General features: G+C 46.6%; 1 protein-coding gene and 1 long non-coding RNA gene across 9 annotated transcripts in view; one reads left to right on the forward strand and one right to left on the reverse strand.

Moving 5' to 3' along the window:
- Window positions 1–870: 870 nt before the first annotated feature.
- Window positions 871–35,774, forward strand: LOC111940325 (uncharacterized). Of its 6 annotated transcripts, none has more exons than XR_002869474.2 (5): window positions 956–1,173; window positions 3,044–3,148; window positions 17,712–17,851; window positions 20,431–21,028; window positions 27,064–32,863. It is a non-coding gene; the product is annotated as an uncharacterized LOC111940325 (long non-coding RNA). The 6 variants fall into 6 exon arrangements; XR_015279224.1 differs by having other exon boundaries at window positions 27,067–28,364; XR_015279222.1 differs by lacking the exon at window positions 3,044–3,148 and having other exon boundaries at window positions 27,067–30,160.
- A 25,588-nt stretch (window positions 35,775–61,362) lies between these two features.
- TINCR (TINCR ubiquitin domain containing) overlaps window positions 61,363–71,255 on the reverse strand; it is a 15,387-nt gene continuing 5,494 nt past the window's right edge. The window contains exons 3-5 of one of the 3 annotated variants that reach the window (XM_086862948.1): window positions 69,740–69,883; window positions 68,118–69,556; window positions 61,363–61,440 (exon numbers count right to left, since the gene is read on the reverse strand). In XM_086862948.1, the coding sequence (XP_086719074.1) occupies window positions 61,437–61,440; window positions 68,118–68,377 (264 nt within the window). In that variant the 5' untranslated portion in view covers window positions 68,378–69,556; window positions 69,740–69,883 and the 3' untranslated portion in view covers window positions 61,363–61,436. Of the gene's footprint in view, window positions 61,441–68,113; window positions 69,557–69,739; window positions 69,893–71,255 lie in introns of those variants that run through there. The other 2 variants (XM_086862949.1, XM_086862951.1) reach the window with 2 other exon arrangements.

A 71,255-nucleotide genomic window follows, 5' to 3' on the forward strand; every position in this document is an offset into this window, starting at 1 on the left:
ATGCTCTGGGGTGGATGACTGTAATGAGATGAAACTAGTAAGATTCTGATGGATGAGCCTATAATCTCAGTGAATTGAATAGGGATCTCCCTCTGTGCTGCATGACCTAATGCTGGAGCTGACGTCAAGATTTGCAGAGCAGATTTATACTTCTGCTTGATTTTCCTGTGAAATCTCTAATGAGTGATCATTTCTCACTGAATCTCATAAGCTGTTGTAAAGAAATGACCTGTTTTCTGTCTTCCCTGCTCTGATATTGGTACAGCCCCCATTACTGTCACATCTGGACCCTTGCACCAGTCCCAGAGGAATGGAGATGCACTCCTCAAACAGGAGGAAGGCCATGCAGATGCTAGTTTGACAACAGAAAAATTCTTGGAGCATTACTGCTAGAAAGGATGTTCCAGGTGTAGAAGCTGGCTCAGCCTTCATTTCACTGATTTGCTGGTAAGGTAAAAATTCATGCTGTACTTATTTCTTATTCTTTCTCCAAGCATCCTCTGCTGGCCACTCCTGGAGATGGGCTGCCGAAACCACACTGCCAAGCAAATTTTATTTATAAGCATACAAAGCCTTGAATTAGTGGGCTGAAAAGCACCAGGACCCAGGCCCCAAAGGCAATTCATCAGCGTTTTGATGAGGACCACTTTCACAAACACTATTAATGCCTCTCTCCCTCCCCTTTGAAGGGAAAACACAGCTGAATATGAACTCCCCATGGCAAAGTTCTGCATGACCTGGTATCCTCCAACAGGGGACAAGTTGCTGGCTGCACTGCTGTTTGCTGGGCACGTAGCTGAAACCCTCTGCAGTGGTTAGGGACTTCATCCACACAGCTGCCTTAAGGAGGGGCATTTCTGCAGTCCAAGCATCCTGCTGGGAACCACCTGTGGGGTTTTCAGCAGTCCCTCCCCACAGCTGCTGCTTTTCCTCCCACCTAGGGCCAATCTTCTTTGCCTGCAAGGCTCTCACCCAGCCAGGCTCCTTGGTGTACTCTTGTTCCTGAGAAAAGGTGCTCAGCATTGTGAACTCTCCTCCCCCTCTGCAGCCAGGGGTCAAGAATTTCCAGGGAGAAACATCTGCTGACACTTTTGGGCATCCACCCTGGAGAGATCCTCACCCATGCGGGCAACAGAGTCTTCCTCAGTCACTGCTTCCCACGTTACTGCACAGGTACCTACAAAGAGCTGAACCCATAGAGCAGCCACAGGCATCAGCAGAATTATTGATCAGGGTCTGTCTCCAAATAATGACAGAAATGCATCTCCTTTCCAAAGAGACGGGATACCTAATTCAGTGAAAGGAATTCCTTGTTGAAACCCCAGATAGGCCCATAAGATCAGCCTGATTATTTTTTGAAGCCTTGGTTCCTCCAAATAAGACTGAAAATTGAATTAGCTTGGAGAGAGACAGCCCTGGCCAATCACTCAGGAAAGCTGAAGGACAGCTTATTGATTTTCATGTTTCAAAAATATTAAATGATATCCCTTTTTGTTATTTAAAATGCTGCTTAAGCAATTTAGTAATGTGATGTTGGAGGCTCAGTTCCAGGCTTTGAATCAGCTGAAGGAAGGGGAGGAATTTCCCTTGACATGAGAGCTAGGTGGAAGAGAGATTTAGTATAATTGCCTTCCCTTCCAAATAATTGATGGCACCAAAAGAACGGCTGTATTTTGCTGGCTTCCTTTCCTGCATACCATTTATTAAAATATAGTAGTTAATTATGTAAATAGTTGATTTATAATCAGCAACACTGGTGGTTAATTGATTTTTGTGTGTGAATTTATATGACAGGGAAATACTGGTAAGGTGATTATACTGTCCTGCTAGGCCACAGCATGCTTGGGGAGGGGAAGAGGTGGTCTGGTGAGCTTCAGCAGATGGATTTTTGGTCCTTTCCTTGGGAATTTAAGTCTTCTCCAACTGGATGGACCCTATCTGTCCAGTTTACTCCAAGGGTGTGTGGAAAGAGAGTGTCTTCCAGGAAATCTCTTCTAGCTGAGAATCAGCTCTGCTTGGCTGCTTCTGAAGGTGTTATGTGGAGAGTGACACCCCTTCCCGAGCCTCTGCAGTGCTGCTGGGATTAAACTGTGGTGATTTCTTTTCTCTGCCGCCCCACCCCTTCCCTTCATATTGTTTCAGGCAAATATTTCAGAAACAGCTCTTATTCAAATGAGTGTGCAGCTATAAATAAAATATCTTCTCCTCCCCTTTCTCCCATCCAATCTCAAGTCGTGAACCTCTGCCTAAGCAGGAGAATGGGAATTACTTCCAAATGCAAACTTGGTGGCTTTAAGGTGATGTTTGTGCTGTAGCCCTGTTTCCAAGGGACTCATCACATGCAGGGACACCTGGCTGGTCTTGATCCTTTAGCATTGAGGGAGGGAAGGTGTGGAGTGAGCTGAGACTCTTCAAGATTATCTGAATGCTACTTCAGCTGTTTTCATCCCCAGTTCAGGTGCTTTTCGTACCTTTTTTGTCTGAGGGTAAAAATTCTCTTCCATGCCAGTGGCGGGGGGGAAGCTCTCCATGTCTTTCTCGCCCACTTCCTGCAGTGCTGCTGGGTTTAGGATCAGCCACCTTGAACTCATCCAAAAAGCTCCATCCACCTGGGCAAAAGGTTCCTGCATTGGGGCTGGCTTCTCCCTGAGTGCTGCAGGTTTGGAAGCTGGGTGGTGTGTAAATCCCTCCTGTGCTGCCTGAAGTTCCTTGACCTTCAACTAAGACCTAAGCTCTCTCTTTTCTGTGATGAGTTGGCGCTATTAATTGGAAATCCAATTTTGGAGGATAGCCAGGCTAATGCTGAGCCAGCATCACTTGGTTCTGCAGGCAGGATATAGGACATGCCTTGGTCTATCTATAGCCAGGGAAAGTCAGCTTGTTCTGCCTTATTGCAGGGGAAAGTGGGGTAAATAGGTCCCAGTTCCTCCCTCACCAGTCTGGCACCTCACACCATTATACTTTTTCCTATTTCTAGCTTGAAGCAATAGAAACTGTACAACAGAACTGCCAAACATAGATTTTTTTTTTTTTTTTCACTCAGAAAACAGGATAAAATTACATCAGTCCTCTGCAAGGAAAACATCTCATTGAGGTTCCTCCAGCATGGGTGAAGAGCAGTCCTTCCACCCCAAACGCTGACCTTGGGGTGAGTTCATTCCCCCTCAGAGGGGCTGGTCCTGCCCCCCTTGACTGCAGAGGGAGCCACGATTCAGAGCTCTGTTGTGAATGAGCTGCTCCCTGGAGTGCTTGGGGCTCACATGTGTGGCACATGAGATCACACTCCTGTGTCCCAAAAGGGGGATTCTTCAGTGTATCCTCAAAATGCAAAACACTTGTAGAGCTGCCTCTCAGAGGAGTCTGTTGTGTTACATCACCGAGGGGTAAACAAGGCATGCAGACCCTGGTGAACAGCAGGCTCTCAAAAGCCACACTTAGCAGAGACCTCACAGTCAGAAATGTGGCTTTTACTGACATCCAAGTTTGTCCCAGAGTTCCAGATTGGTTTGGGTTGGAAGGGACTGTAAAGCTCACCCAGTTCCACTCCTGCCATGGGCAGGGACACCTCGCACTAGTCCAGGTGGTTGTGTGGATATCTCATGGTGTGCAAGGGGAGGGACACGCTGCAGTGCTCTAAGGGGCAGTGGTCAGCCCTGGGCTTGGACATAGCTCTGCCACGTAGCCCGCTGCTGGCAGTGAGCACTGAGGTGGGACAGTGGCTGCCAAGGGCTGAGCCAGAGCTGATCAAACTCCATCTGATTAATACTAACTGCTCATAAAGTGTGTCAGGCCCAAACGTGTATCCAGTGTTAATGAATCCTCTGAAAGGCCCTGGGAAGTGGGAAGGAAAGGAAATTTGTATCTATTTTTAAAGGAATGAAACAGGAGTATTTGATTAGGTGGTGCTTGGAAGTTTTGGGTTAATTCTGCTTCTCCGTTTGTCTTGAGGAGGTTGGGTGGGCTTCTAAAGCAGCACTGGGGGAGACAGGTGGCTGCACATTTGGGCTCTGCTCCAGGAGATGCAGAATGACAGAGTCATCACAAGTCCCTGCTGAATTGTGAAGGAATTCCCTGCTTTTGGGTCAGAAGGGGAGAGGTCCCTACCTGTCCCCACACTGCAGGTTCTAGCCAAGGGCACTGAGGCCACTGTGGGTGCATTCAGGGCCACGGCAGAATGAGAAGGCTGCCAACGCCTCAGCAATGCTGTGACTGTCCCTTCAGGTACCAAAGCCAAGTACAGTGGTTTGGGAGTGAGGGAATCCAGCTCAGTTTAGTCTGGACTTTTGGGAGAGCTGGAAAGGATTGCTCTGCCCCAAAGCTGTTACCTTGTGCACAATCTCTCTGCTTCTTTTCAGGCATCACCGTGTTATCTTCCATTATTGTCACATTACCCCGACAGCAGCTGAAGCTGCAAAATCCAGGCCTTAGTTTTAATTTCAGTCAGGCTTTTGATTAATGCAGCAAAGCCAGTAGAAACCTCTAGTGCAGGCACAGCTTGGTGACTTCCATGCAGGGCATCACATCATGTACCTTACCAGCTTTGAGGGTTCCTGACAAAGCGCTTCCAGACCCTGCAGGTGGGAACAATAGGTTTTTCAACTGCTTTGGCTAAAAGCATGTGAGTTCCAGGGTCCCCGTTTGGTCTCTGTGTGTAGGCACAGCGCATTGCTAAGGATGGAAATAGATGTCAAAACAGCAATGCCTTGAACATCCCAGGGGAATCCTTGAGAATCCCCCCAGAGCTTGGGCCAGACCTGCTGCTGCTTGTAACAGCCCTGTGAATAAACAGAGCACTTTCTTCTCCATGCTGGGGAAACCTGGGCCTTTCACAAGCAATAGAATTTGCACAAAACACTTAAAACTCACATAAATGTACCTTTAGACAGCCAGATCTTGCAGGAGCAGAATGAAACCATAAAGCTCTGGGTTTTAATTAGTTTCTCACCCTTGCTATATCAAACAACCATCATTGCTCATGTCAAACCAGTGCTTATTCTAGGATATAAAAAGGCTGAGTTCCCTGACAGGGCTGAGGGATGGGAAGGTGGAGAAGGGACATGAGCAGCCTTTTGGGCCCATGTGGTTCCTGGCCTGTGGTTTCCCTGGCCCAGTGCTTGCTTGGTGCTTTCTAGTATTGGTACAGCCCCCATTGGTACAGATGGCCCAGAGGTCCCCTCCTTATTTCTCCTGGGGATGGGGCAGAGAGCACCAGGGAAGGACCTGCACCCACAGCTGTCCCAGCCCTGAGAAGCTGAGCAGGGTCAGGGACACCTCAGTGCCTGGGGACGAGAACTGTGTGGCAGCTCCAAAACAGCCCCAGCACAAGGTTCCTGATGTCCCCTCCGGACCCTGGCAGCCTCTCAGCACCTGGCAGACAAAGTTTGCAGGGTTTTTCCTCTTCTCCTGTCAGTCTGCCATCCATGTATGCACAGATGGCTGATACAGAGCTGTTGTAAAGTGTTGTTAAAGATTGAGGGGGTTTTATTTGCTCTCCCTTTGATTGATGCATGAACAGACCTATACAGATGTGATAAGGTCAAATGTAAATTTAATCAGTTTTGTTAATTTATTTATTTTTTTAATTCCTCTGTGATGCATAAACAGATCAGAGTGTTGGGAAGAAGCTGACAGTGGGGGAGCCTGTGATAACTTTCAGCTTCTGTCCAAATAATTTTAATGACAGACTGCTGAACTGTGGGGTTCCAGAGCTTTGCAGGAAATCCTGGGCACAAGAGCTTTTAGACACAGGAATTCCTGGAAAGAACTAGAAAATTCCTACAAATTTTCCACAGCACAGCATCAGATCCAGTCCTAAAATAGGTCTGAAAAGGACACACTGTCAGATGTTTGCACATCCTGCCCTCAGCTCTGCCTTGTGCTATTTCTCTTTTGGGAGGTGCAGGTGGGGTGCTTGCAGAAATCCAGCTGCCTGATGTTGGTAACCACTCTCAAAAGGATTAGCCCTGATTTCTCTGTTATCCTGCTCAGTAAAGCAAAGCTGCAGCATGGGAAGCTGATGGGTTTTTTGGCACGCAGCTGAGTCATTTGGTTGCGGGGACAACTTCAGGCTTCAGGAACAGCGGACAGTGGGATGGGCAGGACTTGCAACCACACTTGAGGTGAAATGATGATGTCTTAAGCAGTCAGTGTGATGCTCCAAACCCCATCCCTCTGCCATCATTTCCTCCTCCTTAAGCAGAGCAGGCTGTGCTGTAGACCAGTGCTGACGGGTGCCACAGTTGTGTGGCTGGTGCAGGATTTATACTTCACGTTAATTTGATGAGTTTGGCTGGTTATAGACAGAGTTAAGTGAATGCATCAGCCCCAGTTTTGTATTATGCTCCAGTGTCTTCATCAGCTTCACAGCCCTCACTGGACCAGCTCCAGGAGCCGCACATCTGTCCCCACCTGAGGAGCTCAGAACTAGATGCAGCACTCCAGATTTGCCTCACCAGGGCTGAGAAGAGGGGTGGGATCACCTCCCTGATAGAGACATCATCCCAAAAGACACTCTGACTGCAGCAGTGATGAAGGCTTTGGGGGAGAAAGAGGAAGAGTTCAGCTATATGGCAAAGGGCCAATCAATGCTATTTACCCTCAGGCAAAAGAGCAATCTGTGGCCTGTTTATTTGGCTTGGCTGTATTTATAGCTGCAGCCAAAGTGCCCCTGCTGTGGGGAAGAGCTGCCAAGTGTGGGCCAGCAGTCGGTGGATTGAGCTGTAGGAGCTGGGGCTGACGGCCTGAGGGTGCCGCCTCAGCTGGGCCTCACCTCCGGACCCCAGCGATGGGGCAGAGCCCGGCGGGAGCAGCGTGGCTCTGCATCTCAGGACAGCCTTGGCTCAGTGTAGGACACGTCCTCTGTTTTCATTGCTGGGGGAAACAAACCTTTTGGCGTGTGCTTCCCTTCACACCCCATGCAAATCCAGCTGTCCCCGCTCATGAGCAGATGGCAGGGTGAGAGCAGAGATGCCTCAGGTGAGTTGGGCTGGGAGGCACACGGAGACACAAGTGTGAAGAGATACATCCTTGCATTGTCAAAATATTGGGATGTCTACTTAAAGCAGAACAGAAGGGATTGCAAAAGCTGCCAGCTCTGCAGGTAGCAGCAGGTGGGTCTGAGTGTGGGCTGGGAGCTGGGGTGAATGCCACAGTGCTGGGTGAGTGCCCAGCTGCAGGTGCTCCAGGGGCTCTGTGCCCTGAGGGCCCTGCAAACAATAACAGGAACATTTAAATGCCATAAAGCTCGTTTGAACATGAAGATGGTTTGTACTGAAAGAGGTTGTTTTGCACGGTTCCTTTGATGGGTCTCGGCAGATAGCACCAATTATAAAATTATTAACAAACGAATGTGCTCCTTCGCTCCAATTAAATGATAAGAGCCAAAGCAAAGGGGCAGATTTTTATCATTATCAGATTACAGGCCCATATTGTGCTGATAATAAAGAGGGCACTTTCTAATGTGTTACCTCCAATATGGCTCCTTAGATTATTGTTTGGCTGTAGAAGAAATAGAAAGAACTTTGCAAAAGCAATAATAATGTGGAAGTGTCTTTATCACAGACCGTTCCAGGGAGTGTAACAAAAAGAGCCCACAATGACTCAGGCCAATGACAATGAGGATAATAAGAACATCGGACGTGGGGAGGGTGCCCACACAGCAGAGCACTGGGCCAGAACATCTCAAGTCTGTTCAAGAGATAAAGCCCTATGAGGGAGTTTGCTTCAACTGGGGAGGCAGTTTGCTGCAGCCTCTGGAAGAGTGAAAAGTGCCACAGGAGGAGGAAGAAGAAAGGAATATTAAAAGCTTTTGTGGGGGGCGGGAATCCTATTCTTTTTCCCATGTAAAGTTGGGTAGGATTCTGGATGCAGCTACAAATACACGGCTCCTCTTTCACTGCCTGAAATCTGATGTTCCAGAGGTGATAAAATGTAATTAGACAGTGTAGTACTAATTCAGCTGCCATGTGATATGTTGAAGGAGGAGAATACCTACTGCATGGGAGGAGAGACAGAATGAATTTCCCCTTCCTGACCCTGAAGCAATCATACCTAGAAGCCTGAAAGCTGTTTTTATTTTCCTCTCTGTAGGTGACAGACAGCGGTTTAAAAGAGTTCTACTCTGACTCTGCCTTGCTATGTGTTAGGTTGTTAGGCTGGTAAAATATGTAGGGGATGTGATTCCCTTCCTGTACTGACATAAATCAGAAGTCACTCTAGCTGTGCTGATTTACACAAGCTGAGGGTTTGCCTTAACAAAATTATAACAGCTTAAAGCTACTGAGGAGGAAAGGTCAAGGCTGTCATATCTGTTTCAAAGCATGGTGATAGCAGCCATGAAGCTGTGATCATGACTGATCAGGGAACCTCGTCATTAAGTGATTAATTATTATTAATTATTATTTATTACTCTAGCACCAGGGAGCCCTTGTCACATCTATGTTAAGTTCCCTTGAACCTGGATCCCCTCCAAGTTTTCTGAAGTCCTTGAGCTTGCAAAGCTGCTGATCTTGTAAGAACAGGTCTTGGAGTTGAATACTCCCAGGATCTACAGTCCTCAAAGGAGAAGTGCCATAATGTGTGTATTGCTCTGACTGGGAGGAGAGGGGTCCTGGAAGGAGCATAGCAAAGTATAACTGGGGAATAATAGTGTTGTGGAAACGGTGAGCTAAAATTAGTTCTGCTTAACTCGGGAAAATTCTTGGAGTGGGGCTGGGGAGGCTACAGGCTCTTGTGCTTCTAGTTATCCATCCCCAATGATCAGATCAAACCATCTCAGACGGCTAGTTCCAGTGAATTTTGCCCTCATTTTCACCACTGTAAGTCACCTCTCCCCTGTCAGTGAGCTGGGTTGGATTTACACTCAGTGACACAGAGGTTGGAAAGCGTCTGCACTGAATTCCTGACAGCTCTTTTCTGAGTCTCCCAGCAGAGACTCCACAACCAAGTGATATTGGCTTTCCTGGGCATCCAAGGGTCTGCTTGAAAGGCAAATTAATGTTATCTGTATGCCAGATCAAGGAGGTAAAGGACTGTTTGCTTGTCCTGATGCAGTACCAACATGTGCAGTTTTACAGCCTCAGCCTGTTGGCTGCTGCTTCTGCTTTCACTACCTGTTATTTACAGCCTTGCACACAAAATGGTCTATTTTATTCATTTTTATGTGTTTGCTTCCGAGGAGGATCTTCAGCCACAAGCTGAGTCAGCAGGATCTCCAGTCAAATAGGGAGCCTCTGTCCCTGCAAGACATTGAAACCCTGTGATGTTTTGCCTGATGGGAGAGAATTCTTTCCTTTCAGTGTGCCACATCACTCTGTTTTGCTTCCCATCTTTCCCTGCAAGCAGGAAGCAGCCCTCTTGAACGTAATTTCTATTGAAAGCAAATGGTGTCTATGTCTGATTAGCTCTGGCTTGAGGCTGTATCAACAAGCTCACTGTTGGTCCTGCATTTGCAGCCTGGAATATTTTAGGGCACTTGAGTCTGACAGATTCATGTTTATTACATTAAACCATTTTGTCATTGACTCGTCAAAGTATTATTTTCTCAGATGGCAAGAGGCAGTGGGGAAAAAACCCACCAAAGCACCTACACCACTGGTGGCAGAGGGCAAATAGTGCAGCCTTCACTTAGAGCATTGAAAGGTCTGATTCTGCTCTTGTTCAGAGCCTGATCCTGCCTCTGCTCTAGGAAGTGCCAAAGCTGTGGGAGAAAGGCCAGGCTCATGCACTCTGATGATGCTGATCAGGAGAAACCCCTCTGAAATCAGTGGGATTAGACTGAGACACAGCGCTGGGGAAGTGTGGGTTCTGCTGTGCAGACCAGGGACTCTGTCCCCAAATAGCCCAGAGCAGAGCCCTTCCACCCTTCCAGGAGCTACATTTCATATCAGCAGCTCTGTGTCAGCAAATAAGGCTTGCAAGACAAAGAGGGAGCTCTGAGGGGAAGTGTCTTTGCTTTTATTTTATTCTTTTGCTGAGTGGTTTCTGCAACTGAACAAGCAGAATAAGTCACCTTTCCCCCCCTAAAAGCTCAGGGCCTCAAGACAGGGCAGAATTCTGTTCACATTTCCTCTCTGGGGATAGGGATTCCATTACATCCCTCTGCCTCACTCTGTCAGCCTACAAAGGTCTTGAAAGGGCTGGAAAAAGTCACTGGCCAGCTTCCCTTGCTCAGGAGAGCTCCTGGCTCACACAGGGCTGGAAGGAGGAACTCTGCTCTCTGGGAGATCTCAAGTGGAGGAGCTATGGTCTTTTTCAAAATAAAGGTGTAAATTTCAAAACATGCCATGGAAGGGAAAATACCAGCCCCAACCACAAAAATGTTTAGAAGCAATCAGACTGTTTCATTTAAAACTAGCCAGAGTCTGGCAGCCTCCTCCATTATTTTTCTTTCTTGTTGAACATTCAGAAGTCTCCAAGGAATTTGCTGGTACATTTGCTTTGCTTCATCACAGGTCTACACAGAGCAGCTCTAACAGGCAAACTTTGTCACTCTGCCCATCCTGTTGCTCTGATGCAACAATCAGAATAATCCTTAATATTTCCCAGAAGCAACTTGTGCCTAGAGCTCCTGCAGGTGTTTCACCTGTGCTATTGGCAACTGCACCAAATGGGAAAGACAAGGAACCCACAGAATGGCAGGTGCTGAAGGTAGACAGAAGTGAGCTGGAAGTTAAGAATTTTAACCTAAAATACTTGTTTAGATTTTCCTTGTCAGCAAAGGTGAGAAATACAAACTCGCAGAGTACAGATGTCCTGTTTTGTGGGGGTGAATAGTAGTTTGGGGACTTGAGAGCGAGTGGATTCCTGGACTTGATTAGGGCAAAAAGTTGGTTCTGCTTATCCCTAGTGATTTGGTAAATGCATTTCCTGGGAACTATATCTTAACCTTCATTTAGTGGATGTAAGACAACTAGAGAAGTGACAAGCAGTAGATTTGGGAGTGGAACACTTCTGCTGTATTTCCTGAGTCCCAGGCCTGCTCCTTGTCCATGAGACAGCACAGCCCTCCTTCCTGCGTGCAGATTGTCCAAATTCAGTCTGAGGCTCTGCTTACAGTCCAAGCCATTTTCATATTTAAAGAAGAGACAATAAACTAGATGAAAGCCATCAGAAACTATGCAAAGTCCATTAAGATCATCCTTGGTAACTCTCCATTTAGCCTGTTCTTTACAGAAACTGGCTGAACATCTGAGATGTGTTTCCTCTGTAGAAAGATAACTCTGAAAGTAGAACCCAATCTCCAAAGAGCTTTAAGCTTTCTTAAAAGGAAGCAAACGACTCTGTGTCGTGCCACATAAGACATTAATCATTAAATGTTACGCAGATGACTGGGGAAAGAGGCCATTTGTTACAGGAGGGAAAAGAGAGAAAGTAGGGATTTTTTTTGGCTGTGCTGCCAGGAGAGCCAATTCCCATCTGTGGCTTTGATGCATTGTTTCATAAGTAACAGTGTTGGTTTTGCACAGGAGCAGCTCTCAGAAACCATAACGTTTAATGCAGAATTAAATGTATTCAAGGAGAGAGGTTTTCTGTGCTATTTTTGCTCTTGGTGGAGAAGGATGTGTCTCAGAAAGTTGCTCTTCCTAGTGCCCTCTGATCCTGCAGCAAAAACATCAGTTCCTTTGTGGTCCTCATATCAAATGTTGCTCTATGCACCATAGACCATCTCTGGGATATTTTTGTCTTCAAAAACTGTTGCCATTGCAGAAAGTGAGCCAGAAAATACACACACTATGTTGTCCTGGGCAAGAGATGTTATTTTTGTTCTTTCTTCTTTGGTATGTGTCTTTGTGGAAGCAAAAGCAATTCGGGCTAATGGAACTTGCTGTTTGTGGGCAGGAAAGAATGCGTGGCACTGGAAGCATTGGAGAATGCAGATGTTGTGGGGATCCTGGATTTATGCTGGTGTAGAGCAAAAAGTTCTGGATGTAGAGCAGTTCCCCAAAGGTGGTTCCCAAGACAGAGAGCCATGCTGTGAAGCCTGGTCACCATCCTCCACAAAATTACCCAGGTGATGTCCAGGGTGGAGAATTCTATGTTTTGCCACTCGGTGATCTGGCTTTTTGACTACAGTAGGACTTACTGTGAATTGAGTTGGAGATATTGTAGACTGCTCTTTTTAGGAGGAAGCTAATGCTGAAGTAAAGAATCCTTGAGGCAGTTTTCCTTACATGGATGTAAAAAGGTCTGGATTTTAGATCAGGGGAGAAACCCCACAGCCTAAAGTAACAGCTCCAAACTTTTCATACATAAACACAACTCAGAAACATGTTCTGTGTGTCTGCCTCTCTACAAAACACACATGGTTGTGTTTGGCTTTCCTCTGCTACTCCTTTTATCACTCCCTCTCCAAATTAAAGCTGGAATTCTCCTCAAAGTATTCTGCTCTGAGCAGCTCTGCATTTCTTTCCTGTTTTCAGTGGGTGCTGTGTTAACTGCAGCTCTTATTGAGGAGTAACAGTTAAAGCCTACCAGTTTCAGTGTGGTTTATCCCAATCCGGAGTAAAAGCCTGACCTTCCCGTTAGAGATGGTTCTGCTTTGAATGCAGGAAATATTCCCAGAATTCTGCATTACCCTCTGGCATGTTTATCTCTCCATGGGCATAATCAAAGCTCCAGCTATTGCTGCTCTACCATCTAGCACAGCTCCTCCTAATGATAATATTTTTCTCATCTTAAAACAACTCGAACAACCATGACTAAGTACCCAGCAGGTCAGCTGGGAATAATCAGGTTTCTGCCTTTGTCTTTTGCATGGAGCAATGCCTGTAAGGCATCTCAGGGTCTCTGCGTCACACACACGGGCTGGGGGGGGAATTGCCATTAATGCCTGGGAATGTGTCTTGGTTTTTCTCTTAATCTCTTATCACAAGATTAGCTAATGTCTGTAAAGCCCAGGAGGATTGGGTAATGATAAGGGATCATCAGGAGAGATGGAAAGATATGTATTGTTCTCTAAGAAGCCATTAGGGTTTCTTCTGAAATAATTATCTCCTCCTCTCTGCAAGGCTCTTCTCACACAGACCCCCACCCCAGAGGCCCCTGGAGCTCCCCTGAGTCTCCCACCTGCGATGGGGCACAGCAGAGCAACAGAGGGGAACTTGGTGCCTGGATCTCCTCACCCTGTGGAGATGGTGCTGGGTGTGAGTGTGAGCAACCCACACCCCCCTGCTCAGCCTGGGCCATCAGGGCTTGCACAGCCCCTGCAGCCTCTGGCTCCAGGATCCCAAGTGCCGTGTGGGGCTGGAGATCATCCTCCTTGTGTGGAGCATCATCAGCCCCTCTGGTAGAGGTGGATTTTAGATTCCACTTTTCCTTTTCCCTGCTCCACAGAGGGCTGAAGGAGCAGAGCAAACATCCTGCTGGGTGTCTGTGCCTCAGTGCATGGAGCAGTTGGGCAGTCGCAGGCGATGGAGCAGTTTGAGACATTCCTTTCTATCAGCTGCTCATAACCTGTCTCATCTGAGACAGTCACCCACAGTGTGTGTACATTCCCAGCTGTTCCAGTGGAAAATGAGACTGATTCCTCTAATCTGCCTCTCCCCATGACTACAGCTCAGGGCTCCCTGGGGCAATTATTTCTTTAGAGCTGATGCTTTGGAGAACAATCTTTCATACCCCGCAAAGCAAGTGTCAGGTCTCCAGCAGAGCAGGAAGGGCAGAAGCAGCCATCCTAAAACAGCTGGTGGTTTGGAACTGAGGAATTGGAAATGGGTTCAAGGTTTCCTTCACATTTTGGTGGTTGCAACACAGGCCATAAAGGAGAGGGGTTGGAAAAGCAGACTCCCAAACCACAGCACCTTCTGGGTTAGATTTGGGCTATCCCCTCTTCCAGAGAGGACCGGGGACTCCAGCACATGGGAGATGAGGCCAGTCCTGCTGGTTCTCCTTCCTCCTGCTCTTCTTGCTGTTATGAGCACGGTTACCTTGGATTCACTCTTTAGAGACTCTGTGCTGCTGACTATCCAGTTCATTATCTGCTTGTAATTGTTTTGTCTTCTCTGATCTTTTGTTCACCTGTGATGAGTCTACAATCAGATTTGCTCTGCTCTGAGTTACAGGTCTTTTGAACCCTGACTGATTAAAGTTTCTTCCTTCTTCAAATAAATTGGTTCCCATAGAGCTGTCCACTAGTGTGGCTCCCTTCACTATCTGAATCACATCTTCTCAGCTGACAGATGGATTGCTCGAGGGTTTGTGGTGGTTGTGCCAGCCTTAGAACTTTGGGTGTGATTGTGTTCCCAACCTGGTCATCTTGCTTTTGTTGCTTTCTGGCATATTTCTTTTTCCACTCTATATATTTGTGACTGATGTCCAGCCTTCAGCCCGGCCCTTCTCATCCTGCTGGAGCGCCAGCTATGAGGGACTGTTACTGTTACCTATGAGCTGAGTTGCATTTTTGTAGCTCCTTCCTGGCTGACATTAGTGTGAGGAGCTCCCCCAACCTTCACTTCAGTTCAGTGAGGAATGGATCCCTGAAGAGGAGCTGAAACCTGCAAGTCACTGCACCATTGCACCTGAGCATTTTTATTCTTGTACATAAATGTACAGAGAACAGCGCAACCCAAAGAGAATTTGGAGGATTATGCTTGAGAGACTGTGCTGAAAGGGGTGATGAGTACAGATGAGGTGAGGCCAATGAACCCAGAGCCCTACCTGTGCCCCGTGCAGCCTGGAAATCCCTGCCTGGTACCTCTGCAAGGGCTGGGATGACAGTTCACATGTGCGCAGCTCAGCGAGGATGGGTTAAACTCAGCTTCATTATGTTCAGAGGCTTCTGCAGCCCTTGCCTAGCTAACAAAAATGCTTGGGAATTTGGCCAGTAACCATGTTAATTGGCTAGTATGCTTGGTATTTATTTGAATGTTAATTTGAACAGAAATCGATTAAAAAAACCACCAACTTCTTAGTATGAAACTGAATAATGAAGCAGTAGTAGAATCAGACATTTTTAGCAGGAAGAAATGCTTTTTTATTACTTAAAACAAGCTTAAATTAACAACTGCAGATAATGATTCCCTGGAGCTAGATAAGGGGTTAAGGATCATTACTCTCAGTGATGACAGGCTACTCACTAAATTTGGTGAGTTATGTTTGGAGTTGAGGTTTTATAGCTCAGATATATTGTCTCCAAGTGAGTGAGACTTGGTTGACTGGCAAGCCAAATGACGCACAAGTTGACCTGAAGAATAGCTTTCCCCCCTTAGCCTCCATTGGGTAAATGATGTTTGGAAACCACCAGCTATGTGAAAAATTATAAAAATCATATTATTTGAAGAAGTGGAAAAGATGAGTGCAATCTGGAGACAAAGGATCTTGTGTTCCAGGTTTTTGGCAGAGGAGCTGAGTGCTGATGTCATTTCAGACGCTGCTGTTGCTCATTGTGGCTTTGGGAAGTGAGGAGAGTGACACTTGTTTTGGAAAGACAGGTCTGGAGCATGTGGGATCATGTACCAAAACCCATGATGACAAGAACAGACTGAGGGTGTTCCTGGTCCTTGCTGATCCATCTCCTCCCCACGGGCACACTGCACTCCTCTGATGTGGCTCTGCGTGTGCGATGCGGATTGTGGAACTGATCTGGCTGAACATCAGCTCAGCACAGAAAGAGTTTGGTTTTCTTCTCAGCTGATCCACTTTCCCAGCCCTTTCCTCAGCCTGCCCACACACCTGGATGGGTCAGCACGGTGCAGGATAATGAGAGGACAGGGATGAAGAGCCTAGATGCAGTTGGGTGAATTTGCCACTGAAGGGTCCATCAACCAAAGCCATAGCTCAGTTCTCTCGTTGCCTGAATATGCGTTAGAGCAAAGCGATGCTCCCCACTGCTTTCCAGAGGGTTCAGTGTCAATGGATTAGACGTGCACTTAGATTAGAAGTGGGATTTCAGTGGAGTTCTACCTCAATAGCAGCTTTGTGAGACAAGATGAGAGTCAGTTTGTGATGAAAAGCTAAAAATATCAAACAACTCTGGCAAAATGAGGATGGCCGGTTACGGCAAACCTTCGTGGAGACATTTGTCCCGGCACAGGGTGCCTGTGGCCAGCCCAGAACAGGTTCCAGAGTCCAGCAGCAGGGCACCAAAAAATCCTAGAATCACTTAGAATCAGTCACATTTTCATCCAAATGTCACAGAGGGAAAGTTTCTTTCATGTCTCTGGTATATTTAATGGTGTCTGAGCTTAAAATAAACCTACTAAAGGCTCAGCTTCACCTTGGATTGCAGCTCCTCTGTAATCATTTCCATTGGTAAGAGTGGTGTAATTCACATTTCATTTATGCCCACGCCACGACACAGGCAGCAGCAGGGGAATGTGGCCTCTTTTCTCACTAGAAACTCTGATGTTTCCAGCTCCAAGTGTAATTGGATACCGTGTCAGGGTTTTGTGAGTTTTGTTTGCCTCTACTTAGAAGAACAAAAAGTAATTCCTAAGTGAAACTAGCAGTAAAAACAGAGCCATTTGCATTGAAACTTCCATTTACAGATGTGGTTAAAGCTGCCTGCTTTGCTGTGCACGTGGGGTTGGGGTACCCCAAACAGATCATGTGTGCACAGCCACAGAAATGAGCTGGGGCAATAGAACACCCAGCCAGGGATTGCTCCCATGGTACTCCCATGCCCATGGGCTGCACATTATATGTTATTTGGCCTGGAAATATTTGTGAGGGGACCCTTATCCCTCCTAGTATTTACTGGGGTCTGTCTCACTCTAAACATTCCCTGTTGCTGCTGTTAGATATAAACCAACCCGGGTAAATCCAGTGCAGACAAGGATATGCCAGAGAAATACAGACTAAAGCCTGTCAGATTTATTTTTATTTATGTCGATTTCTACACACATAAAGCAGCTCTGCAAGACTTTGAAGGAGCCAGGGAGATTCATGTTGTATCCCCCCATACCCTCAGGAGCTGCATGCAAAGATACACACTGGGTTTTGACAGCAAGGATTGAGCCCACAGCCTCAGGTTAAAGCTAAATTATTTGAGCAAGAGAAACAATCCACAGACTGTGAAAAACAGCTTAAAGTCACTCATATCTGAAAGATAGAAAGCTAGAGCCAGTGCTTACTGAAGCCAGTGGGTGTGGGTTACTGAAGCAGTGGGTTTGGCTGCCAGATGACCAGTTCCCACCTGGCAGGTATGCAGGAGACAAGGGCTGCTCCAGACACAAGTGTCTAAGACCCATCTGTGGTTGCATGTCTAAAGCAGAGTTCTCACTCCATTACATTTCAAGGAACAAACTGTCCTCATCCTCCTTCCTTCCTTGCTTCAGCCTGTGGGAAGGGGGCTGGCTCTTCCAACAATACTTACCCCAACCTTGTTTTCATGTGCACAAGTAATTCCGTTTCAGAGAAAGGCTTCTGGACTTGTTCCCTGTCCAGCAGTCTGATAGTGGTGATTTATTGGTGAGATACAGAACTATTCCTGTCTTATCAACTTGGAGCAAAATGCTCAGGAGCTGCTGTTTCTCAGGTCCAAGTGGATTCATAGCTGAGGGAGCCATGGCCTCTCCTGGCAGTCTGGGGTACTTTGCTAATCCCATGGGATTCATCTGTAGCTCATGCTGTTTTTCCCAGACCTAGGACTGCAACCATTTCATGTCTTGGGGCAGGAATAAAGACTGTCTTTCTCAGTAAAAATAACCCTGCATTACCTACAGTGCCTCTGACTCAAAATCTCCCTCTTTTAATTCCTGCTTCCTTCTCTTCAGGGTCATCCAGAAGACCACCAGTGGATCCTGGATTCTCTGCAGACACCTGCTGAGGCTGAGCTGTCAGCTCTGGATCCCCTGGCAGTTCCAGAGCCCCTGTGTCCAGGAGGAGGATGCTGGCTGAGCAGGCACAGCTCCAGGTAAGTGCTGGGAGCACAGGCATAATGTCTCTGCTCTCTGGCTAGCACTCACACTTCCTCTCCTTCTAATCCCATGGCTAATGCTTCCTTTATTTGCTCATGGGTAAAGTCCTTGACATCGCTCCACTGAATTATGGTTTAATTGTGTGAGCTTCCCTGTTAATGCCATTCACTGACATAAGGCTTAGTATAGAATGTTGATTTCCTGGTTGCCTGTAATTGTAGTAGTGATGCTCCATAGCCATATGACAGTGACTGACTTTGGGCAGGAGGATTAGAGTAGGTGACACTCCAGACTTCAAATCCCATGTGAACAGAAACAGGCAGTTCTCCAGTCAGTGATGAAGGTGGGGAAATTGAGGCAGAGGACAGCTGAAGTTGATTCTCTGTTAGCAGTGTGGGGGAGAGAAGGAAAACATGGGATTTTCTCCTCAAAAAGTCCCTTGGACTTTTTTTTTTTTCCCCAAAGAAATAATTTCTTTATTTTCTTTCCAAAAAGTCGCATGAAAGGACAAGTTTTTAATTTCAGAAACATATGATTTTAGGATCTTTCTGAAAGCCCCAAATGAAAGTCGAGCAGTCTGGACACAACTTTTCAATACTTTGAAATGAATGACTAATGTTAAGTATTACAGTCACTGACTACTTGGGAAGAGAGATCAGGTTCCTGAATCTGCAGAGGCCTGGAGAAGCCACACATCATCCCCATTCCTGGAAGGGCTCAAGGCCAGGTTGGATGTGGCTTTGAGCAACCTGGTCTACTGGAAGGTGTCCCTGCCCATGGGAAAGGCTGGAACAAGATGATATTTAAAGTCCCTTCCAACCTGGACCATTTCATGATTCTGTTAAATGTCCTGTGTCCCAACTGTGCCAGCAGGATTAGAAATCCTGAGGCTGAGGGGAGGCATCACCCTGGGGACAGGGTGCCACTGAGAACATTTTGGGGTAATGATCTGCAGCAAAGACCCTTTTTTTGAGCATTTTTCTGCCCCTCCTTCAGGCCAGGCCTCTACAGCCCACTCAGAAGAGCTGTGTGTGTGTGTCTGGGGCTGCACTGGTGTTGAGATGCCTGATGGAGAGGATATGTTTCTCCATTAGAATTTACTGACAGCAAAGTGACTTCCACTTTGCTGGTAGTTCCACATCCCCTGTGGTTAAGAGGACTTTGGAGGTTAAAGTCTGTCACGTCTGGATCAAGGTCAGGGGACCTGCTTTTGATTCTAAAGATTTTAATTAACTTTGCACCACATAGAACCTGGGCATGCTTGAAAAGAAATATAGATAAATTTTACATTTAAATATTTGAATAGTGTCTATATATTATGGCAGAGGTAAAAAGCTCTGTTCGGGCAGACTGCAGGAAGAGAAGAGATTTGCATAGCAGAATAATTGGTTTTGCAAATAAATCTGGTTCTTGAAATTTGTAGATTAGCAATAATATGTCTCCAGATGAGAAGGAAAGGTCATGGATGAATAAAGCAACAATTAAACTTTCAGGAGATTATTAAACTAAACACAAACCTGGCTAAATGTGTATGAGAGAATGTCAATAAAGGACAGGAGTGGCCTGTCAGGACTTGTGAGCCTCCAGGATATTAATGTTACTTGGAGATCATTTCTTCCCATGCAGCTTCTCTTCTTGAAGAGAATTTTGCAGATTCCTCCCTAATCTGGACAATCCATTAAATAACCCAGTTAATTTAAGCCATTTAAATCCAATCAGGCTGGTGTGTAATGCTATAAAACTCTAAACAAAATCCTTGGAGAATTACCACGTTAACTGTTGCCCTGCAGGCTCCATCCATGCCTGATGCTGGCGAAAAGTTGCCTCACAGGGAGACAGGTCTCAGCACAGGAGAGGGAATACTGAAGTTGTAGAAAGGTGGGGTTTGTTCTGAGTCTAAAAGAACGAAACTAAAAAGCAGTACTTTCCAAATGGAGCATGAAATAGATCTTTTATGACAAGGGGAATGAAGGGTGGTGGAAATCCTCATTTCAAAGTATTGAAAAGTTGTGTCCAGACCACCCCCTCAACTTTAGTTTGAGGCTTTCAGAAAGATCCTAAAATCAAATGATCCTGAAACTAGAAACTTGTCCTTTCGTGGGACTTTTTTGCAAAAAAAATAAAGATATTATTTCTTTGGAGAAACAATTTAAAAGTCCCAGGGTTTTTTTGAGGAGAATGTTCCATGTTCTCCTTTTGTCCTGCGCCTCTGCTAACAGAGAGGGAGGCACAGGGCTGACCACACTCCAGACACCTTCAAATCCTCAGAGCTTCCTCCCACAGCTGGATCTGGAAGAAAGCAGATGCATGAGGTGGTGAGGGGGGAAGGCCATGTCCACCTTCTCCTATCTTGGAGCTCCACAGAGATCCAAGTCCTTGGTGCTCAGCACTGTGTGAGCAGGAGGAATCACGCATGTTCTCCAGCCTGGTGCACCAAAGATGAAACCTTCAGCAGGATGTGACTCCCTGGGTTGTTACCTGTCCTCACCTGCCAGAGCACCACTGCTTCCCAGGGGAAAGTAGGAGCAGAGAAAAGGGAATCTTTCAATGACTTTTAATTCCCTCTCTCTCCCAGATCTCAGGAGGGGGATAGGAGTGAAGACAAGGTGGAAAAATAAGGCTCCCAGTGGATTTTACTGGACCAAGGCTCAGCCATTACCAAGCTTTCCCAAGCCCGGTGCCCTTGGGATTGGGAAACCTTCTCTTCCAAGCCATTTGCACCTGAGGAAAGCAGAAGCCACACTCAGAAATCAGCAGTGCTACATCAAGCTGATGTTGCCATGGCCAGGAACTGCCTCTATTAAAGACGCTTCTGAAGGAGGTGCCGCAGTCTTTCAGCAGAAAGGAGAGGTTGCAAGGGACAATTCTGTGTAAGGGGGAAAAGGTTCCCCTAATAACTTACTTCCTGAGTGGATACAGAGACAGAAGTCTCCATCTGCCCAAAAGTTCCTGGAGGAGCAATCCTGTGAATCAAAAATGGTCTTTGTTACCGTTTTTCTAAACTATAGCAGAGCTGGATCCCTTCAGTTCTACTATCACTTGCCACTTTCTGCCAAGTTTCAGAAGCTGAAGACAAAAGAGATTTTATTTTCCCTCCCTCAGTCCTTGGGTGAGAGCCATCAGAAAGCAAACAAGGCAGAGTTGTTGACGCAAAAATTGTCAACACTTGCCAGGTGAGTGTGTTGAAGCTTGGTCAGGTGTGAAGCAGGATTTGGTGGAGAAGGTGTTTCGTTCTTAGTCCCTGAAGAACACCCACTGCTGGGGGCACTTGGGGCACCGCAAGATCAGGAGGATCCAAAGCTGTTGGAGAGTGTCCAGAGGAGGGACATGGAGCTGGGGAAGGCTCTGAGGAGCAGCTGAGGGCACTCAGCTCCTTCAGCTGGAGCAGAGGAGACTGAGGGGAGGCTCCTTGGGGGCTGCAGCTCCTCCCGAGGGGAGGTGGAGGGGCAGTGGCTGAGCTCTGCTCTGGGACAGGGACAGGAGCCCAGGAAGGGCTGGAGCTGTGCCAGGGCTTGGGATGGATCTCAGGGCAAGGTTCTTCCCCCCGAGGCTGCTGGCACTGCCCAGGCTCCCCAGGGAATGGGCCCGGCCCCAAGGCTGCCAGAGCTCCAGGAGCGTTTGGACAGCGCTCTCAGGGATGCTCAGGGTGGGCTTGTTGGGGGGTCTGGGCAGCACCAGGGGCTGCACTGCATGACCCATGTGGGTCCCTTCCAACTCAGAGTATTCCATAATTCTATGACCCACACACAGCCCCAAGAATCAGAGGCTGTTTTTGGAAATGTTCACGTGTGAATCAAGGCCTCTTAGTGTGTTACTTTTGCATCAGCTGGGAAACCATAAGGAGGTTTTCATAACCATCATTAGGAATTTGCTTTAGGAAAAATATACTGAGAGTCAGTGTGGCTTGTTAGATAGCCAGACTGTGAGACAGCTGGGCTGAGGGCAGCATGGAAATTGCTCTTCTGGCTAAGGACTGCAGCTGAGTGAGAAATCTCTAATTTGTTTCATGGCTTTAACTGGAGGAGTGATGGGTATGGGCAGAAGCCACCTGAATCAAAGTTTTTTCCATTATCCCTTGGCCAAGTAGAAGTAATTGGCCTCAAAGAACTGTGTTTGTTCCCCATCAAAACAAAGGATTCTGTTACTTTCTTGGATGCATTTACCCTGTTATTGCAGTTCCAAACAAAATGCCCTTTTTTCAAAGCAAAGTATTGAGAAGATTTTGTTCTGGTTGCTTCAAAAAAGGAACTGTTCCACACTTCCATTTTTGACCTAAGTGCATGAGCAGTTCTTGCTGACCTGCAACCCAAAATGTATTTTTTTCAGTAAGTGGGGAAAAAACCCCAGGCAGTCTCTGAGGGATTAAAGGTTTGGCCAAGACTGAGTAATTGTTCCATCAAAACATTGGATGAGAGATGCTGTCAGAGAACCTCCCATTTCTTTGGCTGAGGGTCTTCCCTTTTGTGTTTTGTTTTCCTGTTTGTACCTGGGTGTGGAAGCAGTGGTAGACACAGCAATGTCGGGGCATTTCATAAGGAGCAAACTACCTCTATCCCCACCATCCCTCCCCCTGCCCTGGATGTGACACTCCCTGGGGCTCCCTGGAGTTCCTGTAAATCCCAGGAGGTCTGATGCCCCAGTCTGAGGCTGGTGGGCTGCCACCGAAGATGTGATTTTGGGCTGGCTTCAGTGAATTTGTTACTTCTGGGGCAGACCTTCCTTGCCATGGCAGGTGGAAATCCATCAGTGCCCATTGCTGGGCTCCCCCTTACCTTTCTGCTTCTTTCTTTCTTTTGCAAACCCACAGACAAAGCCCAGTGTGTGACCCCAGGGGTTTTGCCTGGGTGTTGGTGACAGCAGGTCTGGCAGCAGAAGGGCTGTAGCACGTGTTGTTTCTCCTTGAGTTGGCAGAGTGGTAGCAAGAGACAAGCCTTTGAAAAGCATAACAGCCTTCCAGGGAAACACAACAGGGATCACTGCTGCTGTTTGAGGTGCTGCATTCTCCATTGCACACTGGCAGGGAACGTGTGGGCAAGCCCAGGGGCCCAGTGCCACCAAGGAGAGCTCCAAGTCAAGGATCATCATCTGATTAGTCCATGCAACACTTAGCAGGGTTATTTTTATCTCAGGCCCTTCAGAAGATACATAATCATTCCACCTTAAGTCTTTCAAAACTTGGTCTCTATGGAAACCCTGATATAAACGACTGCTCGTTTCATTTCAGAACGTCTGAGCTGTGCTGCAGCCTCCCTGTGTGTGTGGCCACACATCCCTGTGTACACACCCACCCCTCGCTGATCTGCATTCTTTCCTGCTGGTCTTTCTCTCCACCCTTCACATAACAGCACTTGGGGTTTATTTCTTCCAAGCACTGCATATTTAGACCTGCAAACCTCTAAGGAATCTTTGTTTCCAAACTGGAGGGAGGTGGGAGTGAGAGGGAAGGTAGAAACCTTTGTGATGCTCAAGCTGATGTTCAGCTTGCTCATGTGGGATTTGGGCAGAAACCTGTAGTATGCTGCTCATGGCTCCCTGAGCCATCTAAAAAGAGTTTAAGGTGTGGAAAAGCCACTTTTCTGATAATCCTCTCATATTCATGAGCAGTTGTTACTGATTTCTCTGTATTTCGCTTGTGAACACAAGAGGGCCACGTTTGGTGGAGAAAAGAGGCTACAGGGGAAGGGAAGGGAACTGTCTGGAAGAAACATTGAGCTTAAGTACTTGAGATGGTTGGGCTGGGGTAGGATGCAGTGCCTGACTGATGATTAGCTACACCCAAGGCACAACAGCATCAGTCCCTTCTTCCCTTCTGCTGTTCTGCTCCTCTGTCAGTCCCTCCACTGAGGCAGATGAATACATTTTGGATTTAACAAACCTGTCCTCCCAGCACTCATGGACGTCATCTCTTTTCTCTGAAGTGGGAAACTGAAGCACTGGCAAGTTGCAGTTTTAATCCACTACAGGACAAAAAATTAGCCTTAGAATATTTTTTTTAAGCAGCTGACTTATGGATAGTGACCTACAACAGTGTTGAGTTGCCTCAGATCTCATGAGTGTGCCATGGGGAGATTTTCCTCTCTGCTCCAGGAAGATCTCTGCTTTTTGTAGATGCCTGCATTTTCTTCATGCTGGGATAGCTGTGAGGGGTCAGGGATAGGGGTGGGACATGCAGGGGTGTTGAGCAGGCTGGGAAGGTGGCAGCCGGGCTCTGAAGCAGGGCCAGCTGCAGCAGGCAGCTGTGCAGCCACTGCTCTACCGTGGGAGTAACTGCACAGCAGTGACACAGCAGGCACCAGCCCCGGCTGGCCCAGTCACCCTCTCCTCTCTCCTTGTTAAATCTGTCTGCTGCTCTCTGGGAAGGAGACTACTGAATACAGCAGTGACTTCTGTGAACTGCTGGGTTTGTTAAATCTGCTTCCATGTGCCTCCTGGAGAACACTCTGCTTCTCCGTCCATGCTAGTAGGAAAGGGTATCACGGGGTAGTAGAGCTCCACCCTGTATCTGCTCAATGCTTGTGTTAATGTGAGATGTCTCTGCCTGCACCATGTGGTGCTGCTGAGCAGGAATGAGGCTGAGAGCTGGAGAAAACCCTCCGAGAAGAAACCAGAACTGAATCCCTTTGATCAGTGGCAGCATTCTCCAAGGACAGCTTATTCCTAAGAACTCCGCCTCCAAGCCTTCAGCTAATTCCCAGTTTCTCCCCTGTCCTTCTACCCTTCCAGGCCAGCTGAATGGCTGCAGGACATCCAGGGAGATGCTGGTTTCCTCACCATTCTCCCTGTTGCAGTCTCCTCTTTGGGAAAGTTTCACAGCTTCTCCAGCAGTTTTAGCTGTGCCCTCATTTCAGTGTCCCATTTGCTGACAAGTCCATAAGGACCTGACTGCCACCACCCCCAGAAGGCTGACAGTGAAGAGTATGGCCCACTCCTGCAGGCAGAGGAGGCTGGTTCGCATGCTCAGTATAAAAGGCAATTTCATTAATTTGCAGCCCTGGCTGGGAACCAGAGCTGGCACCAGAGATTGTTTTTATGAGTAACACCCTGGCAAAATAGAACTGGTAGCAGCTTGGGTGGGATTTATATTTAATCTGTCCCCTCTCATTCTTGGATTGGCAAAGTGGAAGGTGCAGAGTGGTTGCCTGTTGCCCACTGAGGGTGCCCTGGGTCACAGCAGGATGCCTGGCACACGACCGTGCTGTGGTCCCATGCTCTGCAGGGCCAACAAGTCACCAGCTGGCACAGAGGCAGGGTGTAGGGTCTTTGTATCACATTCCATGTGGACTGCTGGCATGCCAGACACTCAGAATCACAGAGTCGTTAAGGTTGGAAAAGATCTCCGAGATCATCAAGTTCAAGCTTTGACCTAATCCCACTAATGATACCACAAAGTGCTACAGATACTGTCTCTCGAACAAAAGTGCCTTGCTGACTAGGGTGTAATGAAAAAACCTAGAAAATGAGAGGTTTTTAAGAAACAGGTAAAATGAGATCACCTTCAAATTCCCTTCAGTTAATGCACTGGGCTGGTATCTGTTTGTTGTCTGCAGAGCCCTACAGAGCTTGCAGCCGTTTCAGAGTAGGCAGTGTTTGGTCTTCTACACAATTAGAAGAAACTGGAATAGTAATACCAAAGACTTCACAGAGACATTCAACCTCTCAGCACAAACTCTTCATCTGTGAAGAAATCCTGGCTTGTGCCTATCTCAGGGGTGTCTAGGCAGCATCCAGAAATCACTGCTTACAGTTTTCTGTTGTGAGCACAAATGCCACTTGTTGCTGAAGCACAAAAGCGCAGCAGAGATTAAACTTCAGAGCTTGCGCAAAAAGTCCCTTCCTTGGCTTCTGCTGCTGCAGCAGGCTCAGTTTCTCAGGCTGAATGAGCTTTTCCAAGCTGCCAGAGTTATTTAGGAGCTCACAGGTAAGTTCATAGAGTGCAGCAAGTTGTGCACCATCTCCTTTGTGCAGCCATGCTGCAAGGCAAGGGGAGTTAGCTGAGGTTTAAGCCAGGGGCAGCTTCCAAGCTGCCAGATCAGGGCTAAGACATTTTCTGGCCTAGAAAAGGGGGCACCCAGCATGACCCTTTGCTCTGACTCCAAAAACATGCCCTAATCCCACAAAAGCCCTTACAACCCCAGCAGGATTTTCCATGCTGGTCTCCAGTGGGATGAATGCTCTCACTGAATCTGGCTGGAAAGCTTTTCTTCCAAGAACCTTATTCTGAGTGAGAAAAATGGCATGTGCTGTTCTCCAAGGCAAGGTTTCTTAATTTGAGCTTTAATTAGAAGAGGGAGAAATTAAGGTAAGAAGTGGGGAAAACTCTGGCAAATCAGAAGAGAGATTTCAGTGGTAGGCAGCAGGGCTGGGCCCCACAAACGTGGGGGTGTTGCTCTGTCCTGGGGTGACTTTATGATACTGGTATCATAAGGACCCAGGACATTCTCAGCCCTAGGTGAGAGGCTGTTGTGTCCCATGGGTTAATGGAGCAGAGCCTTTCCCTGTTTACAGAGACAACACTTTCCAAGGTGACCCATTCACCTTGAATTGGAGGCAGCTCTCTTCATTGCTGTGCTGGAGAAATGTGTAAAGACCAGTGGCCTTCCCTTAACTGTTGAGATGATATCACTTGCCAGAAACTGCATCCAATTTCCTGATCCTTTGTTTGAACAACAAACAAATAAGACATGAGCACTGGGGCTACAGGCACATCTTCTTCATAAATATCAAGAGGCATGAGGTTCTGGCTTTAAACACCCAACTCTAAATAATGCCTCAAGCCAGAGTTGTTACCCACTACCTTGAATACAGCCCCACTCCATCAGCAGGTTACAATAATAACAAATAAAACACGGAATTATAGCTGTGCAATACTTGAAAATGAGCCTGTCACTTTGTGTCTGGGCTAGAAATCAATCACCAAGTCTTTGAATCAGGTTCTGCTATTAAGGGCTGGAAGCAGGAAAGATTAAAGACATGTCCATGCAAGTCTCTTTCCTCAGGTATGCTGATCTTCCACAATTCTGAATGGATTTTTTTTCTTTCCTTTGCTGTGATTTCTGTCATTGTTGTCTGAGTGGTATCCTTTGGAGCTGTTATTATTAACTAGTACATGTTAAAAGGATCTGTCTCATAGATGGCAGGGAACAGGAAGGTTGAATTGACTTGACTTTATTGGTAGGGTAACATGCAAGACTTCTGTTCTTTTTCACAGCAGCAAAATGGAGGAGTTGATGGAACCCCAAAGTTGGCGACACCCTTTGTACTGACTGCAGTCCCATTGCCTGCATCTCTTCTGTGGAATCCTCTTGGGCTTCAGAGACAGCTCTACCAAAAGCTTTCTGGAGAGCAGGAAGCAGGAAGCCAGAGCAGTGTTGTGTTGAGGGTACCACAGGACATTGGCCTATGAAGTCCCATGCTCCAAACCTTGGCCTTCTGCAGCAATGTCAGTGCACCCCTGAAAATGGCATTTTGTTTCCTGTCAGGGAAGAAGTGAAATATCTTTGTGTAGGAACTAAATTTGCAGGGATCCAACACCTCTTGGCAGCTGTTCTTCAAGGTTCCGATTAGCAGTGCCTCCTCTTACTTTCTTCTTCTTCTGATTATTTAAAAGAAGTTTCTTCCCTCCACTCCCACCATCCCATGGTGACCAGAGCAGAGGAGGGGGTGTTCTGAAGTGGGCAGTGCCTGATGAGCTCAAGGGGAAGGGGCTCCCATCTCCCTGAGTGACAGTAATTGCCACTCGCTGTGTCAAGCAGTGCATGCTGGAAGCACAGGCAAGGCTCTGCATGACTCAACAGGTTTCTCTGTTTAAATATCTTCTAAATTTTCAAAATGAAGTGCTTTTTGCCTTTACTCTTCCCTCCCTATGCTTCCCCATTGAGTGCTTTGAAAGAGCTTTGTTTTAACTAAACAACATTTTCCATTTCATGCAGAAGCATCATGTTCCGTGCGTTTGTTTTCCCTCCTTCGTGACAGGCTCTGACACTATTTTGATGAGAAGATTCTTCAGCGTTTTGAAATGATGTTCAGTCTTCCCTTGCTTGGGGTGGTTTTAAACTCTCAGAGCTTCAGCAACCCTATAGCAGCTCCTGAGGGAATCTGCTGAAATTTGGGGAGCTCAGTGATCAATTCCCTTTTCCTCTTCACTTAGCAGTCTGCAAAGGGCCTACGAGACTTTGCCCACCCAGGGAAATTCCCTCATGTGGTAGTGCTGGATGGATTATTCTGCTGTAGATATGTGGGATTAGTGGCCTGTAGAGCTGTGTTTTGATTGGAATAGTAAATCCTTGCCATATAGACAAATCCTTGTGGAGAAACACTTCCTGACCACAGAAGATAGGAAGAAAGTTGCTTTGCCAAATACAAGGAAAACCTTCACTATCTTGGCACAAGGACACAATAGAAATGATTCCTTCATTGCAGGGGCAAAGGTGTGTAGGGTCAGACAGGGAAGGTGTGTCTGCAGGTGAGGAGGGAAAGAAGGTCATGTTCTCTCAGATCTGATCAACATGAGGATCCTAGCAAAGTTGGCTTGAGAGTGTCTATGCAGGAGTTTTGGAGCAAGGTTCAGCCTGATTGTAGCCTGATTTCATAGCCAGATGCCTGATTCTGTAGCATTTCCTCTGCAGCAGTTTCCCCCAGCAGCTGAGGTTGTCTGGCAGAACTAGGGGAACGGGGATGACTCCAGGGCACATCTCTGAAATGCTGACACTGGAGGTGCTTCTGCTCCCTTCTGCCAAGCCCTGGCTTGTGTCACTCTGCTGTCCAATACACAAAGTTGCGGTTGCCCATCAGGGCCTTGAAACCGGTCCCACTGGACCCCATAATCAATACAAACCCCAGGTTTTTCAGCTTCATCAAACTGTTGGCTGTCCTAAAGACCTGTTTGGGAATGCAGAAAGGGTGTCCTGCAACCAGCTGCCCTGCTCTGAGCTTTGGGAAGGTGAGTGTCCTCCCAGCATTGCCCTGTTGCCATGAATTCAATTCCCTTTGCTTTCACTGATATTGGGAATTTAATTCTGTCTTCCTGTGGGGTGGGAAAAAAATAGGGGAGGAAGACAGGGAAGAAAAGGAAGGTTCTTAAAGACCAGTAGCTGTGTTTTGTGCTTGAAATTGGAAGCTTTTCAAAGCCTTCCAAAGGAGCTTAGAGGAGTCTGCAGGTAGGACATGCTTTTAAATTTCCTGGCATCTCTTAATCATTAGCTGGATCCAAGGAGAATTACAGAATGTCAATCAACATAAGTTATTTTTCAAGGGAGCATCAGCAGGGTGGGCAGTTTTTATTGTAACTTAAGCAGGAAATTGAAATATCAGCATTGGAGTGTGAAATACACCATTGCAGAGAACTCTTCTTCATAATGCAGGAGGAGGAATGGAAAGAAGATTACACACAGTTCGTCCCACTAGAATTTTGCTCTTAATCTGCCTTAAATTGAAAAATTGTTTGGAAGTGTTAACAGTTGTCTTGTGCCATAAAATGGGGGGTGGGGATGGATGGGTATCACAGGGATGTGGCACCCAAAGTTTTGAGACCAGAGGGGTCTCAGCACAGAGCAGCTGAGGTTCAGTTTTCCCAGGGGCTCACCTGCTCATCTTCCCTGTTTTAGGAGAGCAAGGTGCTCCTCACTGTGTGACTGAAGCCCTTTAGGGGGCAGAAAGCAAACTCAGCAGCACGGGATAGTGATGGGCAGGAGGCTGCACGGCTGGGCATCCTCATGTCTCAGCTTGTCAATTAGTCCCTTTCTGGGCCATGCCCTTTCTTCTCAGGCCTCAGAGCTACTTCATATCTCATAGCAAGGTAAATCTTGAGCCACGTTAGGGGTGTTTGTTTCCATTTGAAGCACTTGAATACACCATTCAATTGAATCCCTAATGTTTTGAAAGCAGGGAGGCTATCCTTCCATCAGAACAAAAGAGTGACATTTGGTTAACACTCAGGAAAAGAAAATTTCAAGAAAACATCTTCCTGGCCCTAGTGGATTGTTCTGTTTCAATTGTGCATAATCATTTCACACAACAATGTTGAAAGATTTCATTTGGGCTTTTATTGTATTAAAATATTAACTATGGAATATAAAATTATAATAAAACCTTAGCATTAATATTTAAATACAATCCAAAGGTTGAAACAAAACATTAAAGCTGCAGAGGAAGCATAGGGTGGGGAAGGCAGAACACAGACAAGGGAAACTTATGCACATCATCAGCCAGGTCTGTCTTCTCTGCATCCCAATTATCCTGATGTGCCCACTGTACCTGGGCAGGCCTGCTGCTTCCTCAGCATCTGGGAAGCTCCTTCTTTCTTTAGGTTTAGGAAGAGACTCGGGAAAGAAGAAAAAAAGTGTCCCCACTATTTTTGTAAATGAAGGATTCCTGATCTTTAAGTTCACACCAAGGAGACAGATGCACATAGAGGCCCTGTGCTCCAGGGCACTGTGATGAATGTCACTGAGCTTGGAATGCATGGAAGAAGAAACTTCCCTTCCTTGCAGGGAAAGAGTTTATATCTACAGTATGTCAAGGGGTAATTTTTTTAGCATGCATTGAGAGAAGAGACAAAGTTTGCAGGCTCCCAACAGCTGACGATCTGTTATTGCTGCACAATTCCTGTTATCTTTCTGCATGGGAGAATATGAATAAGCCCTGGCCTTATTAGGGACATTCATTCTCTTGCTCACAACCTGCCCTTTTATTTTGAAGGGAGTGAGGACATGGACAGATGTGTGGTGAGATTATTTACTCTGCCTCAGGTGCTCCCAGCCCACTCAGGATTTGGGGATCTGCTCTTGGTGCACAGGGCTGGTGGCTGCACACACAGCCAGAATATCTGTGTGTGAGCCCACAGCCAGTGAGGGGTCACATCTGTGTTTCAGATACTGCCAGTCCCCTAGAGGAGTATTGATTCCAGTGGGAACTGGGGCTGCCAGGGAGCCAGGGCAAGGAAGGGCTCATACATGGGGTTTGTGTTCTTTACGTGTGCCCTAAAGACACAGTTAGTAACTGGCCCCATTGGGCAGTAATGAAATATCCACTGGGTTTGGAAATCAGCTGGACTGCTTGAACCAATAAGCCCTGCATCTTCCCCTTAAGGTGTCCAGTGCTAACAGAATTAAGCCTTATATTGCTGGGCAGGAGATTAATGGGTTGGAGAAGCCTCAAGAAATTTGCCTTGTCTCTTTCTCTCAGACAAGGAATTTGTGGTCATGGATTTTCTGATCTTTGCTATCTGCTGTCCTTATGCCAGATTTCCTGGTGTGGGGCAGAACCTGGTACTTTTTTCTTAAGTTTCCAGTCAAAGCCTGGGAGTTTTGTCCTCTGGTTTGCTCAGAGGTGAGCTCCAGCCATGGAAACAGAGCTTTGGAGAGCATCATGCTTCCAGTGGAGTTTGATGCTGTATTTAGCGCCTGCTGAGGAGACGACTCTGAACAGGGAACTTCCTTTGACCTTTGGTTGTGCCTCTGAATCTTTGTTCTCCAGACAGTGACTCATGGGTGAATAAAAGTCCTGGAAAGTGGCCAAAGGCTCGAAGAAAGCAAGGAGCTTTAAACCAGAGCTACAGACCCACAGCGGGCTTCCAGGAAAGTGCTGAGGAGCAGCTGGAGAGAGGGAGGGACACCTGAGACAGTGACAGAAGCTGGGCTGTGTGTCCCGTGTGTCCCGTGTGTCCCGTATGTCCCATGTGTCCTGTATGTCCCGTGTGTCCCGTGTGTCCCGTGTGTCCCCTGTGTCCCGTATGTCCCGTGTGTCCCCTGTGTCCCCTGTGTCCCGTGTGTCCCCTGTGTCCCATGTGTCCCCTGTGTCCCCTGTGTCCTGTATGTCCCGTGTGTCCCGTGTGTCCCCTGTGTCCCGTGTGTCCCGTGTGTCCCGTATGTCCCGTGTGTCCTGTATGTCCCGTGTGTCCTGTATGTCCCGTGTGTCCCCTGTGTCCCGTGTGTCCCCTGTGTCCCGTGTGTCCCCTGTGTCCCGTGTGTCCCATGGCCAGCCCGGCCACAGCGCCCAGTCCAGGCTGCTGCAGCACCTCTGCTTCTCAGGCCGGGCCGACTGCTCCCTGCATCACCCTTCTTCTTCAGCCTCACATCTCAGGGTGAGGCAGGGTTTGCACAGCTGAGATGGTTTGTGTGGGCTCTGGCACAGGCTTGGAATGTGCCTCAGAGACCTCACAAACAGAGAGGATTAGCCAGGGCTGGGTCAGGGCCTCTCAAACCCTCCGAGCTCATCCAGTGCTGGCCTGAAAAATCCACTTTTCACTGCTCTCCTTTAGAGACTCCTCACCACCAGCTGCTGGGGCTGTGTTGGCATTGGCTGAGGAGGGGGGAGGAGACACATTATTTCTTCCATTAGAAATCATAAGAGGGAAAGGCACAAGAGATGAAGGAAGTAGTGCTAATTAGAAGAGGCTCTGCCTTTGAACTGTTATCACCTATTTTCTGCCTTGCCTTGGACATCATCTGTGTCTCACTGCTGGATATATGGCAGTAGATTCCTGAAGCAGCAGCATAGCTGTTTCATGTAGCAACCACTCTCAGCAAATCCTTCAAGAGGGCAGTTTGAAGCACATAACCTTAGTGCTTCGGGGGTCACTGCTGGGGTCATGCTGGACCTTGCAGAGCTTCTGAGGAGCAGGGCTGAGTCCCCAGCTAACTCATCTCATATGGAGTGGGTCATTTTGGACTCATTTGTTGTTTTCCTCTGGTACCTCAGGAACTTGGGAGGAGCAGATCAGCCACAGATAACTGGGATCTCCAGCACATTTGTGCCAGAAATCTGCCAGCTTATAATTAGCCTCTATGAATAATTCATGGAAGACACTGCGTCCATCAGACCTGACAGCCGTAATCATTTTGCCAGCAAAATATGGGGTTTGTCTCTTTTGTGAAAATGATTCAAGCAGTGGTTTTTTGTGGGTTTTTTTTAATAGAAAAGGGAAGGGTACATGTGTCCATGCCTGTATATAAATATATATATATATTATGTACAAATATATAAAAACAGATATATCCCCCAGGCACACACATATGTATTTGCTCTGCATACTCACTCTGTAATAGAATCTCTGTTTGGATGTCATGGATCAAACCTATCAGTGATGTAATTGATTAAGCCAATGGGATTGCAGCAGGAATGAAGACATATTTATATCTGCTCTCTTTTACAGTCTAAAAATACACTGTAATTCTGAATGGATGTGTTTTTAGGCAGATGGATGAGTTTTTAGGGAACTGTATTTAGAAATACCTCCAGTCCCATATTTTCTTGTTGTTTTTGGAAAGCAGGAAAGGAGATCAGAATCTTGGGGTCCTGTCAGGAGCCTTCAGATGCCCTGTCTCTTTAATGCTCCATCACACTCTCTCTCTCTGCTTTCATTCTTAAATATGGGATGTGTGCAGGCTTTATTAATTTATAACAATAGCTGATGGTGCTGGGGAATGAATGGGGCTAGGAAATATCTGGCATGGCAATTAGCACTGCTATCACAGTGAGATTTTGCTGGAAGGCAATTTGCTGTAAACCACCAAGGTTAATTAATTGCTGGGGTGGAGAGGGGAAGGAAGGAAAAAAAAAGAAAACCCCCATGCAAGTGATTTGGGCAACAATTCTCTTCCTGCCGTGGTGTAAATCTGGAGCAGATCCCCTGATGTTTGCATGGTTATCTGTTGTATATGACAAAGCTCTTTCAAGCACACTAAGGATGGCATTGCAGGCAAAAGTGTAAAAGCATCGCAGACCAGCAGTTCCCTCAAAGTACAGTCTCTATTTATTGCTGCCCACTCTAATTCCAGAGGCATCTCACAGGGTCAGTGTTTTTTCTCTCCATTGGGAGGGAGATGGTGCAGGCAAGAGGCACTGGGCTGCCTGCAGGTGTCACACGGCTTTCAGTCCAGTTGTGTCAGGATGATGAAAAATCAACTCCATGTTTTCTCCTCTGTTTTTTTGGCATTTTGCTTTTCTCCCTGCTCCTATGAGTTTTGCTGTTTAGTCCTTTGATGTCACTGCAATTAAGTGCAGGGTTGGGTCAATGCAAACACAGCTGAAAGAGCTGAGAGGGATCTCAAGGGTGGAAAGGGGGAGTAAGGACTCTCTTCCTGGGCTGGTAAGGGATAAACTGCTGGTTAGCAGAGTGGAGCAGGAGACAGGATGCCCAGGGTCTGCCTCTGCTGTCACATGTCACTACACACCCTTGGGAAACCCACCTGCTCTCAAAGAGCACAGACACCCCACAAACACATTTTGCAGCAATATCAAAGACATTTGACCATAGACCTCAGAAAGCACTGGGAAAATGGGCAAGGTCACAACCCTGGCACAACATTCCCAGGCTGTTGGACCCCAGGAAGGGAGGAGACATGCTGGCCCCAGAGCAGGGTGGTGGATGTGACTCCATCCCAACTTACCTCTGCCTGCCAGCAGCTTTAAAACAAGGCAGTGGAGGGTGACTTCAGTAATGCTTTGCTGTGACAAACAGCAGCAGGAGAGGCACTGGCAGAAGGTCACATGTGTTTCCAGCTCCTTTCCCCATCTCTGCTCACTGATCCCCGGCAGAGTTGTGTCACCACCTGCTAACACACTGCTCAAGATGACTGATCCAAGTAGAAGTGACAGCTCTTGGCAATACATCGCAAGCCTGAAAATTCAACCCAGGTCCTCCAAAATGTTCAGCTGATTGTTAGAAAGGTGAATTCTCACTGCTGCCCCTGACTCACCAGTCAGGCCAATGTGTCTGCCAAGTCCTCAGAGCACACAGACCACAATCTGTGGCTGCTGTGCCCAGTGGGGCTGGACACATGCAGGGGCTAGGGCTGGTGTGGTAAGAGGTATTGGGTCATTTGGTCCTCACTGTCTGGAGATGCTCCTCAGCAGTATTTCACCTGCTGCCCCTCTCCCTTTTCTTGGGGCAAAGCAGGTTTGGCTATGGGTTTTATACCACTTGTTTACCAAGGTGCAAACCCTTCTTCCTTTCAGTTGCCCAGCTCTTACCAGGCAGAATATTCTTCTTCCCTGGGTATTGGGGAAGGAGCTGGTAGGACAAAAGTGCAGAATTTACTGGGTGATGGCTCACATTACCAAGGCAAATGTGTGCTGCGGGGCAGCAGCATGAACAGCCATGGCAGATCCTCGCTGCAAATGTTACAGGGATTTCCAGATGAGAATTAATGGACTTTCCTTGGCTAGTGTAGGAGAAAATGTTCTATGTGTGGTTGTTTATTATTTCTGTTACAGTCCCTGTTCTTGCTTATTGCTTCCATCTGTTGGCGTCAAACTATTGGCTCTTGTCTTATTACTGGGATGTAAACCCTTCATGGGCAGGGAGCATGGTTTGGTGAGAGGCAGAACAAAGGCACCAGAGAAATTTAGGTGTTTAAAGACTGGGGTGCCTTAGAATGAGTTCCAGAGAGGAACTCAGGTACTTAATACCCAGAGGTTTCATTTGGGAGGAAATATGTTTGATGGTCTGAAATATTAAATGTATAAATTGTTACACTTTAAGTCTTGTGAAGTTGTTTGCTCCAGACCATCATCTCTTCAGTTGGTGCCTTGGAACATCATTGCCTTTGTTGTTCGGGGTTCTCGGGGAACCAATTGACCCAACTCCTGCTTAAACACCACCTGAACTCCTACTTGGGCATAAATTGTTTGGACAATTCTTCCTTGCTGTCCTTAATGCTGCTGGATTAGACAGGACAGGATCAAGCAGGTCAACTGGAAGATCCAGAATCATTGTGAAAAATAAAGCCACTCTCTAGGCCATGTCTGCATCCAGTCAAAGAAACAAGGACTGATTTTGAGGGAGCCATGAGACTCATTGGTGGCTATAAGACTCCACAAACAAAACTCTCTGTCCATGCAGGTGAGCACTGTCCCTCCATACCACAAGGGATCCTCTGGATGATCCCATGCAGGTGCCGTGAGCACTGCCACTTATCCACAGTGGTTTGGACAACTTGACAGGAATGGGAGATGCTGCACCAGGTTGTGTGCTGTTTTACAAATTTTAATCCTCACTTTGAATTTTCCAGCAGAATGGGTTTGTTCTGCCTCCGGGCTGGAGGGAAACTTCTTTTTGTTACCCTGGAAACATGAAGATGATGGATCCATCATTCATTGGCAAGAGAGAGAGAGGATTAGAGAGAAGTACATGACAAAAAAGTGTGAGGGGGAAGACCAAGGGAGTTAAAAGACCTTTCAGAGGTGCCATCTTGACCTGCTGCTTCAAGGCTGGAAGCAAAGGAAGTGCTGAAGCTACAACCAGTGCTCAGGATTTCCCAGCACTTGTTTGGCTTTCCCATAGCAGCTGACTCACTGGAGTAATTTTGCTCAACTTTGACAATAAAGCAATGGGTGATGGATTAATGTTAATATTTGCTTTCTCCCTTCCCAGCTCGGGCAGCCTGGAATCAACTGGAATCAACCTGGAATCAACTCCTGCTTTAAATCATCAATCTTTAAAACCCAGGGTATTGTGTATGCAAAACACACCCAAAGGTCAGAACTGCTCCATGAGGAAATGGCTGAGCTGCTGGACAACAGCTCATGTCCTGATACTGTAGATGGGAACAGGAGGAATCCAGACATGCCCACTTGGAAGCCACTTCCCCCCAACAGGGAGCCCACAAAGACATCGAGGCATCTCCCTGATTCAAGTCAGACAAGAGTTTACATCTCCTGGCTAGCTGTCTTTTTGAGGAAGACAATGGGTTATTCTTGTCCAAGCAGACACAGAAGAAATCGTAACACCCAGTGTGGGAAAACTGACCACAGACACAAGGCACAGGAGGATAAGGAAGGGATTGGGCTCTGTATCTCTGTGTTGCTCTTGCAGACAGCTAGCAGTGAAATGTGCCCTTGGCTGCAGGTGAAGTTGGAGCATTTCTGGGTGTTGTCTCCTTGGTGGCAGCTTCAGAACAAACTGGAGAAGTTTTCTATTCTGGATTCTGGAGTCTGGCACAAGCAGCTAGGGGAGACCTGCAGCTCGCCATGAGCTATATCTATATATAGGTGTATATATATGTATACCTATCCATACACACCCACACCGCAAAGTCTGAACTTAGGGCAAGGACCTGCACTCAGCTCTTGAGTTACCTGGTGTCATCACTTATCCTGGAGGCTACAGGGCAAGGAACTCCATAGTGCCACAGAATCCCTTTGCTTTTGCTGTGAACTGAGAGCTCTGGAGAAGATAAACCACTCTTCAGTGTCTTGGTGAGCTAATAATTCATTAAAATAAAAGAATGTTGATTTCTGCCCCTCCCCCTGAACTTGCAGGAGTTAGACTCAGGAATATTCTTTTTTGAAATTTGAGTGAAGAGCAGGTGGAAAGGATACTGCAATGCAACATCCAGCTGCTAAATACCAGAATATGTAGTTCCTGCCCCACTAAGTTCCCCATGCTCACCTCCTGGTTTCATGCCTTGATGATATAAGTCCCCATCCTGCACTTTGTCTCCCTTCTGCCCTCCAAAGCACCAGCTCATATTAATCTTCTCTCTCCTTGCTGAGTTGCAAAGTGCTTGAAGGTAAGGACTCAATTTTCTTGCTCTTATGAAGTCCCCTGTGCTTTCATGGCACCATGCAAATAAATGCATGGTAATGAGCAGGTGCCTCTCATGCACACTGCTCCTGGGGACAGGGAACCTGGGGTTCCAGAGCTTGCAGGAGTGCCATGGAAAAGGTGTAGAATCACAGAATAGTTTGGCTTGGTGGGATCTTAGAGCAGTCCCACCCCCTGCCATGGGCAGAGACACCTTCCACTAAGCCAGGGTGCTACAAGCCCTGTCCAGCCTGGCCTTGGACACTTCCAGAGATGGAGCAGCCACAGCTTGTCTGAGAAACCTATGCCAATATGTTCCCCTTTCCCTGCAAGGCAGCTTTTTTCTCCATCTGCCCACTTCTCTACCCTACACTGCTCCTCCCTGCTTCTGCAGTTTTGCCTTCATGTCTCAAATTTTCCACTTGTCACAGTCCTGTGTCACTGTCTTCCATCGCCACCCTGCTTCTATCAGCACTACTCTGAGAATGGCCTTGGCTCCTCTACAGTCCAGGAAGTAAGAAAAAACAAGAAAAAAAGCCTTTCCCTTGAAGAAGGATGATAACCAGTGTGGGCCAGGTAAAAGTTGTTGGTTTGGTGGGTACTGGAGGAGCTGCATGTGCTGAGATCCTCGGGCTGCAGCACAGCACAGCTCTGAGCTGAGCTGGATTTTAACCTGCCACTGCCATCTGCGGGGCTGTCAGTGCCAGCAGCAGAGCCCAGCAGTCTCAGGGAGATACTGAGCTGTGTTATGGTTATTAACCTCTTCCTCAAGGAAGTTTGCAGTCCCTTTTCCCTCTTGCCCTGTTGCTGGAGCAGTGTCAGAGCAGCTGCCAGGCAGAGTAGCAGCAGCAAGAGACAAGTGCAGCAAATGCTGTTTGACAGTGTGGTTTGGATGCATTTCAGGTGAAAACACAAAAAATCGCTGAGCCTGTTTGATCCTGGATGTACCTGCCTTCCTTAGTCGTGTTCATGCGCCTCCATGTCATTATGGGATTAAAGCATCATTAGCGCACAACGAAAACCTTTGATAACACTCTGCCCTGTGCTCCTCCTTGTCTTTCCTTTTTGCATTTCTCCTGCCCCAACCTCTTCCCTTTTTTTTTCCCCTCTTTCCTCTCTCCCTCTCCCTTTTTTTTTTTTTCTTTATTAATTAATCTAGTATTTTTTCTAACTTACTTCATTTTTCTTCCCAGTCATTTAATGGGTAATGAGTAACACTTCACCAAGATACAATACAGGGGAAAGGGCTGATTCTGACTGTTCTTACACCAGTGGGGATATTGGTTTTAGTGTGACAAACTGGAGGCAGCATCAACCAGTGCAAATCCGTGCAGCTGTATCCAAGTCCAGTGCAGCTGAGTTGGTGTAGAGAGGGTGGGGAACACAAGCAGGTCCCCGGTGCAGGGTTCTGATGTAAATGCAGGAATTATTCCACTGAGTTGGGAAAGCTGCTTCAGATTTACACCAGGAAATCAGTGATCAGTACGTGGTGTTCAACATCAACTTTGCAACTCGTTACTGAAAGCTGCAGCGTTTGGAGCAGCTGCTGTAGAATGCCAGTAGTATTTTTAATAAGGGTGCTGAGACCAATCTACTCCTGTATGGCAAACGTGACAGCAATTTAGATTGAAAGCCTCTGTTTTCCAGACAGACACTCAGCCAGTTAGTGCAAACAAAAAGGCACTTGTAACTCCAGTCCTTTAATCTTACTCTTTGCTTGGTGATAGATAAGGCGTCTTGACATCAAATTGCACTAATATGGTCCTCTGAAGATTAGCACTGTGGACAATGCTCATCATCTGGCTTTCCCTGATATGGCTTCTGAGTGTAGCAAGGTCTAGTGGTCAAAGCAGGGATGCTGGTATGGAAAATGGGCTGTTCTCACGCTCCTCCTGCCTCTAACTTCCAGTCTGCCAGTGGCTGACCTTCCCTCTTGGTTTTTGCAGTTGTAAAATGGGCATAAAAGATACTAATTGCCAGGGTAGGGAACTCGTTGGGGGATGGCTAATGATTATTGGCTTGAAAATTACAGAGAAGAGTGGAAAAGAAACAGAATGAAGGTTTTTGCAATGAGTGTGGGATGCAGGAACTGCTTCTCTAGAGATCCCAGAGCTGTTTTCTACATATGGTCTCATTCCTCTCATTTGACCTAAGGGGCAAAAAATGTAAGATCAGGCGATTTGCTCAAGGTCATGGGAGAATCTGGAATGAGCCCAAGTGTTGCAGGTGCTGCCTGCAGGCCTAGGTTGTGCTGCCTGTTCACAGACAGGCTGTAAAGGCTGTCACCACATACAAATCTTCCCCATCTGGGGTGCACTGGGCAGAGCTGGGACCACGGCAGCAGATCCAGAGCAGCACTGGAAGGGGACAAACAACAGCACAGTTGCTCTGTTTCTGCACATCCCATGTAAGGCCAAGGAATGTAGAGTTTGGGCTAAATTCTGATCTCAGTTTCCTTCCATTTAAACCTAAAGCAGCCTCTGGGAGATGTGTGCAGACATGCTGGGGTGGGTATGGGAAAATTACCAGGGCTTGGAGCTACTGTGTAGCTTCTCAGGCTCAGCAGTGTGCTCCCTCCACTTTCCTAAGGACTCTTTCAAAAAACACAGGCATGAAAGCCAGCCTGAAGCCCTCCTGGATCTGCCATGAGTCTGTAGATGAGACACTGCCAACCCAAAGCCGTGAGCTTTGCTGTTGTTGGTCACTCAGACCACCAGAATGGGGTTGCTGGGCTCAGTCCTCACCCAAAACAAGGCTGCCCAGGCCATGCTCAGGTGAGTCCCCCCATCCCATGGCACACATCCACCCTTTAGAGAAGTTTCACTGCTTCCATTGCTGTGAGCCTGTCCTAGCACCTCACTGTTCATCTGTGTGCTTTGCTTTGGGTGGATTAAGCACTGAAAATGAAGAGGGCTCAACTGGACTGTCCCACAACTCCCAGAACTCCCATGCTACTCAAGATGCCCTGGAGTCTCCTTCACGTTCAGTGCAGAGGGGCCATTTCCTGACCATGCTGCAGGGCCAAAAAGGCAGCATCAGGGCAGAAGGCACAAACACCTCTTGGACACCACTCCATGACTGTGCATGATTCCATCGGCACTGGAGGAGATGGGAGCTGTGGGAGCAACGTTAGCCCAGCAGAGAAATCCCAGCAGCCTCTCCAAGATCAGACTGCAGAAGACAGGGTAAAATGGACAGGGAAGAGAAAAAAGGAAGAAGACACCTCAAGTCAATTACACTGAGAAAACCCTGCATGAGGTGGAGGAACTTCATGGCAAAACAAGCAGCTGGAGTGGAGAAGCAGATGGGCAGCACAAAGGCATGGACTTAGCAAGTGATGCTGAGGAGGGCAGTGGGTTAAACAGGCCTGGGAGAGGATGTGCTGTAGGATTATGGATCCTGTGTGTTCCCTGATGAAGCTCCCTTTGGACAGGCCTTGCTCAGCATGGGAACAGCCATAGATAGACACTGTGTGGGAGGACAGGTAGAAGAGATAGTGTAAAATGAGTGAGTAAAAGAGGTCTTCCCAATACTGGGACTGGCAATGTTAGGGGAATGTTAGGGAACGGCTGGAGCTGTGCCAGGGGGTTTAGATTGGATGTTGGGGAAGGTTCTTCCCCCAGAGGTGCTGGTCACTGCCCAGGCTCCCCAGGGAATGGGCACAGCCCCGAGGCTGCCAGAGCTTCAGAAGTGCTTGGACAGCGCTGCCAGGCACAGGGTGGGGCTGTTGGAGTGTCTGTGCAGGGCAGGAGTTGGACTCAATGATCCTTACAGGTCCCTTCCAACTCAGAATATTCTGTGACTGTAAGACTTATGGTCCTTTCAAATACTTCCATGCCAATATAAACAGAGCTCTCCAGCTCCTGGTGCTGCTGTGTGCAGGACCCTCGTGTCAGGCTGCGGAGCAGGACAGGCCACAAAAGCTGTCCCTGAGAAAGGGTTTGCAGAACATCCCCCTGGCTGTGCCAGAGCTCTGTTCCACACCTGGGCTGGCCACACCTGCCAGAGCTATCCTGAGGATGGAGGGACAGGAAAAGGAGGAGCTGCAAGATGAGGGACCAGGAGGGACTCGACACATGACAGCTGACAGCTCTGTGTCAGCTCTGGCCACAGCACTGGGCCACAGAGGGGAATGAGCCTCATCAAATTGAAAGTGGGAAGGTTTCCAAAACCTTGTCTTCATGAAGCAACAGCGCTCAGGTTTGCATAAATATCTCTAAAATTTATCAAATAGCTCGAGTGAAGTACGCTAAGGGAAGGAACCACTTCTGCATTTAAATCTGCACACAGTTGCTCCCCTGCCTTTGAAATCCAGCGATACCCACCCCTCCATCAGCCCAGGAGCAAGGTAGATTCCAGATGGTTCCCCCATCCTAAAAAACTGCACTGCACAGCCGATTAAATTCTGCTTGTTGTAATTAAGCCCGACACAATTAGCTGTCAAGCAGGGCACTCATCTGTTTTATGTTGCAATCTCTTCAACAGGCAAGGCTGCTAGACAAGATTGTCACTTTTCGAAAAGATTTTCATTAGTTACCCTGGGCTCTGTGTCAGACACTGAAATATAAAAATGTGTTCTGTAGCCAAGTCAGGGAAATTCTCATTTAATGTTCCACACAGTATTATGAAAGTAATGTACTCTGAAAATGAATGCATTTTGGAACATTTTGGAAGAAATGCAATTTGTCTCCTAAGTAATAACTGCATGTTCATGAATATACTGATTTTTTTTTTCAATATGCCTTTCATAAAGTTGGGAAGACTTTTTCTGACCTAAAATGAGAGAAACTGTTGATTTTAGTGTTAGTCTCCTTCCCTTCCTCCTTCCCTTCCTCCCTCCCTCCCTCCCTCCCTCCCTCCCTCCCTCCCTCCCTCCCTCCCTCCCTCCCTCCCTCCCTCCCTCCCTCCCTCCCTCCCTCCCTCCCTCCCTCCCTCCCTCCCTCCCTCCCTCTTTCTTTCATTCCTTCTTTCTTTTCCATCACTTCTGTGTACTCTCAGTATAAGGACAAGGCATTGTCCAGTGGATGTGGGAGCTTGGCATGGAAGAAAAATGTATCTCAGAAATGGAAAAAATGAAATTATTGTGATTGATGAGGAAAAAGGGAGCTCCATCTTTCCATTACTTTAAGAACAGAGAGCAAGAAATCCCCTGCTGCTCCTCGCAATCCCCCAACCAGGAGACACAATTACAGTTTTCCCAAGTTTGGTGAGATAGTGAATTTTCTGCATTGCTAATGGCAGAGGGTAAGTGGGGGTCAAACATAGTCATGGATGCATCTCACCACCAAAATTCAGATTTGCAGTCAGAGAAAGTAAGTAAGTATTCCAAACTTGTGGAGTCTTCTTCTTTCCTTATAAATAGGTGATGGATTCTAGGACAAACTCTTCAGCTCTCTCCAGTCAGTTCATTGCCTCCCTCTGCTCCAGTTTGTGTGAAATTGCACCTTCAGTTCCAGTGCTGAAGCATCCATGAGTGCATTCAGATCCAAAGGCCTAAACTGGGTATCTTGCACAGGCAGGATGACAAGAAGCAGAGCTGAACAGCCACTGAAGTAGTGGCTGAGCTTCCATCAGAAGAGAAAAAGATGAATCAGAGTTACTGGATTCAACTGGGCAGGAATTTGGTAGAGGGGAAAATGAAAAACCAGATAATGGCAACAAGTTGGAAAATTTTGGGAATTACAGTGATAATTGAGACAGTAATCATTAACTGTCATGAGGAGCTCAGCAAACTTCTGCATTTACTTTCATAGTTGCAATATGATGTGGTCTGGAGCTGGGTGAGCGGCAGGGCTGAGGTGATGGTGTCACTGCATCCCTCCAGGGGTAGAAATTAATCTTCTCTGATCTGTGATTGCCCCGCACTTGTGTACTCAGGGCTCCGTGTGCCCTTGAACAGGAACAAGTAGAATGGTATATACTACTGTCTTGATATGCCTGTACAAATTGGGGTTGTCAGTTTATATATTGAGATGAAATTTAGTTCTCAGGTCATACGAAGTTACGTGCTGAAGTTTGAACCCTGCTGTGACAAGCATTACCCGGCTTTGTTTTCTGCCTGTTATTGGCCATTAACTCCCCAGGCAGACTCTCTGATTCAGAATTCAAGTGGCTTTAATCAGGCTGCACTTACCTTCCTCGGGAAGGAATAAAGTTCATTCAAATTAACACCACTTTATCTCCAAATAGAAGCACCCCCACATGAAGTTCAGTGTGTGTTTTAAAGCCTTGCCTTTCATGGCACCTCTTTTCCTCACTCAATTTCCTTTACAGTGAGGCCTTTCCCTGAAAAAAACTCACATTTTCCCAGAAGCAGTTCTGGAAGTTGTCTCATTCCTGCCCTGGGTGCCTGCACAGGGCCGGGAGCTCAGAGCTGGAGTGGAGCCCAGTCCATTAAGCAGGAGGAAGGGCAGGAAGCTCCACAGCACCATGAGACAGAGCAAATAAGAGCAGAGGGGTGAGCAGGAAAACACTCTCTTAACTGAGCTGGGAGAGAAGATGGAGCAGTGGTGAACACAGGGCTTGCAGACCTTTGTTCAAGGGAGCTGTGATCCTGCGACCTGTGGCACAGAAGATCCAAGGAGCCCTTGGCCGTGCTGAGGGGAGCTGAACAAGTGGCTGTTGGCAGAGCACGAGGGGTGCAGAGCTGTCCTGCTGCTTCCAGAGCCACTCTCAAACGCTCCGAGCACTCCCAGTCCCAGAGCAGCGTGCCAGGGCTTTTCCTCTCCGGAATCCTCCCCCGCTGCAGCCGGGGGCAGATGGCCATGGCATCTAAGCAGGGCTCCTCTTGTGCCCAAAATACTGGTCAGACGGGTGGTCCTATACACCGTGGTGTGCAGGGATGGGCACAAAGACGTGGAGTCCCGTTTGCCACGATGACAACCTGAACAAATGGAGCAAATCTGAGATACGAGAGCCCAGGGGTCCATGCCCAGCTGTACGTGCACGGGTGCCATTTTTGCTCTCCACCCTGAATGCTGCTCCAGCCCAGCTGCTGAGGCTTTAACATTCCAGGGAAACGGCTCATGTCCTTTTTTTTACACTGGGATGGAGAGCCCGGGCAGAAAGAGGATCTGTGAGGAGCCACAGATGTATCGCAGCTCCACTCCAAGGCCTGTGGTCGCCTCCCATGCAGGCAGGGATGAGTCTGGCAGATCCTGCCTTCAACACCCGGCTCCTCCTGCAAGCTGCTGCTCCAGGTGGGACCGAGAGCCACCTGAGAGCCCTGGCTGGTGCCAGAGGGATGCTGGCTTGGCTGCTGCACGTCAGCACAGAGTGGGGATGCACTAGCAGCAATTCTTGGCTGGCTGTGGCTCACTGAGTTACTGCAAATAGCTTTGGGCAGCGCTGCTGTGATTACAGTAAAAAAAACCCCAAAATGCCTTCCTGCTCCATCCTTTAGCTGGGTGTGCTACTGGCGGGGGTTTCGCCAGCACCAATGCAAGGGGCTGCTCACAGGGTGCGATGAAACCCAGCTTCAATTTCTTCTGTCTGTTTCACCCTTTCCTCCCTCCATCCAAATTTGTCAGCAGGACTTCCTCCCTTCCTATAATGAAACTGAAGGAGATTTCCCCTTTTTGTGTTTTAATGATGGGAGCCAGGAAGAGATCACTGAAAGAAAAGACCTCCAGGTACTGGAATAAAGTTGCAGGTGCCTCCCTTCTCCCCATGCTGACGCAGCTTGCTGCAGGCTGGGGCACACAGGCAGCTTCCTTTGGGTTCTTGTCTGGCTTTGGTTTGGGACAGCACATAGGCAGAGCTGCAGCATTTACCCCTGTGAGTTCCAGCCTGTGCTTGAGGAGACTTATGGCCCTTTTCCTTCCTCCTCAGCATCTCCCTGATGAGGGCCAGAAGAGTCCTGCTTTGGCACAGCAGACCATCAACCTCAACGTGCTGCACAACTCCCTGACACATTCAGAGCCATCATTTGGTCTCATTGAAGCCCCACACTGGTGAAGGTTTTATCACAGTCTCCTCCTACAACATCACAAATACCAAACTATCACCCCCGTTCTCCAAAAAGAACCCGAAGAGATGGATGAGCAGCTCTGTTGCCTTTCAGGTGAGCAAATTTAAATATGTAAGTCTGCCTGATAGTTTCAATTATTAGTTTTTTAAGGGTGCAACAAGAGAGGAAAAAAACCCTAGATTTATCACAAAAGATTACTTTGGGAAAGGGAGGGGGAAGGATGGGGGAACACTAGAATGTTTTATTTATGGGAAAACTGCAAATTACCTTAATAAATTCCTTTACTAAGCTGTGTCAGCTACTAAAACATTGTTCTTTGTGGGTGAATAACTTTTAATTTGAGTGTTCTAGTATTCAGCAGAGTGAGGTAATGGATTAGCAATTGGCTGTATTGTAAATGTCATCTTGGCATAATTAGGGTGATTATTGTTAACCAATGGAGTTTAGTATTTATCTGTCACTGGGTGAAGGAATATAACAAAGCCCCAATTAGTTATAAATGGTGGTGGGTGGTGGGGATGGAAGAAACTTGGAAATGTAATTTTTGTTTTAAATTTATTTCTGTGTTTATTTGGTTTTAACATTGGCATTAATGTGATCTCCCCTGACTAGAGAGATGGAGAACCATGTGCACACGTGGATGCCATGTGTGTCAGGGCAGGAATTACAGCAGAGAAGGTGGCAAAAGTGGAATCAACTTTTCAATTCCCTGCACAGGGCAGGGGTTGTTGCTTGTGTAAACTGTCCCCCATTGGGTACAGCTGGGAATCCATGCAATCCCTGAATCCATCCAATACTGCAAGCTCAAGAAAGCATAAAAATATGTAAGGAAAGCTTTTTTAACTGACCCTGTCCTCATGTCTCCTTTCCTGATCCACTCACCTTTGTCCCTTTGTCCTAATGGCTTTAAACTGCCAGAGGACAGGGTTAGATTAGATATTAGGAAGAAATTCTTGGCAGTGAGGGTGGAAAGGCCCTGATACAGGTTGCCCAGAGAAGCTGTGGCTGCCCCATGCCTGGAAGTGTCCAAGGCTGGGATGGATGGGGCTTGGAGCACCCTGGGACAATGGAAGGTGTCCTTGCCCATGGCATGGATGGAATGAGATGAGTTTTAAGGTCCCTTCTAACCCAAACAATTCTATGATTCTTTGCCTTTGAAGTCATGTTTGCCCTTAGAATGGCCAATGGAGTGTTTGATCTGTGTGACACTCACTCCCTGAGAAATGGGAGCAGAGAAGCAGCAGAAGTTTCCATCGGTAGAAGCGGGTGTTAAGCTGCTGGAAGATATGAAACATTATCCCAGGTTATAGTCATCTGTGGTGCCTCTGCTCCCTCCCCTTCCCAAACACCTGCACCCACAGGTTGCATTGCAGTTCAGGTGGCCTTTCCAAACCCAGCCCACAAAGCTGTCCAAAGCTGCCTGGCTGGGCTGCACCCCTGTGTCCTCCCCTCTGATGGACACCAGCATTCCCAGGCCCTGTGCCAGCAACAACTTTTAAGTCTTAATTTCCATTTAGGATCCTCACTGCCCATTCACTTCTCCCAGCACCCTGTGTCTGGTGGTCAAATGGATACTTCAAGAGGAAGTGGTCTGAGTTCAGCTCTGCAAGGGGAGGGATGCAAAACCTTATTACAGCAGCTGTGAAGCAGTGTTCCCCTCTGGAAACCTCATCTCCTTTCCCCTGCAGGGCAGTCAGCAGCTGGCTCAAGGCTCCAGGGTTAATGTCCTTTGCGAATACTTATCTGGCCTAATAGAACTGGGGATATTGCTATCACTCACAGATATTTCAAATCCTTCCTCTTAATCCTGACAAGCTCTTGCTCTTAATAACTTCTGTGGGACTTTTGCCAGAGCAAAGACTGTCAAGTCAGATTCTCAAATTAAATAAAAAGCAAAGCAGGAAGGGAAGTTCAAGGTGAGGGTTTCTTTTTTCCCCTTTGTGCTTTTTATGGATGTTCATAGCTGAAAACTGGGGTTTTTTTCCTTGTGATTATCTAAATGATGGATGAGTCAAACGTCCTGAGAAATGTTTCCAGATCCAGGCACAAATGACAGAGGATGAACTGAGCAAAGCCATCAGAGGCTGAGAAAAGACAGAGAAATAAGACTTAGAGAGCTGATAGGGAAATAAAGGACTCAGTGGAAAGAAGTGGAAAGAAGGAGATTTCAGAGGAAAGCAGGGATCATGTGCTTTGTAAAGCTTACACACAGAATGAGGTTATACACTTTTAATTAATGGTAATTTAAGTACATTGTAATAATCAGTTGGTTTAGGCTATATCAGACAACAGGTTGCTGTGGCCACAGTATCTTGGGTGCAAGCTTTTTAAACTCTTTGGAAACCTTTAGCAGTGCTCTGTCTACTGTGCATAGATTATCTCAGTTTTCCTTAAAAATGAGAGGGATATTTCTGTACTATGTCCATGGCACAAACCTGTAAAATATGAAGATGAGAGACAAAAAGCAAAGAAAGACATGGTTGTTGTTTTAAGATGTTCTGTGATTGCTGGAGACACTCCTGCGCTAAAGAGGGAAGAGGTCTGATTGATGGCCACAGGGTTCAAGCACTGCTGATAAGCTCCTGTCAGGATATGAGCCACAGGAGACATGGAGCAACAAGAACAGGAGATATGAGCTGCTTTCAGGAAGAATTACCATTTTTCTGCACCTTTTTATAAGTGCATAAGAGGCCATGGGATCCCTCTGAGCACCAGAAACAGCTCTCTGCCCAGCCCAGCACCAGGTGAAGTTTGGCAAGTGAATAACCCCTGGAAGCTCATACCCCTCTAAATCCAGTCTAACCCTGAACTATTTGTTTTCTCCCAATGTGCAGAAACTCAGCTTTTCACCCAAGGAAGGAACTGATGTCACCAGTGGAAAATCTGTGACATCTCTGGGAGGATCTGTGAGCCCGTGGCCACAGTAGGGCACTCCAGAGCAATTAGAGTCTTGCCAATAAAAACAGGAGTTGAGCTCGTTTTGGAGTGGCTGTGACCTGGATTTACTCCCCAAAAGATTGCACAGGTACTGCTTCCATTGGAAACTATATAAAATCTGTAAATATTCAGTAAGCCTAACTTAGATCCCAATTATACCTGAAGCCCATAAATCCAATGTCTGGGGCCTTTTTGCAAATGCAGCCAAAGTTCTGCTGTTATTTATTTAGATGCATCTGGGAGTTCACCAATTTTCAGTGATTTGCCAGTATAAATATTTTTCAAAGAAAAAAATTTCTCCTCCGTAAATATTCTGCATCTGGCCTTTGTGAGGAAAAAAAAAAAAAAAAAAAAAATGTTTCAGCCAAAGTAGGAGAAAAAACAAATCTATAAGCATTTTATAGAACTCATCAAATACAATTTTAGTTTAGTTTCACAGAGAATCGAGACTTTCTATTCTCTTCAGTATCTGTGGGAAAGTCAATACTACTCCCGTAAAATCTTCAGCAGCAAGGGATTTTACTTGGTCATGTCCACTTTCCATGGAAAGTCAATATACACTCAGAGCAATTCCTGAACAGAACAGGAGAGATCAAAAGGGAATTTCTGAGAGGTTGAGCTATGAACTGAAACAGAATATAATTCCTTAAAGGCTTGATGTAGCCCCTACTGTGAAATAGGAAATTGCTTCACTAGAAACAGGAGCTGACCTTCACTGAGAGACAAGCCAGGATCTGGAGGAGCCCCAACTGCTTCACACAAGCCCAGATGCAGCAGCTGCCACCTCCTCACCCTGCTCCATTGGATCACGGTAGTCCCCCCGAGAAAACAGATTCCTCATAATGAGTGGAGAGTGGGAGGTTTGGCTCAGCAGCACCACTTAACACCTGATAATCCCTTATCCTAATTTTCTCTAGTTTGTCAGACATCCCTGGAAGCAGGCATGATGGCAATGCCACAGAAACATGATGGCAAGTCGAGCTGTCAGCTCGGGGCCTCTCAGTCACGGCGTTCTCCAGGGAGAGCAGAGCTGGCACCACACAGGCACTTCGCTCTCCTCTTTCCAGCTCCGTGGCAAGCACATGAAAACATCCCCACGTTGCGGCCAAGAGGGACACTTTCAGCCAGGTCTGGAGGGAAAAACAAGGCAGCCATGTCTGCAACTGTCAATGGCAACCATCCTGCTGTAGTAACAGCAGTTCAGTATGGGCAGAAAGGGGCAGATGAAGCCTCTGAGGCACCAGAGGGAATTGTTGCTTCCCTCCCCACAGCCCTTCTTCCATTCCAGTGTTGCCACTTGGCTCAGATAATTCACTTTTAATAGTCTGGTTACAAATGAGATTTACAAATGCACAGCTGGGGTAAAAGGAAATTGGACTGGGCTCACTGCTTGGAAAACAGAGGTTTTGCAGATGAAACTCAAGGAGTTCAAATCAGGATTGAGATGAAACTGTTCCCTACTCTATGAAATCAGTGCATTTTGGAAAAAGGGCACAGCCAGTTTATGGAGCAACCTCAGCTTGTCATTTTCCCTGCTGCTCCAATCACTTTGGGCTACCCTGGAAAAGTATAATCACCACCAAGCACAAAACAAATCCAGGAAAAAAAATCTCCTGGTTTAGGGAAGTAGGGAAACCTGTGACTCAAGCTGTGTCTTTGCAGGAGCTGGAGAAAGCTGTAGCTTTCTACGGCCACCTGGAGCTCAATTGCCACTTAAAGGAATTATCTTCTGCTTTTATCCCTATGAAAAAACAACTACTTGTAAGGAAGAGACAGACAGGGAAGCACACTGGAAATTGGTTTGTAGACCAGCTTCCTCTCCTTTCCCCTTGTTCAAAGTGACAGTGACAATAATTCAGTCAACAGCAACGGGAAGCAGAAGTGCTGGGAATAGCATGAGCTTCCAGAAGCTGGAATAGGAAAGGCCACTTCCTAGCATCTTCTGGCCTAGTGTTCCTTCCTCAAGCACCTGCAGCTGTTGGATGGCCCAGCCCTACCAAGGGCACCTTTCCTGCATCATCTCTCAGTGTAGCTCATGTTGCTTTCAGCATTAATCACAATTAATGTTTTTGGGGAATTCTCCCAGCATTTGATAGTCCAGCGCCTTCACTGGGATTCTGTCAGGAAGAATATTTCTTCTCTCCTTTTAAGAGAAAAAGCAGCTCTGTTCTCTTTCATATACACAAAATGAGCTCCTGGCTGTGGGAGAAAGGCACTGCACTGACAGGCCTGAAAACTGACAACCCACTATTAAACTACAAAAGAGTCACCTCCCCAGTGATGGTGGTGGCTTGGCAGCAGGAGACTCCTCTCTTCCAGCATCTTTTTACTGTACTGAAAGCTTCAGAGGAAGTTGTAAGCAGCCAGAACTGAGTAGATCTAGCCAAATGTATCCAGAGCTTAAATCCTGGCTTAAACGCTGAATTGTGCTTTTCTATGCTCTTCATTGTCACAGCCTTGTCTCATGACTTTATGTCTGGAGTCTTTCTGAACAACTCTCTGAGCACTTGCTAATGAGCTCAGGCTAGACCAAGGCTTCAGTTAACTAATTTTTCCTCTTTTTTTCATTTTCTTGCCCATGTTAATTTCTCATTAGTCTATGAGTTGTTCTCCTTACTCCCACTTCTGCCTTGTGTCACTGTCTCTTCTTGATCCGAACACATCTGTTACATGTCAATCCAAAAACGTTATCTGCATTTGGCTTTTGAGCATTTACTTTTAGAAGCACTAAAATAATCTAAAATAATCCAGACTCTTCCACAGCACCACATTCTCCACTTCGCTATCAGTGAAGACTTTATTTTTTTTTACTTTTTTCACAGTGGAATATTTTAATTCAAACTACCCAGTATTTCCTGCACACGCCCTGGGAGGCAGAGCAGGAAAGCAGTGGGAAAGGCCTCAAATTAACAGCCTAAAAAGGGATTAATGGAAGAACAGCACTGGGTCAGGAAGACTTGTTCTAGGCCTTCATATCCCAAAGAATAAGCTTGTAATGTTAGAAAAAATAGTGGTTCTTTAAGGTTGGTTTTTCTTTTTTTTTTTAAGCAATTACATGTTTCCTGCAGCAACTACTCCCCTGTCAAAAAGCTTCATTCCTAGCAGTTTCTTTCTTTCATTTTCTTGTCCTTGATCCTCAGCTCCGGTATATCAGAATCTTTCTACAGAAGTCAATAGAGATGCATCTGTTTATGTGAGCTAAGATCAGGCCCAAACCTCAGTCTATATTACAAACAATTTCCAAAGAGATTCTTGGCAAATGAAGAAGGGAAAATAAAAGTCTTTTTGTACTGTGAAATTTCCCAGGAATAAAACAAACTCACAGTCAAAACTATTCAAATGACATTTCAGGAGAGCAGTCACAGAATCCATTAATGCATTTCTTTTTAACAAATGGAGTTTGCAAATTTACTCTGGGTTTACAGGCTAACCTGTTCTATTGCCATCATGGGCAAACCTGATTCCTGCTGTAAGACTCAGCTCAGTGTCTCTGTGAGGAAATTGACAGAATTCTTCCCAACATAATAGGGTTTAATTAGAAGAATAACTTAAATAAGAATCTTATCAAAGTTGTATCAGCTCGTGAAGGCACATTATATGCATATGCAAGTAAGTCAGGCATATACCCACCAAAAATCACTCAATGTTTCAAAATATAAGATCAGAATCAAGTGTAGGGCCTCACAACCATACTGGAATAAAACAGTGCCATTCCCTGAGGAAGGCAGTTCTGAAATCAATGTGAGTCAGTAAATCTCTGTACTGAGACTGTACCAAATTTCTGTACTGACTGTACAGCACAGTCCTTACACAGCATTTCTAGCTAAAGCTTGTAGCTAAAAGCTGGGGCCTGATTCCCCACTGTATGGTGCGAAAAGTAAATTATAATTATTCCCCCTTTTAAGGTCCTTGCCTAAAGAGTTTTACTCCTATAAACACAAAAAACTGCCCCACATCCTCATGTATTGCTGGAGCAGAAAATGTCTCTGCAATTGTGATTCTTTCTTGACTCTATTTGGTGGCTCCATTGCATCCACCTCAATATCAGCTTTATTCTCATGTGCACTTGGATCATTTACAGGCAGTGAGTAAAGACCAGTGATGCAGCTGAGACTCTCCAAGGAGGTTGGAAAATTTACTTTAGCTGGTTCCCTAGGATTACAAGTATTTTCAGTCTAGTGCAAGCCCTCTGGAGCAGAGGAGACTGAGGGGAGGCTCCTCGGGGGCTGCAGCTCCTCCCGAGGGGAGGCGGAGGGGCAGGGGCTGAGCTCTGCTCTGGGACAGGGACAGGAGCCCAGGAAGGGCTGGAGCTGTGCCAGGGCTTGGGATGGATCTCAGGGCAAGGTTCTTCCCCCCGAGGGTGCTGGGTACTGCCCAGGCTCCCCAGGGAATGGGCCCGGCCCCAAGGCTGCCAGAGCTCCAGGAGCGTTTGGACAGCGCTCTCAGGGATGCTCAGGGTGGGCTTGTTGGGGGGTCTGGGCACGGCCAGGGGCTGGACTCGATGATCTTGTGGGTCCCTTCCAGCTCAGGACATTCCATGATTCTATGATTGTATGACTGCATATGGTGCCATCCTTCAGAGAACAGGGACTGGGCTGAGACCCAGCTTCTTCTCATTAATGCTCTCTCTTTGCTTCCAAGTTCACACATGCCAACTTCACCGGCATGGATGGAATAAGCCTGTGGTACATGGCAAACAGAGTTATAGAAGCTGTGATAATGAGTAAGCTGGAGCTTCTGTTTGTGTATCAACACCACCACTGGCAGGTGCATCCTGGCTGTGGGTATTTATTCCAGGCTATGCTGTGAAGGACTGAAACAAGACAGCAAATACATTGCACTCTACACAGAGTCTGCAGCAGTGAGAAAGCTCTCACAAATTAGGCAGAGCTCACCTGCAGGAATCATAGAATCACAGAATGTTTTGGGTTTGAAGGGACCTTAAAGATCATTCAGTTCCAAGCACCTGCCATAGGCAGGAATGCCTCTTACTGGACCAGGCTGTTCGGAGCCCCATCCAACCTGGCCTTTAACATAGGCTTAGGAATAAGCCTAAACAAAAGTAAGTAATAATAATCCCAGGTCTTTCAAAAGCCTCTGTTTCATTAGAAAGCATTTAATAGTTTTATAAAATTAGGAAAGTATTTATTTTATCAGTTTACAGATGGGAACATAAGGATTCTGAGAGGGAGTGGCTGGCACATTCAGATCCTGTGGTTGAGATCCACATGTGCTCTGCTGCTACTGGTGCAGCAAAGGGTGATTTGGTACATCTCAGGTTGAACATCTACACATCATAGCAACTACAGACAGGGGTCACTTGTGAAAATCTTGCCCAGTTAATTTCCTGAGGTTCATACAGAAAATCAGTGACAAAGGAAAACAAAGAATGCTGACCACACAGCTCCCCCAGCTCTTCTCCCCATGAAACTGATTTCAGGTCAGTCTCTGTGGTACTCGGACATCAGGCTCTAGCCAGTCTTTTTTTTCAGAAAGTTACCCCATTTTCAGAAAACTCTTTACCTTTGATGCACTTTCCATAACTGTTATTATCATGTTTGCCTCAAGATTTGTATTTGAATACTGGCTTTGCCCCTCCCTAAATCCCACTGACTTAGGACTTTCATTTGTTTCTGTATTCTTCTCCTCCTCTTGTTTTAATTAAGATGCATTTTACTAATTATCTGAAGAGAAACATGAGCACAGACTGAAAACAGAATTAAGTAAGAAGCTGGGGTATAAGAGAATCAAGGGAAGGGTTGATGTGGCTATGCTCTTGCTCAGATATTGTGTTTTTCCAGTGGCTTTCACTCAGGGAGTCAAATTTGTTGCTCAGGCATTAATTAACCCTCTTGCTTTCCCATGAAAAGTACCCACAGGTTCCCACGTTCCCCTGCGCAGGAACTTGCCTGTGGAAACAGAGTGTGACAATTCCCTAATAATTCCTTATTAGTTCCATTAGGGAGGGTTTTGGCTCCATTCTGACCATCTTCCTGAAGACAGAAAGAGTGAAAGAATGACAGTATTTTGCTGATCTACTGAAGGGTAAATCCTATGCATCCTAGGAAGCTGCTGGCCCTTCCCAGTGCCACGAGAAGGCAATGAATTTGCCTTTGGGATTTCCATCCTTTGGAGAAATCAGAATGGTTTTGTCAAGATCTGCCCCCTGTGAGCTCAATCCTAATGCTCTAAAGTATGAACACAGAGGAGCAGGAGCAGGTTTAAGTGACTCTAAACCCAAGCTCAGTACTTCATATTCATCATTTATTCTCACTGCAAACGATAGTAAGAGCAAGGTTTATTTGTTGATGCCTGTTTGCAGGGGTTTATTTGTTTGAAAAGGCTAATCAGCCATCAGGTTGCAGAGGCAACTGCTTAAATATAAAGGAAAAGGGAGAAAATGTTCAAACCTATTCAGATGAGGTGGCATGGTTTGAGTTTTGATGTTGAGTTTTGATGTTTTGAGTTGTGTGCAGCCAACTGACAAATGCTGAGACACAGTCTGGTGTAAATCCAGATGAATTCCACTAGAATCAACAGACTTCCTTCCAATTTATGCTGATGTAACAGAGCATATTTCCATTCAGATTTACATTAGATTTGTTTCCTGTTTTCCATAATTCAGTCAGTTTCCATTGTGTACAAAAGCAGCCTGGGCCAGATCTTGATCTTATTTGCATCAGATGAAAACGGTTGTTTCAAACAGAGCTACAATGAATTTATAATTGCATAAATAAGAGAAGAATCTCCCAGGAGAAAAGAGAACTTCCCAGGGCATTGCTGTGTGAGAACACTTCTGCTGTAGTGATCAGGTACTTTGCCATTGATTTCAATGAAGAAATTTTACCTCAATCCTGGACTGAAGCCCTGAGATTGAGCTGCTTTGCACATCCAAGGTCTAGAAGCCCCTCTTTCCTCCAGAAGATCAGCCAATAAGCCAACACCTCCATCACCTCGTGACCTGACATACAAACACCAAGGATGACCTTAGGAAAACATCAGGATGTAAAGAGCTCAGGTTGCCTGGCAGAAATCCTCAAAAGATAGACTGGCCCCGACACATTTAATTTGTCACAGACGTTGTTTATAACCAAAGTGCACCATGTTGACTTTGCTTCCTACTGAGTTTCCTCCCTTGAGGCCCTTCTGACTCCCCTTGTGCCACTGTCATTCAAAATTTTGGAGCAGTACAGTTATTCCCTGGCAGATAAGACTGCCTGTTTCAGCAGCCACACTACCAGTAATAGATTGGGTTATTAGTAATAACCAGTAAGAGTGTTATTCCTAGCAACATGTGTAATGAAGTGGGTTTACTCCTCCCCATTGAAGCTGCTTATTTCACTGCTAGCAGGAAAATAAGGTCACTTAAAGTCATTTACAGTAGTTGCAAAGGCTTTTCTGAGCAGATACATAAGTTATGTTGCCATAGCTTCTAGAAGGACTTTGAACCCAGCTCATCCATCTGGCTTCACCACCTCTCATGCTTGTTCCTTCCTCTGGAAGCCACCATTTCCAGGAGATATGAACAGGCATTGTTCTCACTTTGGATCTCACCAGCTGTGCACGAGCTCAGGTAACCCTTACAACACTGACCTCCTGACTGCCAGCTCCAACACTTTATGGACACACATATTCCCACCTCAATTCTCAAGGATGAGAAAATATTCAGCTTCATTCTTTGTTACCCGTGGCCTGGGATAAAGCAAAGCAGTAAGAGCAGCTGTATCAACAGAATATTGCTTTACATTGCTATGACTTGCCATTTGAAATGAAAACATACCTCTTCCATTTTCAGGCTCCTGTGTGATTATTTCCACTGTAAATTTAGATTCCTTTACAAATCTAAATATTTCTCTACATTTACAATATTTAGCACCAAACATGGGAAAACAGTGACAAGAACAACTGCAATGGTACCAGTGACAGCATCACAATTACAAGGCCATCAGGATTAGAAGCACATTATGTGGCAGATTGAAATTTCAGCATCTCTATGCTTCTCTCTCATCATGTCATCTCAGCCCCTGTGCAGAGACTGGCAATTACCCCATGGGTTTGGCCTGTAGTATATAAAACAGAGCCTTGAAAAAACAAGGCAATCATCAAATTTCCAGCGTGGGTGTAATTTGTCCGTTAGGTTTACACACACACACGCGCGCACACACACACACACACACACACTGTCAGGGCCGCCAGTGCCTAAAGGCAGCCTCACATCGAGCTCCTGCCTATAAAGCACAAAGGCACAACAGATTCTTTCCTCTTGATCCTTCACAGAGCACGAGCAGAGTTGAAGCCATCACGCCATAACAAAGGCTGACATAACTACTTATTTGGGATTTTGTTCCCCACAGGCTTTTATTCTACTGTGCAATTTGCATTACAACTGGATCTGAACTGTCCATTTTAGCAGGCAAAGAGCAATCTGGTACAGATTATAATACCTGAGGTAAAGCAGTTGTATCACCAAATAGGTACTACCAGGCAAAGGCAGCCTTCCTGTGTCCCAGAGCTTTGACACCGGCTGATTAAACAACAGAGTAGCACTGCCTGGAATTAACAGGAGCCCAAAAAAACCCAGTACAGAGGAAGTCTGCTTAAACAAAGCAAAAGTGCCAGAAACCTTTTCACTGGCACTTCTTGACAGCCCTGAATGTCTGAGGCAGTGCCTGACAGCACCACTGGGCTGAGATGGTGCCAGTGTCCTTGGAGAAAGAGTACCTGGAAATGACACTCTCAGGGCCCTGTGAGGGAGGAAGGAGCCCCTGCCAGGCTCTGCTGGTGCCCATGGAAGCCCTGGGAGGTGACAAGGCCCAAATGGCCCCAGCAGCACATCTGCCAGCACAGCAGAGCTGCCCTGGGCACAGCCCCAGAAAGAAGTGTGTGGCCCTGAAAATCAAGGCCTGGGGCTGAAAACTTTGAAGGAAAGCACTTCCAGAAGGGAATGCCACACAGGCTAAGAGAGGATAATGTGACACAACTTCCCTGCACCAGCGGGCCCTGCAAGGAAATGAGGTGCAGCTGCCATGAGCTGGAGAATGTCTGCAAGTGCTCCTTGGGGAGGGAAATCCATAATGAAGTGGTCTCAAAGCAAAGTGACACAACCTGCTTGAGACCCTGAGAGTTCAGCCACTATATTGAATTCTTCTGGATGTGGAAAAACCTTGGTATTCCCAAAGCCACTAGTGCAGACTCACTGATTAGTAGGCTGGGCAGGAAATTAAATGAGGAGGGTGAATTAAAGCCAGACTTCACAAGCTGCATCTGTTCCTCCATTCCCTCTGGATACAGCACTGATGTAACTCTAAAAAGTAAATTTAGCAAGGAAAGCTGCCAGGTTGATTGCCCTGTAAACTGAAACATTTGATGCATGCATGTCTCAGGTACAGGAGAAGCACCAAGGAGCCACTGAAACGTGCCTCAGCCTGAGCTGCCTGACTAGAGCACAGTCACATGTGGAGATGACCTGCCTGGGCTTGTCTTCTGCTCATGAAGCTCAAGAGAAGAAGCTGCTGGAAAGGCCTGGCTGAAGCTCCAAGGCAGAGGTAAACAGCAGTGCTTTGGATAATCCTGTCTATGATGCTCCATCAGCAGCAGGATCCTGAAGGTACACAGTCCCAACAACCAGCAGTCCCATCCACAGAGCAGCACTGTGAAGTTGCAAACTATTCCATCTTGCAATACACTCAAGACCTAACACACCTTCCAGTGCTGGTCCTTGGTCTTGTCCACACCTGTGTTCACAGACAACAAGGGAAACATCAATTTCACAGTAGTTCTTCCTGTCAGCATATTTTCTGGTATCCAGGCAACTCCCCACACTACCACAGTTAATTTAGTCTTTAAAGATATCCCCCTGCCTTCCAGAGCTGACCAGAGCTGCCAGCTACTGGCAGGAGGTGTTAGAGTAGATCCTGGAACTAATCCAGCTCAGGTCAGTTTGCCTTTTGCAGAAAGGCAAAACTCTGAAGAGCCTGGTTTTGAAGGACCTAGAAAAGCAAGTGAGACAAGACATCTCAAATAAAAGACATTTTTCCCTAGGTGTTTCCAGAAAAGGATTTGGAGCACCCCTCTGCCCATTTGGTGGTCCAGCCTTCTTGGCCAGACTCAGGTAAACCCCCAGTGTCTAAATTACACTATAAAAGTTCTGACTGCAGCTGAGTGGTGTGTTCCCACCACACAGCAAGCATTAAGGATACCTGCAACTAGGAGTGAGAGGCAGCATGGGGAGGACAAGTAGAACAGGCAGTTTAAAACAACTGAGTAAAAGAGGTTATCCCTCTGTCTTCCCAGCACTGGGACTGGAAATGTTAGGGAACTGCTGGAGCTTACCAGGGGGGCTTAGATTGGATGTTGGGGAAGGTTCTTCCCCCAGAGGTGCTGGCACTGCCCAGGCTCCCCAGGGAATGGTCCCAGCCCCAAGGCTGCCAGAGCTGCAGGAGCATCTGGACAAGTGCTGCCAGGGATGCTCAGGGTGGGATTGTTGGGGTGTCTGTGCAAGGCCAGGGGCTGGACTGATGATCCCTGTGGGTCCCTTCCAGCTCAGGGTATTCCATGATTCTCTCATCACTAACAGGACATATCAGCAAAGTCCTAAACAAATCTATTGCAGGAAACAACGCAATGAACAGGCAAACAAAGAAGAAAAACAGTCAGTTCTTGTTCCTCAGAGCACATCCCCTGTTCTCAAGTGTCTTGCATTGGATCGTGGCATACAGAAAAAAAGCAGAATAGATTAGTCTCAAATAGATCCAGTTAGTTTTACCTCTTTTTATGCTGGTCCTGTGGCTCTTTCTAGGTGGTTTGTGGGTTTTTTCCTACTTTTTCCCATGTGATAAGATGCATCAAACCAGCTCTTCCTGCTCTGAAGAAAGGCAGCAACTGCGCTTAGAATAAAAGATTGTCAGGCAGATTTGAAGTGTCAATCAAAGCCTATCTCTGAAGAAAACATTAGTCCAGGCAGCTCCCCACACCACCACAGTTAATTTAGTCTTTCCAGATATCCCCCTGAGCTGCAAAAAGCCTCCAGAGCTGACCAGAACTGCCAGCTACAGGCATGAGGTGTTAGAGTAGATTCTGGACCTAATTCAGCTCAGGTCAGTTTGCCTTTTGCAGAGCTAATGACTGTGATTATCAAGCCCAAGGAAGCAAATCCTGTCTCCAGCTTTGTGAAGCAAACTGTACCTTTTACTAGATAAGGGGCATTGATTTAGGACTCTGTTGTGCGGTGTGTCCTACCTCCAGTGGCACACATCCACTTTAATATTATTATTATAATTTTAATTATTATTTATGACTACACCCAGGGCTGTGTGAGGCACTTTCCAAGCACTCAGGAAAGTACTGGCTCTGCTCCAAGAAATTAATTATTTCAGGATAGACAGACACACAGAGGTGCCACATGGCCAAGTGGCAGAACTGCTGACCCAACAGCACCAGCTCTCCTCAAGCACCTGCCTCGTGGGTTGACCTTGGGAAACTCACATCCCCTCTTCCCACACTTAGTCCCATCCCACTCTGTCCATCCCAGTTGCTTGGACTGAGAGATGTTCAGCTGTGACTATATTCGTGTTTTTGTCTTAGAATCTCTTTCTAAGATTTCTAAGATTTCTTTTCTTGCAAAGTCTAAGTATGTTATTAGGGGAATATTTTTGTTCTTTGGGAAAATGAAAAATTCTATTTTCCATAGCATTTTGTCAAATAATTGCATTGGGAAAAAAGAATCAAGTGTTTTCTCATGGCCAAAAAAAACCAGACAATGAAAATCTGGGCCATTTGATAAGAGTCACCAGTCACTGGAATTTTCACAGGAAAATACTGTAGAGATTAGTGAAACATCCGTTTCTTTTCCTGAAAATAAGTTTGAATCTAAAAATCAAGTTGTTCTGTGAGTAAGGAACTGGTGAAACCTGTTCTTCCTCTGATTTGTATTACAACTGCTTTTTATTTCTTCTTTCCTTGCTGCTCCCAGCTTACTGCAATATCCTCAGGGCACCTGATGCCCTCCAGAACTTCCCAGCAAAATCCTTGGCTGTTCCAGCAGCTTCTTGCATTGCAGGGAAGGGGCAGCAAGTGCAGGGGCTGGTTTGAAACTGGGCAGGAACTGATTGACCAGTCGTATCTAAATGCCATCTAGTCACCTGGCTGCTGCATCCCAAAATAGGCAGGGAGCAAGGGGTGTAATTACCTTTCCTTCAACAGAATATTAACTTAAATGTCTCTCTTCTATCCAGCTGCTGTTTGTTCATGAAAATTGCAGGAATTTTGGGCCTATGAGACCTCTCTGTTCCCATCTAATTGGGTTGAATTTTTGGTTCAGAAGTTATTGGAGCAGGGTAAAGCAGGGGATCAGCTGCAGTTATAAGAACACAAGGAAGCTCATTGCCATATAAACCCTGGCTCCAAAATGAGGCAGTTTTGGTGAACTTGTGGGTCCCTGACATCAGGTGAGGTGCTTGCTGTAACAGAGACCAACCAGTTCCTGTCCATTGGACATACAGAGGCTGCCAAGCTCCAGGACTGTCTCTAGTGCACTTATCAATCATTTGCTGTACAGAGCTTGTAATCTGGAAATGGAGCTCCACTGTATACAAAGTATTCTTGAGCCCAGACAGTCCTAACCTGAGTCATTTACAGCTGGATGGACAGGGTGAAAGGGAAAAATAATTATCTCACATTTACATGTAGGAAAACAAAAGCTAAGACCAGCAACTTTCTGCAGAATCCTGAGAACAAGTCAGAAGGAGGCTCAGATGTCCCATGTCCCCATCTAGGGCCCTAAGCAAAGTCTACCTCAGCTCCTTCTTGCTCCATTACCCAGGCAGAAATCCCCTTTCCTGTGCATTTCACTGATTCATTACTCTCAGGAGCTGAGTAAGTCTTACTACCCTCCTCCATTGGCAGCTGGGACCACATGGAGTGCTGATGAGGAAACACTATTTGTTGTTTTGTTTGGGTTAATTATTCATGGGCACCATGCTGAAAACACTTGGAGCTGCTTTCTGAACAGTCCTTGAGCTGGCATGCAGGGAGGGACTTACCAACACTGGTGGCCAGACTGCCTTTCCATGGGCAAGCTCTCTTCCATCTGCTTTCCTTCAGCCCTTCTCACACTCCCCGTCTCTCATGGCTTTGGCTGTGCTCTTTGGCATTATCTGAATAAGAAAGAGGCGAATACTTGGAGCACTATAGGCAAGCAAACAAAAATGGCATTCGACCAAGCAGGAACTGACCCTGACGTGTGGAGAATGTAAACCTCATCCTCTGACTGGTTTTGTTCTTCAGTCACACTATATAACCCAGAATAAGCCACTTGCAGGGTTTCAAACCTGTTCATCCATCCACAGATGCCTTCATCCTCCTTCAGATAATCCACAACTGTCTTTTTCTCATAAGCAAGGCTCTTCCTCTTTAGTGCCTGCTCCTGGAAATCCATTTTACATCTTAGAACGAGAGCAGTCTATAGCTTTATAAGCACTTTGAGAATGTTTGCAGTAAGACAGAGCTTGAATTGCTCTCAACACATTCACCCTCAGGCATTAGCACTAAATGGCGGCTTTCTGGGGTTGTGGGTCCATCATCATTTTCTGACAAGGGTCCAGACCCTCCATAGAAGGCCTAAACTTAGCAAAAGTAGAATTATTTTCTAAGTTACTCTTCTGAAAACCCTTAGAAATCACCCAGTGCCATCCCCTGGGGTCTCCAGAACAGAGCCTAAAGCTCTTCCAAGTTTATAGGGGGAGTAGTTTGTAGCCTCTTTGGTGCTGGGAGTTGCTTGGAGAGCTCATTAGCCCACCTTGGACTGCAACTAAGGCTCTCATGGCCCACAGCAACTCTACCAGGCAGTCACCCTACCCAGGTGAGCCAGTAAAAGTAGGACTGGGTCTTTTGACTCCTACAAATTGCTGTTTGCAATTACATTTTCAATTGAGAAGAATCAACCTGTGATGCAAATGTTTTATCAGGTCTTAGAGAAAATTGAAGTCTATGGGGTGGGAGTTTTTGCTGTGTTCTAGCAAAGGATCCATCTAGTAAGGCTGATATCAGTCATTGGTTGATTAGGTTTCCTGTAAAACCCAAAACAGGATTCATATTTCAGCACTTTCTTCTTCACTTGAAATTTCAGGGAATTTTGATAGCCAAGGGTTTGCTGTGGGCCCACTCTGTAGCACATCTGTTCCATAAAACACCATGACACAGGAGTGGGGATTTATCCCAACTGGGCAAAATCTTCACCTGATATAAATCAGGACAACTACAGAGAAGTCCAGGAAGCTGGGCTGTATCATACCAGAAAGAAATCTACTTTAGGATATACTTCTCATTCATTAATTCTTTGCCTAGAGACAATATGTCCCCCGGGGGACATATTAACTCAGTTTCTTCTACTGCAATCCCATGCAACTGCACAGGGAGGAATTCAAATCCTGTAGACCACATGTCTGTGTTTTTCTTAAATGAGCTTCTTGGGCTGAACAATAAGTAAATGAGCTAAATACAGGTGTGACTGTCTGGCCTGTGTGCTGTGTGGTGTCAGCAGAGGTAACTGCACCAGTGCTTTCAGAACTTAAAAATCACTTAACTGAGTACACCAGCAGAGAGCCTAGCCCATGAATAATACACATAAATACTGCCTTCTACCACTGAGATGTAGTCAGCCCCCCCACCTGGCTGTTGCCTCAGTAACACATCTCCAGGAGGATATTTTTAAGCCAGTATCATTTATCTGGTAGGTGGAAGGGACCTGTTAAGGCCATACCAGGTCAGCATATGTCTAAGCATGTACTGAAGAGCTTAATTAGTTCTCCCTGAGAAGAGAGACTCCCAGTGCTATTTAAAGGGTCGTTATCCTACTGTTAGATGCCTCAGAGCCCACTGCTAGGCCTCAGCTTAACAGGGCAGGACTGTGGAAGTTGGGTGGGGGTGAAGTCTCCCCTCCATGCTGAGGAGTAATGGCTGAGCAACTGCAGGAGTGGGAGGGTCAGTGCAAAGAGCAGGCATCACAAAACCACACTGAAATTCAGAGTAAAAAACTTACTTCAGGTCTGAGCTTTCAGGGTCAAACTGTGTAGATCCCACTTTTTTGTTGTTGTTTCTAGAGGTCCAACATCACCTGCTGTGCTAGGTGACTGTGTCCCAGGCAATTCCGGTGACAGAGAGCAGGGGTGATAGGATAGTGATGTGAGTGTGGAGTGAGCCACTGCCAAGTGCCTGTCATTGGTCTTTATGTCATCATGGAGTCAAATGTAGGCAGGAGTTTAGCATCAGCTAAACTGGACCTTGTGCAAGTGGCATAGTTTTCATTCATAGTTTCAAAAAATCAGACACTGTAAACTGAATGTCAAGAAGGGAATGCAGTGGGCTTCCTCAATGGATGTGTTTGTTGTTCTGGCAGGAGGTAAAATATCCACCCTTGAGTGGATGGACCTTTGGAAAACTAGACTGAGCAGCCTCTGAAGAATAAAACAGGTTCCCAAGCATGTCAAAGCTTATATAAGGACTGCCAGTCACAAGGGACACTGAGGCTGGATTGCAGGAGAGGGAGGAACCTGGACACGCTTATTTTGACCCAAGAGTGGCTACAGTATACAGCATGGGACCTTGGTCTGCTCTTGGAGCTGTCAGGAGTTGTTCCTAGATGAGTTGTTATGGTAACTGAGCTAATGCCCTGAGATAGATGCTTCCAGGTGGCTCCAGGCCAAAAAATCAACACCAATAGATTCCAGGTAAAAGACTTCTGCTGGACTCAGTGCTGTCGTATACTTTTTTTAACCTATTCACCAATGACTTCCTGAACTCCATTCTCCAGGCAAGCCATATGCGATGAGAAAAGCTGCGTGGCCTCAATGAACCACAGCTTCCAAAAGCCCATATCCTGTGGCTGAGTCTGTGCCAGTAAATCAAATGTGGGACATTCTCCTGCATTTCGAGGACAGCCTGCATAGAATAGACAAGGTTTTCTATTAAATGGTTACTCCCCAAACCTGCATGGGCACATTCAGGCATCCCATAAGGAGCAGTCCCTGGCCCATGCTGGCTCCTGAAATGCACCTGGACTGAGCCAAAAATTGCAGTGTAATACTCCAGCATTGTAACAGAAGGAAGTCCAGGAACTGCTTCATTTATCAGCACAGACTTTGCCTGGGTGGCTGCTAGAGGAGACTGCACAGGAGAGGAGCCTGGAACCAAGAGCAAAGGCTCTGTCAATGTGCTTGCACTTACACCACACACAGATCCAGCTGGAGCCGTACATCCCTAGGAACAGGCAGTGACAGGCATGCTGGGCATATCTAGGGATTGCTCTGGATCTACCACTGACATCCTCTATTTGAAACAGTTCATGGGTTAAGTAGGGGATTCATCAGTTCAAGGCAATATTCCTCCATCTCCCATTGAACATCGAAACACAGCCAACAAATGACCAGCAAGGAGCAGCTAATTCCATATGCCCACTATCCAGCACTGCTGCTCACTGCTCACATGGCTGGTCTTGTTGACTGGTGCTCCACTGCACACAGCCAGCAAAGAGCTTCCGGGCAGCTCACTGCAGCAGACAAAATTCAGGAAGAGTCATGCCAGTTTCAGGAACTCCCACGTCACCACCAGACCAGCTGAGCACCTCCCTGGCTCTGGGGCCCTGCACTGCCTCCAGAGCAAGCCAAACGGGTTCTGCCATGGCGTGGTCCACAGTGCCAGGACTGATCACGCCTTGGGCGTATGGGACAACCTATTGCATGCCCGTGGATGCTTTTGCATCCATGCTGGGTGGCTGTTCTGCTCATGCCAAGACCCATTGCTGGTCTCCTGTTAGGCACTGATGGCTTGAACACCACATGCTGGCTGATGGCCACTGAGCTGGGGCATTTCTCTGCTTGCTCATTCCCTTTCAACCCTTGTTTTGCTTGTTTTACCCAGTGGCAAACCATGTTATTGTAATATGTCATTCTCTAGGGCAGAAACTGTTTTTCAGCAAGTTCTTTGCTCCTCTACTGCAACAGGATTGCAATTTCAGTCAGCACAGCAGTAATGTGATTAACAGGCTCTGCACAAGGGGGAACTGCATCCTAGGTGGATGTGATATTCACAGTTCTGGCCAGTCCATGTGTTTTGCCAGGGCAAGAGGTCATGTTGACTGATCTCCAAAACGTCTTGTACAAACTTTTAAACATTAAGGTCTAAATAAATTTTTAGCATTAGCTGGTATGGTGATCCCTTTCCTGACAAGCTGCCGCCTTAAGTGAATTTTTATGACTATGTTACAAACTCCAGCAAATATGAACAAGAAGTGGAAATGCTGACTTGGCCTTTGCTAAATGCCAATTATCTACAAAGGCATTAAGTGGGGAGGGGAAGATGAAAAATAGGGTCATTTTCATGTTTTCTCTGGTTCAAAGCAAACTGTCCTGTGAGCCCATTGCAGGAACACACAGCATGCAGAGTGACCATTAATATTTATAGGCACGACACTAAGCTGCAGACCTTGGCAATCACAGCAACTCCACTTTTGGAATTAATAGCACTCTGTTTGGCTGATACCTCAGTACATAAGAGTAAGTAGGAGACATTAAGATTTTTCAGGGGGAACTGAAGAAGTAGATGCTTGCCTTTGATGGGGAGGGTTCATACTTCACTGAGCTAGTGAAACATTAAAACCAACTCTTAAATCCTCAAGATTTAAGATTTTTGCTGGCCAAATGCAACACTATGTTCTCACTATCCTCTCTGCTCCTGTGGCTCCCCAACAGTCCCAACACTGCATGGGCTACTCTTGTTACAGCCCCCATGGTTATTCACTGTTGCCCAGCTGATATAGGCCAGTTTATTTCCAAAGTCACTATCGATGCAACATGGACTTATAATACATAAAGAACTGAGTAATGTTAAGACTCAAATTGGTACTGTAATCTCAGCTACAATACAGCCTTCTCCCTCTGTATTTCCTAAATCCCAGTGGCAGCGAGAGACAGGCATCTAAAATCCTCTAAAACCTCTCTGTGCTGAAGACCTGGCAAGGTGCTGAGTCACACACCCTGCCCTCAGCCCAAGACTGTCCCACGCAGGGTGGTGACTGCCTAGACACACACAAACACATCTCAGAAATATCTAAGGGAATTATCCTGCCATAGTTCAGTCAACCCATGATCCTTTAGAGAAATGTATCTGGACATTTACATGCTACAGAAAACCCTTTGGGAGTGGGCAAGGTTGGCACAACCCAATAATTCTTTATGTCAAAAAAATCAAGGAGACATGACTTCAGGTAGAGACTGGAGACTCCCCACATTGCACCCAGACCTGGAAAAAGCAATATGAAATTGGTCAAAGGTGCTTGTTTAGGAACCAGGAAGTTTTTCAGAATATCCAAGGGAAAAAATATTAGAATTCCCACTCCCTTTTTAATGTACTCACAAAAAATGAGCTGGGACTTTGAGCAACAGGCTCTAGATTTTCAAAAATGGCCAGTGACTTCAGCTGGGCCCTCAGAATTCAGCACACTGGGGCAGGATCTCCTAGTGAGTTTTCATTGCTGCAGTTACACCCCGCTTCTGCAGCATGTGGGAAGGTGCACAGCACGCTATGGAAACCAAGCATCTACCAAACAAGCATCAACTCCATCAGCTCAGATCCTCCAAATCCTTTTTTACTCTCAAAAATTCACACTGTAAAAATTAGGAAAATAAATACTGGAAACAACAACAAATAGAAGTGCTTCTGTCATTAAAAAACAGGTGAAAAGGAGGAGCTGAACCAAGTTATCAGAGAACTGAAATGAGAATGGGCTGTGGGTTGGGCTTGGGGTTTGCAGTTAGCTGAGTGATGTGAAATCTCTCGTGTCTGCTGAGCTCTGAAAGGAAATGCTTTATTAAATCTTCTTTGTGTGAGATTTCAAGCTGCCTCTGGACTGGAAAATAGGACCATTCCAGTAGGTGGGATATAATCAGGAACTGAAGTTCTTAGTGCAGGTTTTTCTGCAGATGAAACTGATCAGCATAGACACATAACTCAGAGGGCTCAGGATTTAGAAAGATGAATTAGACACAACATGCCCACAACATACCTCTTCTACCCAGTATCCCTAAAATGCTTCACAGATTTAATCATGCTGGCAGCAACAACCAGGCATTAGGAAAGACAGTGCAGGTGGGCATAAATTCACCACACTGAATCAAAACTGTCCTGTGGGCCAGTGAGTCCAAGGTCCATTATCTCAGCTTTCATCCCCACTAGAACATAGTGCTTACTGTGATTGATCTCCCATGCAATGGCTCTCCTGGGAGTCTCTAGTCTCACTGTACTTTCTACTGTGATTCAGACACATTTTGGGCACCTGCAGCCTCTTGCCATCCCTTTCCAGCACTGCTCATGCTTTGCTGTAAGCTGGTGGCTCACAGCTCTTCTGTCACAGCAGGACTGTGCCACCCCCAAATACCTGCAGAAAGTATTTACTACAGAGAAGCAGGGAGACACAGACACAACAGGTAAGGACAAGTGAGAGGTTCCCAGAACACTCTTCCCATGTCACACAATCTCCCCTGCCCTTTTCCTTGTCCTTTCTCTCCCTCTGTGCTTGCCACATATCCAGGAAAACAAGACCTGACCAGAGACAGGACAGGCAGCAGCAACCAAATTTCCTCCTCTGAACTGTTTATTTCACAGCACAGCATGTCTGGATATGAAGAGCCTGCAGTCTCAATCCTGCTGGAAACGGCAGGATTTGAATTCCCGGTCTGCATTCTGCAAACCCTGACAAGAAAGTGCCCCAAGGGCCTGAGACACACGAGCATTCCCCTTCCTTTGCACCGCCCCCACAGCAGACAAGCTCCTTGCCTACCTTTTATTGCTGACAAGGAGGAGGACAGAACCATTCTGAATATTGGCTTCTTTGAGAGTCTCGTGCTCCTCGAGCTGCCTGGAGTTGTAATAAAATGTCTTCTTCCAGGAAGTGATGCCCTCCCGTACCAAGAGAGCCCGTAGGTCCATCACCGTGTCCCTGGGCCTGACCGTCAGGGGCATCATCAGGTCCTCATCAGCCAGGTGCACCTTAATGTGGTACCTCTTCCATCGAGAAAGGCTCCTGCGCAGTGTGTCCATCCTCTCCAGCTCAGCAGGGCCAGTGTGGCAGAGCGGAGCATCCAGCTGGGAGATCAGCAAAGCAGGGATGTGGCTCTGAAGAGGCTGTCTGCTGCAAACAGCTTAAAGCGTCCTGCCAAACCTGTTTCTCACAGTTGCCATGCTGCATGCTTCACATTCCAGGGAAGAGCTCACCTGGCCTCATGAGCCTGCTGGCTGGGAAACATCTCCGTGAATCATTTCCACACACCCCTAAATCCCATAATAATTACAGTGTCTTCACGAAGTGCTCTTCATTCCAGTGGCTCGCAGAGGACTTTTAATGCTGGATCTCCCCAGACATTAGAAACGTGGGTGCATGTGAGAAATTAATGGGTTTAGCAACCTCATGTCTCCTGCTGTAAAAAGCTTCTAGCTGGGGAGAAGATCAGTTAGCAAAGTAGGCATTTAGCAACCTCATAGCTATTTAACATGGCCATTTTAATGAAGAAAAGTACAGCTGCATAGTGACAAATTCCTGACAGAGGAGAGCCACAGCACCCTGATAGAGCCCAGCTGTGTGAGCACCTCTCATCATTGCAGTGCAGATTCCCCCCTGATCTGCACAATTACTGTTCACAAACAATCTGGGGCCCTCCAGAAGGGGTAGGACTCATTCACTCCTCGTCATACTCTCATATATCTGATAGTGACTCACTCAAGCTCCTCATGGTTCACTGTCTTGATTTCCTTGTCCTTTCAGATCGCTGTCTAATTGCAGGGCTGATCATTTCCTGTGCAGCACAACACGTGAGTGGGATCAGCAGCACAGGGTTGGAGGCATAGCAGGCAAACAGGTGGCACAGAGGCCTTGAAGTGCCCAGAGGAACCAGCCATACTTGGGGAAATACAATGCCACCTCTGAAAGGAAGGAGTTGATATCAGCCACAGGTTGTAATTGACTGATCCTGCAAGGCAGACTCTGGCAGTCACAAGATGATACTTCAGAACAAACGCCATGAGATAAGGAAGCCTTTTTTGCTCTTTTTCTCAAAAAGATCAAGTCACCCTCTTATCTTGTAGGTGACTTTTCTGCAGTCCATATTACAGGCATTAATTCCCTCGTTCATTCTTCTCAACATAGACCAGTATTTTCTGACCAAAGACTGCAAGACAGTTGAGTTCAGGGTCTGCTCTTCACTAAAAAGGAGCTGCTCTTGCCTAGAAGATAACAAAACAGTCTGATTTTCAGATAAGGCAGCAGTCAGCTCCCATTGAGAATAAGAAAAGTGTCCACTCTCCCATGGGGGAACAAGGAGGTGTCCACCTTTCTTCCACACCTCCCTTTTCCCTCCCCTGCACATTATGTCTCTGCCAAGAACAGCAGCAAATATCTTCACTTACACAGGCAGTGGAGATTTCCCTGTGCAACTGAGAAGAACTGAAGCTTCCACGTGGCAACATTTTCTTTTCAGCCTGAGTCACTCCAAAGGTATGATTGTTTTGGTGGGTCTGGGATTCTTGGGTCCTTGCTCTGCCACAGAGTTGCTGCAAAGGCTTGAGATGAGTCATGTCATGCCTTCATGTTTCTGTTCACTCACCTTATGACTGCACTATGGTGTAACACATGTTCATTACACACCTTGTGGGAAACAGCGTTTAGTACAGTCATGGTTTGGGAGCATTTATGGATGCCTGGATCTACAAATATGCCAATAACCTTGAAGACAGAACAACACTACCCCTATTAGAGATGGAAAAACTGAGGGATAAAGCTGTTAAAACCAAGAAAAGGCAAAAGGTCAGTCTGTGGTACCCACATCCAGGTATGTCAGTGAGGGGTCTCATTTTCAGAAACCTGCAGAAACCCTCAAGCCCAGGGCCTGGTGATTCCATCTCCATTGGGATGACATTGCCTTAGGGACCCAAACTTCATCCCTGGTGTAAAGCCAGAGTCTCAGGGGAAAAGCAAGGGTCTGATCCAATTCCCAGAGCCATCCAAGGACAGACTCTCATTGACGGCAGCCAGACCTGGAACAGGCCCCAGACACACCGTGGTCTGATGGCTTTGGCCAACAGAATTTGCCCAGTGAATGCCAAGGGAAGCATAAGGCATCCTCATTTCAGCAGAGCCTGTCTGGTGTCAGTGAGTCCATCAGCTCCATCGTTCTAGTATACGTGACAGCCTGACAGTTGCCAAATACCTCCCTCAGACACCTTTCAGACAGATCCTGTTTATTTTTAGGACAGCTCTTTCCCATCAAGGCTCAGATGCAAATCATTATAGAGAAAGGGGGGAATGGTGGCAGGAAGAAAGCAGCCATTATTTTTATTTCTTTGCCGATTATGTGGTTGCAAACTTTCCTCATGTTCCCCCATCTGCCCACATTGGGACCCTTCATTTTATGAAAAGGGATGATTATCCTAGCCTATGAAAGCAGGATAAGGAGAAGCAGAGCAGTGAAGTCAGCTTATGAAATATTGAAGCAATGAAATCCTCACTGGAACATGTGAATGTCTAATGCCAGTTTCAATTAATTCTGGATTTTTCATTAAACCACTATTAAAAGCAAGAAGACAGCAGATATAAGGGAAATTGACTTGAGCAGTATATTAAACAGCTTAGTTTTTCTTGAGGATGCTTTATTATCTGTCCAAAGCAATTATTTCACCAGTTCCTGATGGTTTGTGGGCTAAACAGACGTACGAGGCAAAGTTCTATATGGTCTCTCCTCAAAATTATTTTAATTTCTGTCCCCTACCCTGCACCTGGCAGCCTGTCTCTGGTGATGTCTCTGGGATGTCATATCTGGAGGATAAGACATGGAGTCGAAGTTCTGGGAATCCATAATAAAGTGTCACTCTGGCATTATTTACAAATCAAATAAAAACTTGTTGACTTAAGCTTTTCCCCATATTG

This window comes from Cyanistes caeruleus, chromosome 25 (assembly GCF_971803275.1).
Source record: "Cyanistes caeruleus chromosome 25, bCyaCae1.hap1.1, whole genome shotgun sequence".
NCBI lineage: Eukaryota > Metazoa > Chordata > Aves > Passeriformes > Paridae > Cyanistes > Cyanistes caeruleus.